General features: G+C 36.8%; 1 protein-coding gene and 1 pseudogene across 1 annotated transcript; one reads left to right on the plus strand and one right to left on the minus strand.

Annotated features, from left to right (window-relative positions):
- The first annotated feature begins 14,195 nt into the window (after positions 1-14,195).
- Positions 14,196-15,112, plus strand: LOC101831507 (putative gustatory receptor clone PTE03). Its single transcript, XM_013118542.2, is given in 2 exon segments — positions 14,196-14,718; positions 14,721-15,112. Coding segments are annotated over 2 exon segments (915 nt in total).
- A 29,834-nt stretch (positions 15,113-44,946) lies between these two features.
- LOC101831776 lies at positions 44,947-50,311 on the minus strand (annotated as a pseudogene).
- Between the last annotated feature and the right edge of the window lie 21,778 nt (positions 50,312-72,089).

Raw genomic sequence — 72,089 nt, forward strand, 5'->3', positions numbered from 1 at the left:
TATTTTTGTTTTATATGCATTGGTGTTTTGCCATAGGTATCTGGTTCCCTGGAATTGGAGCTACAGACAGTTGTGTGCTGTCATGTGTTTGTGCCAGGTCCTCAGGAAGAGTATCCAATGCTCATAACTGCTGAACCATATCTCTAGTCCCAATATCTACTATTTTTTATGACTCAAGAAGATATGCAGTGATTGGATGCTGGGAGTCTTGTTCCTAACAAGTCCAATGACCTGGAATGGATGTGTGAGGTTGGCACAATGAAGAAAACTCTGACCACCTGGTTCAAGCAAGCAGCCTCGGAAAGCCTAAATAATTTTATTTATGCAGTTTCAATAGTTTGCATGGATGGTTTTAGATCAAATTTGTTTCCTTAAGTATCTAATAATGGTTAAAATAAATGTCAGTTTGTTCCCTTACTACATTCTCCTTCCATACTCCAATTTCCCACTGGTAACCATTGCCTACTTGTTTCATAGCTCTAATATTAAAAGCACAAGCAGTATAGCAAGCAACAAAGGACGTTTTCTAACTTGGCACACCCAGACACAGAACAGTGTTCCCAATTGGCAACATTTGCAGTTACAGAGTTATGCAAAATGAAAGAGAATTTTAGCTCCAGTGGTTAATGTTAATTCCTAGTCAAACCTGAACTCTCATAGCCAACTCATCAGCCAAGGCCAAATCAGTACATTCTTCATTCTATAATATTTATCTCCTATAGAGATATACAGGTTTTTCCTATCATCTAGTAATTGAAAACATTACTCTTAATAGCTGCCAATGCTTATTTTCTGTTCTCATATCCTCTTCCTCTCACTTTCATACAATTTTGGCTCCTACAGTATTAACAGAGTTCTTGAAATGAAGGTCTTGTGGGTTTCTGTGATTCAGCTTCTTAGACTTTTTCAATTAACTCCTGCTATCATCTATTAATTTGCATTACACTTAGATACTTGTGATTAGAATCATTCGCTCCAGGACAACTATGCAAATTTGTAATATCTTGAACTACTATGATTCTTAAAGACCAGGTACAAAGTGCATTGTTATGGCAACATCCTGTTGTTAAGAATCCTGAATTTATGGTTACACTTGAAGCATTAAAGACTTTAGAAGCTGAATCAGATCCACTGTATATTTTTTTAAACAATATTCCCTCTGGCTTACCCAGAGAAGAGTCATCAGGCAAAAGTTTTCCTAATGCAATAGTCATTTCATCTATGTCCCTAAGAAAGTGAAACCAAAGGTAGTCAGCAATATGATTTGTGTAAGAAAAGCAAGGAGAGAAGGCAGCACATATGCTCCTGGGGTTATTCCTACAATTATACAGTAAACTAAACATTGGCCTTGCTAAAAATGCATTAAATTCTCCCAGGCCTTGCCAAAAGGAGAGCTTGCTAATGCTGTTCTCAGGCCTTGTTACCTGGAAATTGGATATATTATACCAAAGTGACTTTGGAGATTACAATGTAAACATGGCAATTACTGACATTAACCCAGTCATCATGTGTATCTTTGCCATGTCTCCAAACAAGGAATGTGTAAATGAAATATCTTGTTCACATAATTTAATTTAATTTCATTGTAACAAAAGATACATTAATTACTTTAATGTTTTAAAATTGTAAACCCAGCTTAAGAAGACTTCTGCTGAAACTGTACTATGGGATATGTCACAGTATGAGATCATGCAGGGGAGAACTAAAATAAAGAATAAAAAGAAATGGAAGAACATGAACACCCATGAAACCATGAAAGAAGTGGCTGAATATATATATATATATATATATATTCAGAGAACTCTACATCAGTACTCCATACCAGTGTGGTCTGTGACAGAATAGGATTCATGCTGCCGGTGTAGTCTTGGTGGCAGTTGTGGCCAAGCAATGAAACCAAGGACTGGCTCTCCATGGCACCAGAAGAAAGCACAGTAAAACTGTAGTGCCCATATTTGGCCCTGCATACTGTTCTGAACTCAAATGGAACCCAGAATGACTCAGAGATAAACTCACACTGCTATGGAAACATTTTTATAAAGGTGTCAAAACATATTGTGCTGACAAAACTTCGAATCCACAAATAGGAAAATGGTAATAAATTTATTTCTCTCTGCACAAAAATTGATACAAACAGCATTAAATACTTAATTTTAAACCTCAAAATCTGAAAAGACTAAAGGAATGCAGAATAGAAATACTATAGGGGATATACACATGTATACACACACACACACACACACACACAGAAATTTGGAGTATTATCTACATAACACAGGAAACATCCCAAAGAATATACATTTTGTGTTTCATGAAATTAAAAAGTTTCTTTACAGCAAAAGAACTTATTAACAGAATGAACACACAGTCTTCAGAATAGAAAAAATGATTCTGCCAGTCGTATTTAAGACAAAGGGGTTAACAAGTAAAACATAAGAGCTGCAGTTATGAAACTGTAAAACCATATAAAAGTGTTAATTAATAAAAAGTTCAATAAGATTAACAGAAAGTTCTCAAAATAAATAAAATTGGTAAACAGATTTTGAAAATATTTTAATTTCATGGAAATACAAACCATACTTTATTTGAAAGGCCTCAGAAGATAGTTCATTTGTCAAAAACTTTGACATTCAAACATGAATGACCTGAGTTTGAACCCCAAGGATTGATATAAAACTGAATACAGTGTTAGGGATATAAAATTTCTGTGCTTATAAGGAAATACTGGATGCAGACAGAGTAGAACCACCCAGTCAGAGAGCCGATGTAAAGACAAAAGACAGCCTGATTTTATTGCTGGCCCTTTGGGATGATCAGTTGATATGTTCGCCATTTGGAATGACCAGTTGATATGACTGCCATTTGGAATGATCAGTTGATATGTTCGTTCACTGGTAAGACCGTTCTCAGTGTTCCTTACTTGCTTATAGCTGACTATATATTTTTGGTTCAGGATTACTTAGACTGTGGCAAATTTTATAGTTTCATTAAATTTTAAGATCCTTTCATCTATTTTTATGAAAGTGAAACTGAGATTTTATTTAGAAATTCCCAATAAGGGGCCTTACCTTCCCTGAGACCTTGATGGGGGCTGGGATGGGGAGATGGTGGGGGCAACAGGAGGATGGGAGGGAGAGGGAACTAGGATTAGAATGTAAAATAAGATTGTTTTAATTTAAATAAAAATAATTTCTGAAAAATAAATCCATTGAATTTTATAAATTGGTTTTGGTATGGTTAGCATTTTCAAACATTAAGCTTGGAGAGTCATATGTAGTGTCTTTTTTAATTTCTGTCTTCTGTGATATATATATATGTATATATATATATATATACATTTTTATTAAGTTAGAAACAATCTTATTTTACTTATCAATCCCAGTTCCCTTCCCCTCCCATTCTCCCATGCCCCTCACTGATCCCCCATTTCACCTCCCATCTACTCTCCAGGGATGGTGAGACCTTCCATGGGGGATCATCAAAGTCTGACACATCATTTGTGGGGGGAGTCTAGGACCTCCCCTCTGTATCTAGGCTGAGAGTATCCCTCCATAGGGAATGAGCTCCCAAAGTCCGTTCCTATTCTAGGGATAAATACTGGTTCCATTGTCAGAGGCCCCATAGACTGCCCAGGCCTCCTAAGTGGCATCCACGTTCAGGGTGTCTGTTTCAGTCCTATGCTGGTTCCCCAACTGTCAGACTGGGGCTGTGAGCTCCCACTTGCTAGGTAAAATGTTTCCATGGGTTTCCCCAACATGATCTTGACCCTTTTGCTCATCAATCCTCCATGTCTACAACTGGATTCCAGGAGTTCAGCTCAGTGTTTAGCTGTGAGTGTCTGTTTCTGCTTCCATCAACTACTGGATGAAGGTTCTAGAATGGCATTTAAGGTAGTCATCATTCTCATTATAGGGGAAGAGCATTTAAGGTAGCCTTTCCATTATTGCTTAGATTCTTAGTTGGGGTCACACTTGTGGATCTCTGGACATTTCCTAGTGCCAGATTTCTCTTTAAATCTATAATGGCTGCCTCTATTAAGGCATGTGTTTTCTTGCTCTCCTTGAATGTGCCAGTTCCTGTCTTTTGTGTTTAAATCTTTCACTATAGAGGTTCTTTGCTTTCTTGGTGTGGTTATTTGCATGAGAATGGCTCCAATAGGCTCATATATTTAATAATTTGCCTAAAGTTAGTGCAACTATTTGGGAAGGATTAGGAATTATCACTTTGTTGGAGGAGGTGTGTAACTGGTGGGTGGGCTCTGAGTTTTCAAAAGATCATACCATACCCAGACATATCTCTCTCCCTCTCTGCCTCCCACTTTTGAATAAGAGGCAAGCTCTCATTCACTGCTCCAATGTTATGCATTCCAGCTTACTGCCATCTTTCTGCTTTGATAGTCATGGATTCTGATCACCCTCTGACATGGTAAGCAAGCCCCAATTAAATGCTTTATTTTATAACTTGTCTTGGTAATAGTGCATCCTTTCAGCAACAGAAAAGTAACTCTGATATTTGGTGAGGTTTATTTGAAGGTCTTAATTTTACTATTTTTGTGATTGTTTTCCTGATTTCATAGCCCATAATTTGTTGTTAGTATACAGGAAGCCGACTGGACTTTGATTGTTCATTTTATAGGCTGATATGTTTTGCAAAAGTATCTGTCAAGTATAATAATTTTCATGTAGTTTTTATACTTTCTAGTATACAGAATCAAGTCATCTACAAATAAGGATATTTTTACTTCTTCCTTTCCTTTTTTATTCCTTTTATTTTCTATTTTTGTCCCAATTCTCCAGTTAATATTCAAAGAATTATATTGTGTAAGAGAGGAGAAAGCATGCACTCTTTTTAAATTAATTTTCACTTAAATTAAAAACAGTATTATTTTACATATCAATCCCAGTTCCCTTTTCCTCCCATCCTCCCACTCTCCCCACCAACTCCCCATCCTACCCCATCCACTCCTTAGGGAATGTGAGACCCCCCATGGGGAATAACCAAAGTCTGTCACATCATTTTGGGCAGGACCTAGGCCATCCTCTTTGTATCTAGGGTGAGAGAGTATCCCTCCATAGGAAATGGGATCCTAAAGTCAATTTGTACACTATACCTATAGGCCTGATTATTGTTTGTTGTGTCCATCCTGTTCCTCACAAAAGGCTTTGTTCTCTATTTATTGAAGAAAAATAAAACAATGCAAGAAAAGAAATGAATTTTTTACAGAAATGATTAATACACTTTTAAAAGGAACAAAGTTACTTTTCTGGTCTCAGCTGATCCTAAATCATATGCTAAATTTCATATAAATGTTATCTGTTGCTTTCAATATTTGTGGGATATTTATATTGTTTAAGGTTTCATTCAATCTCTTGGTTGGTTTTAGCAAATGCCAGAATTCTCACACATATTATTCTAGGTCAGATGAAAGGAAGAGTATGTAATTTAAAAGAAACTATTTGCATTTAGCTTAAGTTGCAAAAGATGGATATCTTTTCTCTTTTGTTTGTCTTTTTTGTCTTTGTCTTTTTTATAGGTAGAACTAAGAATGTTTTTTAATTTAAAAAAAGTGCATGGAATATCATTTTTCATTAAAAATGAAATATTTCAAGAGGTTTGGAAGACAAAAAACTTCTTAACCAGTTTCATGGTACTCTAATGTGTTCTTCATAGTCTGAGAGCTTTGTGAAGCAAACTGAAGTCCACACTTGTCATCATATTTTCATAGTTCTTCCTATGTACTCATTGTCCCATGTTTTTTAGTATATTTTTCCATCCAAAGAAGTGTGTAGGCTAACAGCAAATCTTCACTTTCCCTCTGCTCCTCAAAATCCAATTCTCCAGTTTCATCCCTAGCTGTGAACCAGACTACCTACTGCTGTCTTCCATTGCTCCCTGCCCTCATCTCATTTCAGTTGCCCAGATCTTCTCTTCTGAACTTCTCTCAGCCTATTCGTTGATTTATTCCATCTCTTATTCCAGAAAGCATTCTCTGTAAATCCACATATCTCTCCATCCAGTCAAACAGGCAACATAACTATTTCTTCTCTCCTAAAAATCCCTCAATCTCATCACTAGCTCTTCAGTAAGGTCACTCTTCCATTTCTAACCCCATTTCCAGTGAATCACACCGACCTTCTCCTGCCACCCCTCTCTCCTCACTTGGCTGTGTCTCAGCCCACAACTCCAGCAGGAATTCTCTGGGAACCCACAGGCCACTCAGTCCAGTGGAAACAGTTTTTCATTACTCACTTCATTTTTCCAAGACTAATTCCCCAATCTCATTTCCACCTCTGTAGCAGACTACCTGCTGAGGTTTCTTCTCATGTTCTGTTCCAACTCCCAAGGTTCTAAGGAGATCCTGATGGAACACCATGCTTTCTTCCCTCCTGAGGATTACACAGCCAGCTACTTCCTAGTCCATGCTCACATTTAAGTATCAGGTTCTAATACTTGGAAACAGATATTGTCTATAAAACCCAGTGTCCATACCTAACAGGATCCCAGAATAGCTTCCTATTAGCAACACACAGCTACCCCATTTCCAATAACCAGACAGGGCAACAGAAACAAAGGAACAGGATATTCACTGAACAATTACAAGAAGTGACATCTGTACCTACAATTGCAATCTTCCCAAGCCCAAATGTCTAGGCACCAGGGTTAAAAACACAGTCAAAAGAGTCAGGAAAATAAGTCTTCACTACAGCCCAGCAACCTCATTCCAGCAAGTTCTGAGTGTTTTAACATGTGGAGAGCCCTAAATAAGGATTGCATAATAGAAGCCATGTTAATATTCCTACTGAGTCCTAAGAGACTAACACTTATTTAAGTTTCTGTTTCTCTGTGTCTGCTTATCTTCCTGTACAGCATATTTTCAAGGCCTGCAGTCCAGACTCCCTTGGCTGTAGACTTGTGTCCTTGGGATATATCTTGAGAATGAGATCTTCTGCTCCCCTGCTCTTCTGCTACCTGCCTTACTTAAGCCCTGTTGGTAATTTTAAAAAATGAGACTTGATAAGAATCCTGTCTTGTCTCCATCTCTCGTGTCTCTTGTCTCCCTATTCTCACTCCCTCCACCAGGGACCCTGCTGACTGAAATCTATGAAAGCATAGACAAACAGCGGAAGGGAATGAAGAAAAGAGTTCAAGCCTGAAAGTGGAAATAAAATTAACGAAGAAACCCCAAATTGAGGAAACTCTGGAAATAAGAAAGTTTAGGAACTCCAACTAAAACCTCAATGTTATGCATCACTAACAGAATACAAGAGATGCTCAATATCTTTAGCCATCAGGAAAATTATAAATCAAAACTACTTAGAGATTACATCTTAACCAGGCAGAATGGCTAAGTTCAATAACACAACTCACAGCTCATGCTAGAGACGATGTGGAGCAAGGGGAATACTCCTCCATTGCTAGTTGGAGTGCAAACTTTCACAGCCACTTTGTAAATCACTATGGTGTTTCCTCAGGATCCACCCGAAGATGCAGATGTACCGCTCTTGGGCATATATCCAAAGGATGATTCACCAAACCACAGAGACACTTACTCCACCATGTTCACTGCTGTTCTATTCATACTAGCTAGAAATTCAAAACAAGTTAGATGTTTCTCAGAAGAAGAATGTATAAAGAAAATGTACATATACAGAGGGAGTATTATTCAGCTGTTAAAACATAAAATCATGAAATTCATAGATAAATGGATAGAACTGGAAAAAAATCATGCTGAGAAAACTATCCCAGTCACTGAAAGAGAACTACACTATGTATTTGCTAATATCCAAATGTGGATATTAGCTGTAAAGTCAATGATGCATAAGCTGTGATTGGTAGAACCACAGAGTTTAGGTAAGAGTAAGAAATGCGGAGAGACATATTTCACTAGGAAAGGGACATGGGATACATAGTTATGAGGTTGGAACTGGAGGGTCAAAGGAAGAGTTAAAGTGAAGAGAATGAGGATGGGGAGGGAAATCTAAAACTACAGGTCATTTGAAGTATAGTTTAGAAACCTCACATGCCACATACTTTCTAAAATATATGCGTATACAAAAGGTGATTTAAATGAAATTGCCAAATAATTTGGAAGGCCAAGCACCAATTGGACATACCTTGCTTACGAATGTAGCTTCATGAACCAGGAATGGATTACATGTAATCAATTTGTTGGTCGAAAGGGTCCCATGAGAATTCCTAAACAATTTACACTCATGCCAAAACTGTAGATTACTCTTCACAAATTGACTGCAAATTTCCTTTACTGAAGAAAACATCAACACAACACACCGAATATGGAAAAGTTGAGCTGGAACCCACATAGAGGCTTCATTTATTCATCTCAGATACAGGATAGTACTCCCCATGCTACAAGAAAAATGTAAACATCAGCCCATTCACTAAGGTTTGGATCAACAGCTGCTTAACATAATCCGAACAAGGACAATTTTAGATAAATATAACCTTAAATTGCTGAGATCTTTTTCTTTCATTTAAAATTGATGTTATGAATTTAGCTTTATTTGTCTCAGTATTTCAAACACTGTCTTTGGCTTCCTTAGTCTATTAATTTTCAGAGTGAACATATGTAATAAAATTCATAAAATAAGTACAATTGGCATGGAATCATGACTCACTAAATAGTTACCCTTTCTTAAATCTGTCTGTCCATTTTAAAATATTGTGTCACTCAAGAATTTGCTTTCAATTTTACCTGGAAAATTACTTGTTATGTGGTATTTTTACACTGAATTTCTCTCTTTAACTATAATAAACTTTATATTATAAACAACCCATATCTGATAATTCTGATCAACTACTAGGAACTCAAATACAGAAGGCATCCTATCTAAATAAGGATGAATAAATAAACAAATTAATGTAAATATTTAGTAAGTTAAACAAAGTATGCATAAGGCAAGGATGCACATGAAAGGATATTTAGTTTCATTAGTTATTAGAGAAATACAAATTAAATTTGAATTATAAAGATACAAACCTTTAGAAAAGCAATGACTTATTAGAAGGGATGACAAATTTGAACAAAGAAAAATGAATATGAACACAGTACCTTATTTACATACACGGTATTATCTTAATACAACTTACAGTTTTGTTGCAAAATAGAAAAAACTAACTGTACCATGTACAACACAGATATTGAAAAATGAAAATTTTCATATAACTCTGGAAGATAACCTAATGGTACAATCATATTTAAAATATACTGATGAGTTTTGAATCAAATAGTCCTATACCTAGTTAATGATTCATATTTCTCTTTTTATTGTTTATTATATAGGAATAAAAGTATGTGTCCATGAATAAGTCCATATTTAAATATTAAAATTAGTTTTAATTGTAATAACTGATTGTTGAGGACAAGCCAATTCTCTCACAAGAGATAAATTGGTGAGCATGTCAGGGATTATTCAAGTAATTTATTGTCTTGAGCAACAAAATTAGGGAACTATTATAAAATTCTGCGAAGATTACAAAATATATATGATAAATGTATTAATAAAACATTTCTAAAGAGGATATAACTTAGAAAATAGTTTTGAAATCCATATACAAATCATGATATAGGTCCCAAAAGTACAGCACAGAATCACAGTGACAAAGATACCATGAAACTGGGAGAATACCATAAACCTAGTTTAGACCCTGTGAAATAAAGCCACATAGGTGCTCTCCTTTAATTTTTGATTAAGGTGTCAAAATTTTTCAACAATTGTTGCAGGGATACTATATTCCCATGTAGGGGATTAAATTAGACCTACATATCTTTGTCTGGAGGAAGCATATAATCAATCCAAGACTACAGTGTAAGACCCACAATACTGAAACTGTGAGAAGGAGTGCTTCCTAGTTCCAAGTCTTTGGACGTGAGTATACAACATGGAGTAACGATGGAAGCAAGGAAAGGTATTATCCAGAGTGGCTTTAAAGTGGAATAACAGGATACAGGTGGTATAATGTTAAAAATAGGGAGGGAGCTGTAATTGGAGAGGGAGAAAATGATTTCAAGACAAATGAAGAAGGAGGGAGGAGTCTAGATAACACTCTGCTTGTTTGATAGACCCTCTAGGAATCATATCATTTTATATTTACCTAAAATTATACATAATACATATGTATTATACGTATATAGTACGTATGATATACAAAGGAAATGAAATTAGGCCACTTGAGATAAAATGCTCCACACAAGCATCTTAGACCAACAAAATCCCCAGTATGAGAATGATACAATTCAAATTTGCATGGTTCATCAATGAAGTCCTAAATGTTTACCAAACAATATAGGCTATTGCTCTTGTCTTTTGATGCATTTCAAGATTGAAGGTAAGCCTCTATTGGTGAAGTTACTGCACACATAGGACAAGGAGTAGGGTTATTTGAGTTGGATCTAACCTGAGGACTATCTTTTTGTACAGCCTAACTTCCATAGGACCAGAGAGCAGTATGCTACTTCCCAATGGAAGAAAGCAATTAGTAGTCCTAGTTAGCTGTGACCCCTGTGAACCATAACAATGACCAGCATGGCAAGATATTCATAAAAGTGCAATCATTGTGGGCCTTAATAGGAGAGGATGTGTCTACTCTTACTGCTACATGATATACTATGACTGGTGAACATGCAGGGGAGCCCTGCCCTTTTTTGAAGAGAAAGTGGGAGGGTAGGGGATGAGAGAAGGCAGGATGGGGTGGGGGAGGAGAGAAGGTAGGTTGGAATACGAGAGAAGGTTGTAGGGGAGAAACTTGGAGGCAAGGAGGGTGGGGATGTTGTGATAAGGCTGGAAAAGCAAATGAATTAATTAATAAATAAAAATTAACAAATTAACAAAAGCAATCGTGGGACTTAGATGTTGGTGATAACTAATCAGGTTAAACGTTCTCTTAACTATGGAAAGAATCTACTACTGCTAGTTTACCGGTTTGCATAATTTCTTATCCTTATACTGAAAGATAAATGTAACTCTAGCTCCTCATCAAAGAAGATTCTCTTGCCATCTAGTGGCAACCATTACAGAAAACCACAACCACAGATTGTGGGTATGGCTACAATGAATATATCTTAATCATAGTGTCCCTATCTATAACATAGGGAATACTGTGAAGGAGTGACCAGATATATTTTAATAGTCATATTTCATGGAAATCTCTTGTGAGACTCTTATAGAAATGACTGCATAAAGAAGAGTTAAAAAATTACAAAGGTATACCAACACAGAAAGGGAAAATACCATGGGGTCCATGCCTGTGCAAAGAAGTATAGACAACTAATGACTGCTGAGAGAAAGAGAATTCACCTCAAAGAAAAAGAAGATACCAACTTGAGAGTGGGCTAATATTGGAGAGAATGGAGGGAGGAAAGAAGACAAGCAAATTAATTTTATTTTAATTAAAAGTGAAAAAATAAAAGATTTTCAGACATTCTCCTTACTTCCATCCCTATTTAACATTTACATGTTTCCAAGAGTAACTATATTTTCCACAGTTTTCATAATGTTATTAAAATAGGGCAATAAATCTAAAATCTGGTAACAAAGGAAAGATGTATGTTTCAAAATGTAACTGAATTTCATGTGATGAAAAGTGGGTATGAGGAAGAAGGTATTCACCTGGCTTGCTTGTTGGAAAGAATCCACCAAAGCAATTTTACTTTTATTCAGATTTGTTTCATAAATCACATGGGAATGAAAGTATCTGACTTAATGAGGAACTCTGGATATTAAACCCCAAGGGCCATGGAGACTACCTGTAGTCTGCTGTTGACCATCTGCTTACTAGCTTTATACAGGTAGTAGGTAGCTTTCCTGACCCTTCTCTTATTGACCACCATTTCTACACAGGGTCACAGTGCCTCTTTGTCTTTATTTGTTCCTCAGAACAAAGCTTCCATTTTTTCTCTGAGATATAGGGAAGAACTGAATGCCGGTCTTTAATCTTCAGGTAATCTGAAATCTCTCTTGTAATTTTCAGTACTATTGCCAGGCTATAGACCATAGATCAATTCAGGAATGTGTGGGATAAGGAAATGCCAGCTATCTGCATAATTTTCAGTCATCTCATGCTTACCTCTACGTATATGGCAACATTTGAACAGCATTCATTCTGCTAATTTCTTACATTAAATCTGAATCTCAATGCAAATATACTCTTCCTATATTCTGAAGGATCTCCCAGGTTTAACTGAATTTTAAATCATTTAACAATGGTCAAATTTACATAGTGAGTGATTTCTAAACTTTCATTTTTGATTTAGAAAGAAAAATTAATTAAATCTTGACTGACATTGTTCTTTCATGTTAGAAGTAAAAGCTGACTGCAAAAGGGTACATTAATATAATTTATTTTGGTATTTGTCAGATATTTATATTTTGAAAGTAAGAATAACTCTAAGTACAGACAAGAAAATCATATCAATATATGCCCATATTAAGCCAATTATGATACTTTTGCCACCAGATCTGCTTTTTATATAAAAAATCAAATATAATTATTTAACATATCCTTTACATTCCACTTCATTTTATCCTTCAAAGAAAAAATACATCATATAAATTAGTTATTCTTAATATATTATTCTAAATAATCCTACATGTTTTATATTTATTCAAGCATATACATATTAATACCAAATATAAATGTGCTTCTATTGGAAAAAAGATACGTGAATTATTATGCACACAAATAACTGGGATAAATCTAAAGATGTAGAGCAAAAACATAACATTAAAATCAATGAGAAAAGTATAAATAGGAGATACAACTAAATTAAAAAAGACATTATTCACAGACTTCAAAAGTTAAGTGCACTAAAAAATTTTAAGATAGTGAATACTAACTTCTGCCTAATTCATACATGAAATAGAAAAATAAATATGTGTCATTTCAGTTTTAATAACACTTAGCAGTAATAGTCAACATACTTTAACGTAATAGTTGATGATATTTTTATTGATTTCAGTATTCTGTGTGTAGTTAAATATTTTATAAGATATTATAATTATATTATTTAAAGTATTTAAAAAGTTTATTATGTTATTGCTTACTGTTAGAAAAATATGTATATTTTAGCACAATTATTTATGTTGATATGGCGACTATAATTCTATAACTAGGCATAATTATATTTACATGACAAATTATTAGCATCAATGTTCAATATTTTTCTTGCTTCTTTGTATGCATTATTCTCAATGGCAGTTTTAATACATGCTTCTTCCCTGATGTTATATATTATTTTGAAGATTATCTATTTTAATTTTTAAAAAATTTTTTACTTTTGAGATTACAATGTAATTTAAACATGTACCTCTTCTGCTTTTTCCTTCCAAATCCTCCAGTATGCTCTCCTCATTCTTCTTCAAATTTATGGCCTCTTTTTCATTAAGTGTGATTGCATAAATATATGTACATGTTTATGCATATATTCCCAAATACAGCATGTTCAGTCTCTATAATGCTACTTTTATTTTTTTGGTGAAGACACTTTCACAATTTATAACCAATTGGTGTGCTCCTCTAGGTAGAAGACCACCTCTCTCAAAGTATTATGTGTCAATAATACTTTGTATATGATGTCTTTTATATTGTCTTGACAAATCCATCACATCCCTTATATACTGTATTGTGAAAGGTGGTCTGATCACGCTTATGGCTTAGATAAATTACAGTAGACATGTTAAATGACTATTTCATGCCAAATGCTTCTATTAAACATTTTTATTTTGTTTTCTTTTCCATGTCCTTTTAATACTGAATTAAGATTTTATAATAGTTTTCTTTAATATGAGAGAAATAATGGAAACATCTGACACAAGTAAAATTATTTTTATGTATACAAACTTGATACTGATGCCAGGCTTAGATATATTTTATGTAAGATACCAATTAATTGTATATTTTTACTTAGCTTTTGTATGATTTTTATATTCCTGAGGCCTTGGAGAATTTTTAGTTTAACAACTATGTATAATTTTATTTTATTCATAATTAGTTCTAAAAGGTAAGGTGTTCACTAAATTAAATGAGTAGTAAATACAGTAGTAAAGAGAAGGATACAAAGAAAAGAAGTAGAAGGCAAAATGTGGGGAGAAAGAATGAGAGTAAATGTCAGAATGTGCTTGTACATTTGCTTGCTTGACCAAGCACCTGTATTTTACCCCTTCAGACTCTAACACATTATGGATCTAGAAAACCAGACAGGTGTGATAGAATTTTTTCTCTTGGGACTCTCAGAAGATCCAGAACTTCAGCCGATTCTCTTTGGACTGTTCCTGCTTATGTACCTAGTGACAGTCTTTGGGAACATGCTCATCATCCTGGCCATTGTGTCTGACTCCCACCTCCACAATCCAATGTACTTCTTCCTCTCTAACCTGTCCTTCACTGACATCTGCTTTAGCACCACCACTGTTCCTAAGATGCTGACAAACCTTCAGAGACAGAGCAAAGCCATCAGTTACACAGGCTGCATTACACAGCTCAGCTTTGTCTTACTTTTTGCTGGGATGGAAAACTTTCTCCTTGCAGCAATGGCTTTTGATCGGTATGTGGCTATCTGCACTCCACTTCACTACACAGCCATCATGAAATTCCACCTGTGTTTCCTGATGATTTTATTGTCTTTGTGTATTAGCATTGTGGATGCCCTTCTGCATGGTTTAATGATTTTGAGGCTATCTTTCTGTACATATCTTGAAATTCCCCACTTTTTTGTGAGCTTGATCAGGTCATCAAGCTTGCATGTTCTGACACTCTCATCAATAATATTCTTGTATATGCAGTGACTAGTCCATTAGGTGGTGTCCCCCTACTGGGAATTATTTTTTCTTACTTTAAAATTATCTCTTCCATACTGAGAATGAAATCACCAGGAGGTAGGTCTAAAGCTTTCTCAACATGTGGGTCTCATCTGTCCATTGTGTCTTTGTTCTATGGGACAGCTTTTGGGGTATATATCAGTTCTGCATTTACAGATTCATACAGGAAAACTTCTGTGGCATCACTAATGTATACTGTGCTCCCTCCAATGTTGAACCCATTTATCTACAGTCTGAGAAACAGAGATATCAAGAAAGCTTTGAGGAAAATCATCTGAATAACTATTTTCTTAATAGGGCATTGTAGCTTTGAATGTGACTTTCTGAACTGACAGGGATAACTAAATGGCAACCCCTCAACCATTTGTTTGAGTTAGAATAGTGAGTAGTTGGGTAAGGATGTTGAGCACTTTCTTCATGGAGGGCCTCACCCTCCCTGGGGAAATGAGGGGATATTGGAGGGGTTGGTGGGAGGGCATGGGAAGAGGGGAGGGAAAAGGAGAGGGACCTGGAATTGACATGTGAAGCAACCTTGTTTCTAATTTAAATTTAAAATAAAAATTAAAAAAGAATAGTGACTAGATACCAATATCTAAGGGTTGTTATTCTTGTATATGAAAGGTTATATTGTCTTCTCTGGTTCATGGAAATTTTGAAGGCCTATGTGGAAATTTTGAGATTAAGTTCTTGAACAGTATCGACAAAAGCAAACTCTGAACAAATAATTCTAGATATAATTATCTAGGACGGGTAATTCATTATATTCTTTACAGTATTATATTAAAAAAAATACATCAGGTGAATATTTTATTAAACCAAGTCTACTACATATGCGTGGATATTGCCATATTGTCTGACTTCCTTAATCTAGTCTAATAAGTTTTTAACGCCTACATTGATCTGAAGTTTTCACCAGAGCTACAATGCTGTATTGTCTGTGGAAACAACTGTTGAACTGAAAAAAAGAATGGAAGAACTGTGTGGTATTGTGAATCAATGCTGAAAGCTGAGGGTTCTTTTGTGACTGTTATATCTATTACAGCAATTCTCCCTGTACTTGCATTCACTATCCATGAAACCAATATATATTATGAATTTCATTTATTGATATGGTTATAAACTTTTGAGTTTCTCTTGCAAAGATAGCAGCAATTTACAGGTTATATGATGCCAGAAATAGAACAAATGGAGAGAAGGGATACTTATCTGAGAACCCTACAGGAGAACCTCCTATTACACCTTCCCTAACCCAGTATAATTTCTAAGCACATTCTAAATATTTATACTTATACCTACATATAAGTATAACTCTCACCTCTTATCCAAGAAACTTCTTTTTTCAGCAGATTAAGATCATTAGAGAAAGATACATCTAGTCAAAATGGAAAGAACAACTGCATGGGTGATACCAAAACTCAATACATAAAAAGTAGAACCCCTACTTGAAGGCTCAGGAAACATCACAGAGAGGATATGAATTTACAAATGGCAGATAATCTGGGCATCTGCTGCAAGACAGTGTCTCCTTATATGACAGGGAAGCTGCTCCCATGAAATATCAATAACGTTTTTATGTCAAGAAGACGTGAAAAATGATAATACTGTTAACATGTCAATATTGATGAGAGACATCTCATAAAATACAATTCTTAGATGAGGAGATAAGCTGTAGGAAGATTAGCCCTCTTTATAGGTGATCTGATGTCAAAGAGTCAGCCCCAAATGTATATACATATGAATGCCGTTAAATGAACATAGCAGATTTCATATATGTGTATATATATATATATCTGTGTGTGTACATATACATATATATAACATATAAATGATAATTAAAAATAAAATGCCATGATTTGAAAAGAAACAGAGGAGACGGAGAGACAGAAGAGTAGTGTCAAGAAGAAGATGAGATTTGTGTATCTATAATAACCATTTATAATATCTTCGAGAAATATATTAGAATGTTGTTACTGGATTAAGATAACCATCTAGAGTAAATTAGACTTCAGAAAGGCACATCCAGATATGTTCTACTCATGTTCATTCATGTTTGGTTATATCCTTTCTAAGACTGCTTTACCCTAATGATTCCTTGCCTGTTGCTGGTACAACAGATGTTATCAAAATCCTTTATTAAGAGAAATGATGTTCTCTAAAGATCACCGCAAATTATCCTTTCATATATCATCTTCCAGAACCTGGTATGTACTCATTTGTAAACAAATTTCTGGTTAGTTAGATGAGCTTAACATGAGTCATTTTTAGACATCATCCATATGGTTCATGACCATTACTTGGTCAAGGAATTTCCCATAGTTTTGTAGAAGCATTTGTTTGTGGAATCCACAAAGGTTGTTAGTGTTTTACAATCATACGATTGTTATATATTTCTAATAAGGTCATAGGTGATGTCAGCATAAATACTCTGGTGATTATTTTTGGGGTATCAAATCTGTTTTAGTATTTGATTACTGTTGCACTTAATTGTATTGTTGGAAACACAGCACAATTCTTTCTTGCAATAAATAATAAAACTAAATTTCATCAGATTTCATGCTTATCCTGCTTTTTTGACCATGAATTACTTTTGTGTCAGATACTTATTACATGTTTGCTTTACAAGTTTACTGTATTGATTATAGTTTTAATACATTCTATTATTCTGAGCAGACCTACTGACAAATATCATTGACACTAGAGTTTTGGCTAATGGTGATGCTTTCTGATTTATTACTCATGATAAATGTCTAGTTTTACTTCCTTCTTCAATCATTATATCTGGATTAATCATTCTAAAAATAAGGATTCCAGAAAATGAAAGGTTTTTAAAATAAAAATAACAAATACCTCTATATAATTATAGAGAGTTTTGCGTGAATGCATTAAAGTGCATGACAATTTGTTTTTTTTAAAGGAAATGTGCAAATGGAAGCTGAATTTAAAGTTGGAACTCTCAAAAATGACAAGACTCTCAGAAAGGTGTCTGTATCAATTAGTTACTAGAATAATTTTTCAGATATTTCCCAAACTAGCACACAGAGTCTTTTGTAGACAAACTCATATTCTACTAGTTTCTGTAGACCACCATCTAGAATCTAATTGTTCCCATTCCATTACTGTGTAACTGTTACATTACTGTGGTATTAGACAAGAGGAAAGAAGGTAGGGTAACATGTAGGAAATGAGATAGGGATGATATGTAATGTATGCATGTATGGAAATATTATAAAGAATGGAGTTAGCTTTGCAATTACAGATATTAATAATGTATAAATGCAATTTTAACAATAAAGGCATATTTATAATCAACTAATATTCATGAAAATATGACATCATTTACCAGACAAAGGATTTTGACTGGGGTTAGGTGAAGATACATTTCCAAGAAAATTAGGGCATACTAGTCTAATAGTACATACAAGCCTATTTATTTTAAATCCAATTTATATTTCTAATATAAATTTGGCAATGTTATTTTTTCCATGATAACAAATTATTTGACTTTAATTGAAATACAAAAGTTTTTAAATAAATTCGTACTAAAGGTGTCCTTATTTTGGTCCATAAATTGATGTGGGTAATTACAGATGTTATTGGTTCATCAAGAGATTTTCTTTAAAAACTGTAATGTTTTATAAATGCATTGTTTTATGGAACAAATCTTGCAAGGCATCAGGTCCCAGAGGACAAAGGTAGTAGAAGAGACATATGGTAATGATAAGGACCCAGATATATCTGGATTAATTTATTCATTATCTTTTATATCAGTGCTTGAATACCTTGATTACTCCAACTTAACAATTTCCATATACCAAAGCAGTTATTGTGTTCTCTGCAATTCAAGTAATCAAATTTTTCATTTGTTTAGTTTTGGTTTGGTGAAAATCCTAGAGAATTTCAAACATAGGAAGACAGATTAAAATTTCACAAGCTTTTCTGTACACTATGAACTCTCCAGAGTAGCAGGATAATACCAACATACAAAATAGCTATCAGATGTCCTTGCTCCACCTGCCAGCACTGCAGTCCAGGCATGCTTCCCTTAGGCCCTAATACTGTCTCTTCTCCTGGCAGGGTTATCTTATCAATGATTATATCTCAGTAAAGAAACTATGTGTATTGCTTTGTTCAATATGGGGTATTTAAAATTTTTTAACCTTAAATTTTTATAATTACATTATTTCTCCCTTCCATTTGCTCCCTACAAATCCTCCCAGTTAAATCTTCTTTCTTTCTATCAAATTCCTTGAGTCAAGTGGCAATGGAATATTCGGACAATACCTATTGCAGGCCAAAAGACTAGAACATTTCTGTGCCTCCTGGCCAAGGTTAAAAATAGAAATTGACATTACTTAAGACTCTACTGAGTAGTCAAACTGTTTAAGCTTGAAGAGAAAAATGTAAAGACAATATTGATTTGAATTTCCCAAGTTATGAGAATGCTTACCAAAATCTTAAATTATGTATCTTTTCATGACCATGACCCAGAATATTGCATATATATTATTTCCTGAAAGCAGCGAATACACAACTTGAAAACAATTCTTTCCTCATATGATGCTTATATTGAGTAAATCCCTGCGTTAGTAACACATAATACTCACACAGAGACATGACAGACACCACTAACCTATGAAGAAGAAGACAGAAACACATAGTGACAAGACACACAGTAACATAGGGACAGATATAATAATAAGACTAACTTCAAGGCACAGATTCAAATTCACAAAACAATTATGTTGAGGAATGAAGACACATGGAGCATAAAGTAGAGAATTCAAATGTGAACTCAATCTTTGTTAAACTAATCTAGGCAAAAAGCTTTTCTTTCATTCCTTAATGAAATGCTTATGCATTATTGGTAATTTAGAGTTAATCACTAATGCATTATAATCCACCCAGAATCTCTTTCCATTAATTTGTATTATATGCTAATATACATACACACAAATATTCTGAAACACATAAATTAAGTACACACTGCTCAATCTGTGTAATATAAATTGTGTGCAAATGTTTCAGAGCTTACCCCTAGGTCCTCCAACTGTCAGGTTCCACCTGGAGAATGTTCTAACTGCTGAACCCTGTGTACTAACTTCTGGACTCTCTCCCTACCCTGCAGAGTACATGCCCATTCTCTGCATTTGAAATTATACCAATATCTACCCTAAAATGCTTTACTCTAAAAAGTCCCACAGCCCTCCCCAAGAAACTATATATAAGCCCTGTCTTCTGTTGAGTTCTCTGCTGCTTCTTAACAGGGTAGAGACAGCCACCCTCCTCATGTTTTCCCTACTAATAAATCTCTTGTGTGAATTTTGTTGTGCAGTGGGTCTTTGTGGTATTGGTTGGCTCCTGACTTCCAGGATACCTTTCTGTACAAGCTGCGATGCTTACACTCAATATTGTAGATTGCAAATCTTTGGACTTGCTCCCACCCATTTTAACATGTATATTATCATTTTCCTTCTTCTGGTCATATTTAAGTTGGCATTTTAATGAGAATTTTATGGCTGATTCTCTGAATTTACTAAGATAAACAATCTTACAGCAATCCCCTAGATTCTTTGACTCTTATATGCAGTGCCCTGCCACAAGCAACTCCGAGGTATCAGGAAAAGAAAGACCAGATGACCAGCTGTTTGTACTAAGAAGTGTCTTTATTTTGCAAGTGCTAAGAGGTATATTTCTTGTAGAAGGGAACAGTCTTATATATAGTCTTACAACACAGTAGAAAAACCCCAGGTTGAAGACAGCATATGTTCCTCCTGCTAGATCTTGATGTCAGTGGGGCAATGCAGGGGCAGTAAGCCAGGACTAGAAAACAGGATGCACCTTTGGCTATCAGCTGACAAACAACTCAGACATCCTGTGGGGACTAGGCCACAACACTCATGAGCTTTCTATTCTCCATTTTTTGCAATGATCTCTGATTATAGGGTGCAGAAGATGTTTGGTAGATGTATCCATTGAAGTAGGGATTCACAACTCAGAATTTTTATTTGTTGTGGTTCTTTGTAAAGGTATTCATATGTTGCAAAGGGAAATTTCTTTAATTATGAGTGAGGACTACAGTTATTTGTATGAACAAATATTTAGAATGTAGCTAGGTAGTGGTGTTTTTTTATTCTCCTACAAGATCCATAAGTTCACTTGAGTAGTGAAGGATAATTGCCTAGGTTTACAGTACCAGACATGGTTCCCTATTGTTTAGTGGATTTTAAAGGACAATCAGAGAAGTATTGGTTACTAACAAGCTATGTGTGATACTACCCTATCCTTAGGGTTACCATGCCTTCCTAGTTGTTGTAGTTAATTTGTCCCTTAACTGGGTATATATTTTGTTTTTTCCCTTTCTTCAGAAGCTTGCATTGTGCTTCTTGTTACATGGATGCTAGTTCTCATGGAGAAGGCATTCAGGTAAGTTACAGCTAAGCATTCTCTGGGTTCTGTATCTCAATGGCATGGTGCCTTCCACCACAGGGATTTACCTTCAATTTCAGGAGGCAATCATAGGCAATAGAAATAGGTTGTCTGTTTTGGACATACCCAGTCAGCAATTCAAAAGGAGACATTTAATGACCAGTCTTGGGTTTATGTTAGATTGTCTTTGATTCCTGGGTATTGTCAGCTACGCTAAGAAAATTTCAGTTACAGAATTATGTGTTATAGGATTTTAAAATGCAGATTGTCAAGACTATGATTCCTCATGACTTTCATATATCTTTAAAATTATTTTACATTCCTTCCTTCTATATTTATTGACCTTTCCCCTTGTTAATTAGAGCTTTTTTTTCTATTTCTCTGACCAGATCATTTATGCCTTGATATTTTCCTTTCTACTTCTCTCACACCCTTTTCCTTGAAAATGTCTTATTTTCCTGGTTTCTGTAGTTACTCAGTGTATGTACTCACATCTAAAAATTTAGAGTTAGAAGCCAACAATAGGTGAGAAAATACATTTTTATTTTCTGGGTCTGTGTTATATCACCCAATGTGGTATTTTCTGGTTTCATCAATGAACCTGTAAAATTCATGATTTCATTTTTTAATATAGTTGAATAGTGTTATATAGTATATTTATACCACACTTCTGTCATTCATTCACCAAAGCAAAGTAATTCAGGTTGTTTGTACTTCTTTGCTATTTTTAATAGAACAAAAATGAATATGACTGAAGGTATTTGTAGTAGGATGTCAAGTCCATTTGGTGTGTGCCAACTAGTGGAATAGCTAGTTCATATGGTAGATTTGGTTGTAGCTTTCCTGAGATTTTTCCACATTGGTTTCAATAGCGACAATCTGCAATACCACCATAGTTAATGAGAGTTACCATTCCCCTGTCATCCCCTCTGGAACTTGCTGTTGGTTGTTTTATAGCTCTTTGCAATTCCAACTGATGTATGTCTAAATTTGAAAGTTATTTTCATTTTCATTTATATGATTGCTATAGGTATTATTATATAGTGAGTATTAATATATGTTAACTATGTATTATATATTAGGTATTAGACATATATTTTTTCTCTATTTTTATTTAAATTATAAACAAGCTTGTTTTGCATGTCAATCCCACTTCTCTTTCCCTCTCCTACTCCTCTGCCCACCATTAAATTAATAGCCAATCTCCTTTCTGCTCCCCATGGAGGGTGAGGCATTCCATGGGGGATTTTCAAATTCTGTCATATCCTTTGGTACAGGGCCTACACACTCCCCCATGTGTCTAGGCTGAGAGAGTATACATCTATGTGGAATGGATTCCTAAAGTCCATTCATATGCTAGGAATGAATACTGATCAATTACCAGAGGTCCCATAGATTTCAGAGGCCTCCTCACTGACACCCACTTTCAGGGGGTCTGAAGCAGTCCAATGCTGGTTTCCCAGATATCAGTCTGGTGTCCATGAGCTCCCTCTTGGCAAGTCAAATGTTTCTGTGGGCTTCACCAGCTTAGTCTTGATCCCTTTGCTCATCACTCCTAATACTCTGCAACTGGATTTAGTGTTTAGCTGTGCATGTGTGCTTCTACTTCCATCAGCTGCTGGATGAAGAAGGCTCTAGGGTGTCATATAAGGTAGTCATCAATCTCATTATTGTGAATGGCATTTAAGGTAGCCTCACCAGTAATGCTTAGATGGTTAGTTGGTGTCATCCTTGTAGATCTCTAGATGTTTCCCTAGTGACAGATTTCTCTTTAAGCCTATAATGGTTCCCTCTGTTATAGAATATCTTATCTTGTTCTCTTGTCTTCTTCCCCCGACTCAGCCTTCCAGCTTCCTCATATTCTCCTCTCCCTACTCCTCTCATTCTCTTTTCCTAGCTACCTCTCCCTTCCTACCATGCTCCCAATTTGCCCAGGAGATCTTGTCCCATTCCCCTTCTCTGGGGAACCATGTATGTCTCTCTTAGGGTCTACTTGTTTGCTAGCTTCTCTGGTGGTATGGATTGTAGGCTGGTGATCCTTTGCTCTATGTCTAAAATCCATATATGAGTGAGTACATAACATGTTTGTATTTTTGTGACTGGGTTACCTCACTCAGGATGGTTTCTTCTAGTTGCATCCATTTGCTTATACATTTCAAGATTCCATTATTATTTTTCTGTTGAGTAGTACTCCATTGTGTAAATGTATCACATTTTCTCCATCCATTCTTCAGTTGAGGGGCATCTAGGTTGCTTCCAGATTCTGGCTATTACAAATAATGCTGCTATGAACATAGTTATACAGATGTCTTTGCTGTATGAATGTATATCTTTTGGGTATATGACTAAGAGTAGAATTGCTGGATGTTTTGGAAGACTGAGTCCAATTTTCCTAAGGAATCTCTGTTCTGATTTCCAAAGTGGTTGCACAAGTTGGCACTCTGACCAGCAGTGGAAGAGTATTCCTGTTTCTCCACATCCTCTCCATCAGAAACTGTCATTGGTGTTTTTGATTTTAGCCAATCTGACAGGAATAAGATGGTATCTCAGAGGTGTTTTGATTTGCATTTCCCTGATGACTAAGGATAGTGCAAGGGTTGAAAGCTGAAACAGAAACAATAAAAAGAAAACACAGTCTAAAGGAATGCTGGAAATAGAAAATCTGAGCAAAAGGTCCGGTATTACAGACGTAAGCCTAGCCAATAGAAAACAAGAGACGGAAGAGAGACTCTCAAGTATTGAAGATACAGTAGCAGAAGTAGACTCATCGACCAAAGAATATCTTAAGTCCAACAAATTCCTAACACAAAATATCCAGGAAATATGGGACACCATGTAAAGACCAAACCTAAGAATAATAGGTATAGAAGAAGGTGAAGAAAACCATTTCAAAGGGACAGAAAACATATTCATCAAAATCATAGGAGAAAACTTTCCCAACCTAAAGAAAGACATGCCAATGAAAGTACAAGAAGCCTATAGAACACCAAATAAATTGGACCAAAAAAGGAAATCCCCTTGCCATACAATAGTAAAAACCCAGAACATACAGAATAAGGAAAGAATTTTAAGAGCAGCAAAGGAAAAAGGCCAAGTGACATACAAAGGCAAACCTATCAGAATCACACCTGATTTCTTCATGGAAACTCTGAAAGGCAGAACGCCCTGGATAGATATTCTACCAACACTAAGAGGCCACGGATGCCAGCCTAAACTGCTGTACCCAGCAAAGCTCTCAATCGCTATAGAAGGTTAAAACAAGATATTCCATGACAAAACTAGATTTAAACAATATGTATCCACTAACGCAGCCCTATAGAAAATTCTGGAAGGAAAACCCCAAAGCAAGGATGTTAACTACAACCAAAAAATATAGGCAATAGATAATCCCACCTTACCAACAGCCTAAAAAAGAGGTGGAAATCTACATATAATTCCACCACCATCAAAAATTCCAAAACAAACAAGAATGAGCAATCAATGATCAGTAATATCACTCAATATTAATGGTATTAATTTGCCCATAAAAAGACACACGCTAACAGAATGGATTTGCAGACAGAAACCATGCTTCTGCTGCATACAAGAAACACACCTCAGCCTCAAAGACAGACATTGCCTCAGACTAAAGGGATGGGAAAAGATTTTGCAATCAAATGGACCCAAGAAACAAACAGGGGTAACAATCCTAATATCTAATAAACTAGATTTTAAAACAAACTCATTTAAAAGAGATGATGGAGGTTATTTCATACTCATCACAGGAGAAATCCACCAAGATGAAGTTTCAATTCTGAACATCTATGCCCCAAATACAAAGGCACCCACGTTCATAAAAGAAAGAGTACTAAAACTCAAATCATATATAAAACCCCACACACTTATAGCAGGAGACTTCAACACCACACTGTCACCACTATATAGGACTACCAAACAGAAACTTAAAGAAGCAAAGGAACTAATTGAAGTTATGACACAATTGGGATTAACAGACATTTATAGAACATTCCATTCAAATAAAAAAGAATATACTTTCTTCTTAGAACCACACAGAACCTTCTCAAAAATTGACCACATACTTGGCAACATATTAAACCTCAACAGGTACAGAAAACTTAAAATAACTCCATGCACCTTATCAGACCACCATGCATTAAAATTATAATTCAATAACAACACAAATTTCACAAATCCTACAAACTTATAGAAATTGAATAATACACAATTACACCATTCCTGGGTCAAAGAAGAAATAAAAAATTAAAGACTTCCTAGAATTCAAAGAGAATGAAGACACAACATACCCAAAACTTATGGAACACTTTGAAAGCAGTGCTATGAGTGATGTTCATAGCACTAAGGCACCCATATGAAGAAACTGGGGAATGGTTACATGAGAGAATTAACAGTGCAACTGAAAGCTCTAGAAAACAAAGAAGCAAACTAATCTAGGAGAAGTAGACATCAAGAAATAATCAACTTAAGGGCTTAAATCAGTAAAGTAGAAACTACGAAAACAATACAAAGAATAAATATAATGAAGAATTGGTTATTTGAGAAAATCAGCAAGATAGACAAACCTTTAGCCAAACTTACAAAATGGCAGAGTGTGAACATGCAAATCAACAAAATCAGAAATGAAAAGGGGGACATAACAACAGGTACTGAGAATCATCAGGTCATACTTTAAAAACATGTACCATACAAAATTTGAAAAGCTAAAGGAGATGGAAAATTTTATGGATGCATATAACTTGTCAAAATTAAATGAAGATATGAGATAAGCAATTTAAATAGACCTATAACCCCTAAGGAAATAGAAGCAGTCATCAAAAGTCTCCCAACCAAAAAAAAAAGCCCAGGTCTAGATGACCTCAGTGCATAATTCTACCAGATATTCAAAGAATAGCTTATACCAATTCTTCTCAAGGTATTTCATGTAATAGAAGCAGAAGGGTCTTTGCCAAACTGTTTCCATGAGGCTTCAATAACCTTGATCCCCAAGCCACACAAAGACACAACTAAGAAAGGGAACTTCAGGCCAATATCCCTCATGAACATTGATGCAAAAATACTCAATAAAATACTGGCAAATAGAATTCAAGAACTCATCAGAAAACTCATCAAACATAATCAGTAAGTTTTATCCCAGGGATGCTGGGATGGATCAGCATACAAAAATCCATCAATGTAATCCATCATATAAACAAGCTGAGAAACAAAAATCACATGATCATCTCACTAGATGCTGAAAAAGCCTTTGACAAAATCCAACACCCCTTCATGATAAACGTCTTGGAGAGATCTGGGATAACAGGAACAATCCTAAAAATAACAAAATCTATATTCAGCAAACCAACAGCCAACATCAAACTAAATGGACAGAAACTCAATGTGATTGCTCTAAAATCAGGAAGAATACAAGGCTGTCTTCTCTTTCCATACCTCTTCAATATTGTACTTGAAGTTCTAGCTAGAGCAATAACACAACAAAAGTAGATCAAGGGGATACAAATTGGAATGGAAGAAGTCAAACTTTCACTATTTGCAGATGATAAGATAGTTTATACAAGTGACCCAAAAAACTCTATCAGGAAACACAGCTGATAAATACCTTCATCAATGTAGCAGAATACAATATTAACTCAAGAAAATCAGTAGCCCTAATATACAGTTGATAAAAGTTCTGAGAAAGAAATCAGAGAAACATCACCTTTACAATTGCCACAAACAACATAAAATACCTTGGGGTAATGCTAACCAAACAAGTGAAAACCTGTATCACAAGAACTTTGAATCTTTAAAGAAAGAAATTAAAGAAGCCCTCAGAAAATGGAAAGATCTCCCATGCTCTTGTATAGATAGGATCAATGGAAGAAGAGGCAGTCTCCCATGGCTAAGCACTGAGCTGAACTCAAGAAAGCCAGGGAATCCAGCATGGGACTGATCAAGACCCCCTGAATGTTGGTGTCAGTGAGGAGGCCTAGGTAATCTATTGAGCCTTGGGCAGTAGATCAGGATTTATCCCGAATATACACATGGACTTTGGACTCCCATCCAACAATGTGAGATGCACTCTCACCCTAAACTCTTGGGGGAGGATCTAGGCCCTGCCCTGGATGAAATGACAGACTATGGACATCCCCATGGAGGGCTTCACCCTCCCTGGATACATGAGGGGATATTGGGGGGGTTGGGGGGAGAGCACGGGAGTATGGGAGGGAAATGGAGAGGGACCTGGAACTGACTTGTGAAGCAACCTTGTTTCTAATCTAAATGGAGACTTAAAAATAAATAATAATAAAAAATAAAAAAGAAATCTAAAAACATATTATAGAGATATTCAAACACATTCTCAGAAATTAAATGGGGAAACAAATTCAGCATTGAATTTTAAAGCCCAAAAGAAACACTCTGAGGTTTTAGGAGAACCATGTTTAGTATATCCAGTAACCTTACATTAGTAACAAATGAAAGAGATTGTATAAGAGATACTTGCAAGACTGTAACATTATTAGATTTATGGAATTTTTGTTAGTTACACGGGTATATTCCAGACAATGTTGTGTCCTTTATTATCAAGTTTACGCACATATTTTCAAACACATTGTTGTATCGTTATTTTTCAATAAGATACATGTGTCGATACTCAGAAAGTGTTGCATCGTTAGTTTTTTATCATTTTTTATTTTAATTTAAAATAGCTTGTTTTACATGTCAATCCCAGTTCCCTCTCCCGCCCCTCCTCCCGCACTCCCCTTCCTCCCCTCCCTCCCACGCTATTGCCAAATCCTTCCACATAGGGGATATCTAGAGTCTGTCATTTTAATGTTGGTAGGGTCCAGGCACTCCCCTAAGAGTCCAGGCTGAGAGAGCATCTCTCTTTGTGCTATAGGCACACGAAGACAGTTTGTATACCAGGGATAGACACTGATCTACAGCTCAGGGCCCCATAGGTTGCCCAGGCCTTCTCACTGACACTCATATTTGGGGGGTGCAGATCAGTCCCATGCTGGCCTCCCCACTGGCGGTCTGGGGTCCAAGAGCTCTCCCCTGTTCGAATCAGCTGTCTCTGCTGGTTTTGCCAGCCCATTCTTTGCCAATTTGCTCATCACTCCTCTCTCTCTGTCACTGGGTTCCTTGGGTTCAGTTCAGTGATTAATTGTGTGTTTGCCTCTGCTTCCATCAGTCACAAGATGAAGGCTCCTGGATGGTTATAGACATCAAGTTCATTATCAGGAATGGGCATTCGAGGTGGTCCCTCCACTATTGCTTAGCTTGCCAATTGGTGTTATCCCTTTAGATCACTCGAGGTCACTCTGGTGCCTGATCTGTCTTCGATCCTATGATTACCTCTTCCCCCTATTCTACCCCCACCCCCTCAACTTCCTGTTCCCCCATGACCAACTCTCTTCCTCTTCACCCCCTCTCTTCTTCCCAGGTCCCACTCCCCCCCACCCCTCGCCGTGTTCCCCATCCATTCAGATGATCTTGTCTCCATCCTCTTCTCTTGGGTACTATGCATATATGCATATCTTTTAGGTTCTTTCCTGTTTCCCAGTCTCTCTATCTGTGGAAGTGCAGACTGGCACTATCCTGATCCATGTCTAAAATCCATATATGAGTGAGTACATACCATGTTTGTCTTTTTGCGACTGGGTTACCTCACTCAGGATGGTTTCTTCCAGTGCTATCCATTTACCTCACATTCCCAATCCCCTCAAGAAATCCCATCCCATTATCCTTCTTTGGTGTACCATGGATATCACTCTTAGGGTCCTCATGTTTCTCAGACACTCTGGTGGTGAGACTGTAGGCTGGTAATCCATGCTTCATGTTTAAAATCCATATATGAGTGAGTACACACCATGTTTGTCTTTTTGTGCCTGGGTTAGCTCACTCAGGATGTTTTCTTCTAGTGCCATCCATTTGCCTGTGAATTTCAAGATTCTGTTGTTTTTTCTGCTGAGTAGTACTCCATTGTGTAAATGTACCACATTTTCTCCATCCAATTTTCAGCTGATGTGCATGTAGGTTCCTTCCAGGTTCTGGTTATTACAAATAATGCTGCTATGAACATAGTTCAACAGATGTCCTTATGGTATGAATGTGCATCTTTTGGGTATATGCCTAAGAGTAGAATTGCTGGATCTTGTGGTAGACTGATTTCCATTTTCCTGAGGAATATCCATACTAATCTCCAAAGTGACTGCAGAAGTTGGCACTCCCACAAACAGTGGAATAGTATTCCCCTTTCTCTACATCCTCTCCAGCATAAACTCTCATTGGTGTTTTTTATTTTAGCCATGCTGACAGGAGTGAGATTTGCATTTCACTGATGGCTAATGATGTTAAGCACTTTCTTAAGTGTCTCTTGGCCATTTTAGGCTCCTCTATAGAGAATTCCCTATTTAGTTCTCTACCCCACTTTTTTAATTGGATTATTTCATGTTTTGCAAATTAGATTCTTGAGTTCTTTGAAATTTTGGAGATCAGCCCTCTTTCAGATACGGTGTTAGTGAATATCTTTTCCCATTCTGTGGGCTGCTGTTTTGTCTTGTTGACTGTGTTCTTTGTCTTAAAGAAGCTTCTCAGTTTTAGAAGGTCCCATTTATTAATTGTTGATCTCAGTGTCTGTGCTACTGGTGTTATGTTCAGCAAACAGTTTCTTATACCAATTCATTCAAGGATACTTCCCACTTTCTCTTCTAAGAGGTTTAGTATGGGCTGGATTTATGTTGAGGTCTTTGATACATTTTGACTTAACTTTTGTTCATGGTGATATATCTGGATCTATCTTCAGTCTTCTACATGGGAGCACCCATTTAAGCCAGCATCATTTTTTGAAGAAGCTTTCTTTTTTCCATTGTATAGTTTTAGATATTTTGTCAAAAATCAGGTGTTCATAGGTGTGTGGTTTAATATCAGGGTCTTCAATTCAGTTTCATAGTTCTACCCTTGTGTTTTGGTACCAACATGAGGCTGTTTTCTTTCCTATAGGTCTGTAGTAGAGCATGAAGTCAGAGATGGTGGTGCCTCTTGAATTTCCTTTATTGTGCAGGGTTACTTTGGCTATACTGGGTTTTTCCTTTTCTATATAAAGTTAACAATTCTCCTTTCAAGGTCTGTGAAGAATTGTTCTGGAATTTTGATAGGGATTGCACTGAATCTGTAGATTGCTTATTGTAAAATTGATACTTTTTCTATGTTGATCCTGCCTATGCAATAGCATGGGTGATCTTTCCATTTTTGTCGCGACCACCCTTGACCAGCAAGAAAGACACGGGGCAATGAGGAATCTTCTCACAGTTTATTCAGGAAACTTGCTTGCAGGAAGTGGCGCCGACCCCAGGAAGTCAGGGCTTAATATACTCAGCCATAGCAAATCAACTAAACCCAAGTGGGTGGCATGCTAGGATAGGTTTTCACCAAGCAGATCTAGAAGGGTATGTGGCCTTATTCCTAATAAGGAGTTGTTTACTTACTGAGAGCACTTGCTGTTGGGCTGGCAGAATGTGGAAACTGGCGCCATCGATAGGTGCGGTACTCTGCAGCTCCCAACAGTTCCCCCTTTTTTGTTTTTATATAAGAGGAGTAGCCATATCTATCTGTTATTAGATTTCAGTCATCTCTGTCTTATGTTCAACTTCAGTGTCCCTATCTTACCTGTCATAGAGTCTCTGTGTCGTCCTCACAGGCTCTTAGGTTGAAGGGAACACTTTCGTTTTGCAAGAAGGGTAGGTGCCCTTCATTGAGCATGACTGAGTTGGATACATATCATTCACTCAGCAAAGGCGAGACAGACTCCTATTTGTCTGTTAGCATGGATGACCATGCTTGAAGGGATTGTCCTGCTTCCACCGCAGCAAAGGCCTGTACCAACATGGCAGCTTGGGATTTTTGCGACTTCCTAATCCTGCATAGACACTACAGGCAGACAAAAATGGCTAACAACATCATGGAAAGCATAACACCCATGCCAGCCCATTCCTTAATATAACTAAAAGCTTGTTTAAGTGTATTTAAAACAGCAGTGACAGTGGGCATCTCCAGGCGTGTAGCATTCAGGGAAATGATTTGACTAGTCAGGGTATCTGTCAGGTTCTTGAACTCCTTACTCCAATTCCCCGGATGTATTCACTCAATTGCCAGCTCAGGTTACTATTTTTTGTGAAGTTCTCAGCCACCCTGGAGGTAATACACAAAGAAGAGAGGGAATGAATACATCCTAAGTTGGTCAATATTACCAAGGCATCCACCTGTTCTTGTAGAAGATCTACTCTTTGATTTACTGCCAAGATGCCAGCTTTCACATGACCATCAATAGATTTCAAAGTGGCCAATGTGGAGGCCGACTTCTCCACAATTACATTAACTGGCTCAGCAGTCTGAATTGTCGCAACCATGGCAACCGTAGCTGTCATTGCCGTTGCAGCGGACACAGCTATTGCCATGACTAGGGCCACCGCTATCCCAAAATCTCTTTTTGTTCTGAGCAGGTGAGAGATTGGGAAAGTCCCAGTATCTACTTTTACTGGGATAGCAACTTATGTGGGAAGTCTCATTACCACAGTTGTATTATAAGTATCATTCCAGCACTGACTTGCGATGTAGGGCCTCAGATGTATTACAAGAGACCGCGTCTCCTGTGGCATTGGTGACATTAGCCAGCAAAAAAAGAAATGGTGCTTCTAAGCACACTGGACTGGCAGGATCAGTAAAATTGTTCATGATTTTATTTATAGTAACATTCTTAAGAACACCCTTGAGTCTCTAGTAGCAGAGATGTTAAGGAGCTGAACAGACAAATTTTGAAGAACAGCAAAGAGTTCTAGGGATGTGAAGGCTCCCATTCATTAGATAGTATGCATTGAAACCAGGGCCAAGTATTTTTCTTACTTGTCTTTTGATTAGTCTGATTGGCAAGTTTGAAATAATATTTGCCCAAAGGAGGGGAAAACTCAAACCCTGGCGCGATCTGCCTAGCCTTATGGTCTGGGTTTTGGCAGGGCGTCCATTGAGGAGGGTACCCTAGATTGGGGGCAAAATAGGGTAATACTTGACGGGCAGTGGAATTCCCTAGTCCAAAGCGTGAGTTCGAGGGTCAGAGCCCCTCCATCAGCATTAGTAGGGTAGTAATGTTTGTAGCATTACTACCTCCACTGCCATCGCCCGAGCCCAAGGAATCACCGGCACTTACTTGACTTAACGCTTCATTGAGCATTGCAACAGGAATATGATTCTGACTCAGGGGATCAAGCCAATTACCAACCGAGCCATTTTTCAACCATATGCATTGATTAGAATTATTTATGAGGGAAAAGCATAAGGCTCCTTGAAGAAAAACATTGGTTTCATTATATATAGCCTTGCTGGGATCTAAATTCACGCAAGGCAAACCTAATTCACAACTAGTGGAAAAGAAGACAGGCAAAACCTTAGACATAGAATGAACAGGTAAGGGAATTGGCCATGCTTTTACTATGTATACAAAATTTGTTCATTGGCCTGAATCAGCAGCAGGGACATCAGGGTCATCATCATCAACAGGAACATGATCAGAGGCTTCAACTTGCTTGTTGCACCGCCTTGTCAGTCTCTCTGGGATCCACACTGGATCTTATCGATCCTGGGGAAAAACACAAACAGAACCTCTCGCCCATGCTAACACTGGGTATGGTCCATGCCATAGTCCTGTGATGACATCTTTCCATTTGACATACCCCTTCTCTGCAGGGATCTGATTCTGATGCCTATCTGCAGCAGACAGACCTTGAGCATCCAAATTTTAAAAATTTAAGGTAAAGAGAGCTAAGGATAGTTGTTCCTTTGGTGTTCTACCATGGCCTATTCCCCTTTTTTGTTTTAATAAACATTCTTTCAATGTGCGATGAGCTCTTTCAACTATTCCTTGTCCTTGGGCGTTATAGGGTAGGCCGTGGTGTAATTGAACCTCCATCTGTTTAAAAAATGATTGGAAAGCCAGTCCATTATGTGTTTTCAATTGGTGAGGTTTACCTAAGGCAGCCCACGCCTCTAGGCAATGCCCAATGACATTGCGAGCCTTTTCTCCATTCATAGACGTAGCGTGAATAATGCCTGAACATGTGTCCACAGACACGTGAATGTATTTAATATTCACAAACCCAGAAAAATGAGAGACATCCATCTGCCAAATCTTCAAGGGTAGTAACCCTCTGGGGTTAACTCCCACACCAGGTGGGTGCAAGAAACTTACACACTGTTGACAATTCAATACTATCTGTCTAGCTTCTGCTCAGGATAGCTGAAATCTTTGCTGTAAAGTTTTTGCAGATACATGAATTTGTTTATGAAATTGCTGTGCTTGCTCTGCAGGGGGAAGTGGAAAAGGCATATTCTCTTCTAGTACACAAATCTACAGCTTCATTGCCTTTTGATAAAGGTCCTGGCAAGTTAGTATGAGCCCTAATATGCTGTATAAAAAATTTCTGATCGCGATACCAAATCAACCTCTGCAACTACTGTAGGAGCTTGCAAACTGTACTGTTTGGTTTAATAGGTCCTACAACCTTCAGGGCTCTAACAGAATTCACAACATATGCCGAATCAGAAATCAGATTAAAGGAAAATGGGAAATTTCTAAATATTTCAAGAACAATTTTACACTCAATAATCTTGGGGGAACCAGGTGGATACTGAAATTGTGTTGGATCATGATGTTCTATCATATAAGCCCCGCAGCCTGTCTTTGACCCATCAGTGAAAATGTTTACAGCTCCAGGAATAGGAGCAGTCGCAGTCATCTTAGGAAAAATGACCTGGTGTTCCTTAAAAAATTACATTAAAGGGTGCTTTGGATAATGATTATCTATTTCTCCTGAATATCCACAGTGTATAATGGCCCATTCATCTACTGTCCCACAAAGGACCCTAACTTGGTGAGCTGTATATTGGATTATGATCTTACTCGGTATCCTCCCAAAGTATTGGAGACATTGTTGTATTCCCTTTTGTGCTAATTCTGCAATCACTGTTGGAAAATGCTCAACAGTTTTTCCTGGGGAGGACCGGGAATGAATGCATAGCAATGGGCCATCTTGCCATAGCAAGATAGTAGGCTGAGAAAATGTTGGAAGCACACACAAAAGAATATCCATGTTTTCTCACTGGCGTTTAAGGCTGGCATTTTTAAATTCTGTCTCTACTTTCTTTAGTGCTTCTCAGGCTTCAGTGGTTAACTGCCTAGGTGAATCTAAAGCTGAGTCCCCATTGTGGATGTTATACAATGGTTTTAACACAAAATTAGATAATTTCAAATAACACCTGATGCAAGTTATATCTCCTAGCAATTTTTGAAAATCATTAAGGGTTCTCAAATTATCTTTTCTAAACTCTATCTTCTGTGGGATAATTGTATGAGGGAAAATCTTAGCCCCTAGTTAATTAATAACAGTGTTTCTTTGTACCTTTTCTGAAGCTATGACTAAGTTACATATCTCAAGTAATTTCACCAATTCTAAGTATGCCTTGTTGAGCATTTCTTCATCCTTAGCAGCCAATAGAATGTCATCCATATAATGGATACACCTAATCTTTGCAAACTCCTCCCTTAAAGGGGAGATAGCATCTGCAACAAACAATTGACACTGTCCGTGTTTTGGACAAGCTCCTCCATATCTCTGAGCAAAAGGTTGTCCATTAATGTCTTTCACTGATCTACAGGCATTAGCCCAATTATTTTCTTTCTTGCACTTAGGGTACAACCCCGGCTTAGGCCTCTGGGTGGAGCCACTGCCTCTGTTACTACTTCCTCTTTCAGGGCATTGTCTTTTAAGGTGTCCTTGTTTGCCACAGTTGAAACAGATCCCTGCATTTCCTCCTTTCTTAGTTAATTGAATCACCACAGCTGCTAGGCCTGCATTGGGCAGTGGACCTCCTAACTCTCTACAGAGCTTCATCCAGACTTCAAGGCCTTTACCTTTATATGGGGTTATAGCAGCCTTACACTCCTTTGTGCACTGTTCATAAACCAAATGCTTAATCAATGGCATAGCAATATCTGGATCCCCAAACACTATTCCTGCAGCTTCTACCATTCTAGCCACAAAACCTGAGAAGTGTTCCATAGGGCCTTGTAATATCTTTGTAACGTTTCCACTGACTTCAACTCTATTGGGTAGAGACCTCCAACCCCTAATGGCTATTTCGTTAACCTGATCATACACTTGAGGGGAATAACCTGTTTGTTGTTGCGCAAAACGTCCCTGAACAAGTAACATGTCTCCATCCCAGGCAGGGTTACCAGCCGCGCGGTTAGCCGCACCGTGATCATTGGCAAGTTCAATTTGGAAAGCTCTCCAATCTAAATATTGTCCTGGTGTTAGACAAGTTCTTACCAAATTCATCCAATCACCAGTTGTCATGCAGAAGCGATTAAGTGCTTCCACCTGGGCAATTGTAAAAGCCACGGTCACCCCATAGGTGCGTACTGACTCTGCCAGGGTTCTGACTATTTTAAAGTCAAGCAGCTCATGATATCTATGTTGGTAACCATCCTGGAAAACTGGATAACCCAGTGGCTGGGTGATCCAAAACTCGGCATGAACAGTGCGCCACACTTCCGGGCAGAAAGTATTGCCACCAGGAACTTGTAGTTCCTCTGGTGAACAGTAGGGTGGAGGAGCAGTAGGGTGGTGCCCTTGCTTTGCAGTCACCATTTTAGGGTGCTGTGTCTCCAGCGTTCTTAAAGAATGTTTTCCCATTAGCTCGACAATTTCTTCCTTCTCATCCTCCGTGAGGTCCTCCTCTGTTTCTGAATCTTCCCCCGATTCTTCTAATTCTTTCCTCAGCTCCCTTAAGGAGGGATAGATTTGTTTCTTTTTCTCTTTCTGTTTCTTCTTCCTAACCTCCCCTTCTGATTTTTCTGATCTTTCTTCCTGGAGCATCTCGAGGGCAACCTGTCCTTTCTCTATAGCCTTTTTGTTCCCCTCTTGAACCTCCAGACAAGAGCGTATCAGCCGCCATACTGGCTGAATGCATGGTTTCAGCGTTCCTTCTTTCCAAGCAAATTCCATGTCTTTCCCCAGCTTATCCCAGCTAGCCACAGAGAGGTTCCCAGAAACTGAGAACCAGGGTGCAATGGCATCACATTCATTCAACAACCTCTTCAACGTGGCTTTGCTTAAGCTTAAGTTTAAGTTTTTAGAAAGAAGCAGCTCTTGAAGAGCCAGAAAAATTGGGTGTGATTGTGATGACCCCATTATGCATTTTTAAAGTCTACTCTTTTAGTTGGTGTGCTCCAAAGGTGTGCAAGTTGCATAGCAGCAACAAAAGACAAGAGCCTACACTATAATATTAAACATTATCCAAATTATCACCACAGAAGCTGGGTCCATTTACTTTACTTACTCTCACTCTGCAAGCTAAAGCAGACACGAGGTCTTTTACTTTCAGTTCACCTTAGCTGTGAACTGTCTTGCTCCTAACCAGAGACCTTATTGCTCCTAACTGGAGACCTTATCGCCCCTAACCGGAGATCTTATTGATCCTAACCAGAGACCTTATTGCCTCTTTACCGAGGTCCTTATTGCCTCTTTACCAAGGTCCTTATTGTCCCGCTTACCTCGGGAACTTACCGGTATCCGCCCCAACTGTGAGAAGTTCTGACATCCCCGTACGGGCCACCACTTTGTCGCGACCACCCTCGACCAGCAAGAATGATGCAGCAATGAGGAATCTTCTTCTCACAGTATATTTGGGAAACTTGTTTGCAGAGAGTGGCCCCGACCCCAGCTAGTCAGGGCTCAATATACTCATCGATAGCCAATCAACTACACCCAGGTGGCACGGTAGGATAGGTTGTCACCAAGCAGATCTAGAAGGGTACGTGGCCTTACTCCTAATAAGGAGTTGTTTACTTACTGAGAGCACTTGCTGTCAGGCTGGCAGAATGTGGAAACCGACGCCACCTATAGGCGCAGTACTCTGTAGCTTCCAACACAATATAATGGAACAGATATCCTCATTGTATGGATGTTGATGCAACTTGCCTCTGTATTTTCTGTTTTAATTATCAAAGTTTAATTTTATCCATGTGGACTTGAATTTTGTGCAGTGTGATCTATATGGATCTATTTGCATTCTTCTAATGTCAGACATCCAGCTGCACTATCATAATTTTTTGAAGATGTTTTCTTTTTTCCCATTGTATATTTCTGGCTTGTCTATAAAATATCAGGGTGTGTGGATTTATGTTAGGGTATGGATTTCATTGTATTGATGAACTTGTAGGCTTGTGGCAAATACCATGAAGTTTTTATTACTATATCATAGTAGTACAGCTTGAAATCATGGATGGTGATATTTCCAATAATTTTAGTTTCCAGAATCATTTTAGCTATCCTAGTTTTTTTGTTTGTTTGTTTTTCCACATGAAGTTGCCTATTGTTCTTTCAAGATCTGTAAAATATTGTGTTGACATTTTGATGTGGATTACATTGAATTTCTATATTGCTTTTGGTAAGATTTTGGCCACTTTTACTACTGATGAGTGTGCATTGAAGAGCTTCCAATCTTCTTTTTTCAAACACTTGAAATTATATCATACAGTTCTTTTACTTGCTTGAGTTACCCCAAGTTATTTTGTGTTATTTGTGATTATTTTGAATATTATTAAGGGTATTTTTGCCCTTAATTCTTTCTCTGCCTGTTTTTCATTGTATACAGGCATGTTACTTATTGTTTTTGAGGTAATTTATATGCAGCATCTAGCCTGAATGTGTTTATCAACTGTAGGTGGTCCCAGGTAGAATTTTTTTGTGATTACAAGTGTAAACTATTTAATCATCTGCAAATAAAGATACATTGGCTTCTTTCTTTCCTATTTATATCCCTTTGATCTCCTTTATTTATCTTATCATTCTAATTAGAACATCAAATACTATATTGAACAGATATGGAATGAGTGTTCAATACCATCATTCATGTTCCCGATTTTAATGGAATTGCTTTTACTTTCTTTTCATTATTTTGATATTGGCCCTTGAGTTGCTGTAAATTACCTTTATTATGTTTAGGTATAGACGTCATATCCCCACTCTTCTAATCCTTTTATTATTAAAGGCTAAGTTTTAACAAAGGGTCTTTTTAGAATCTAATGAAATAATCTTTTGTTTTGTTTGCTTGTTTTGGTTTTGCTTTAGGCTATTTATGTTGTCAATTACATTGCCAGATTTTTTATTTAGAAATGTATTTTTTTATTTTACATACCAACCCCAGTTCTCCCTTCCTCCCGTTCTCCCACCTGATACCTCCAACCCTTTTCACACCCATATGCAATCCTTAGAGGGGATAAGCATTCCTTGGGGAATCAACAAATTCTGGCACACCAAGGTGATGTAGGACCAAGCCCTTGACCCTGTATATCAAGGCTGAGCAAGGTATCCCAACACAGGTATTGGGCTTCAAAAAGTTAATTCATGCCCCTGAAATAGATCCTGGAGCCATTGCTCTCCCCCACCAGCAGGTCAAGTCATATGCCTGACATTGACAGATTTTTATATGTTGAAACATCTCTGCATTTCCGAGATGAAGCCCACCTCATTGTGATGAATGACTTTTTGATGTTTTTTGTGATTATTTTATTGAGTATTCTTGGGGCAATGTTCATGAAGTAAATTGGCACCTCCTTTCAAACTTCTTAAAGCAATTTTTGTGTACATTTTGTTAAAATATTTAGTTTTAAATTTTAGTGCATTGGGTAGTGATGAGCCAAGGTAATTAATGTAACATTTCCTTAAGTATTTATTAAATTTTATGATGAGAAATATGGGACATTTCTCTTTTGCTCATTTTTCAATACAGCCCATTTCTGTCCATTACACATACATTGGTGTAGTTTCAAGCATCTTCACTAATGATTGATCTCAAAAATGATACTGTAACCTTATTCTGACTATTCCCTTTTCTTCTATTGTGTTTCCTCAGGTCTCTAGTAATTCTAATCTTTTCCTTATTTCTGTCTGGTCAGTTTTGTCAGATTCTCCAAACACACAGACCATTATATCATTGGCATTCTATTTTTTATGTAGCCACTTAATGAGTAATGTTTTCAAGGTTTACTCATATCTCCAATGGATCACATCAATGACAAGACCACATGGATTTCTCTTTTTGTATTTTTATTCAATTTAGAAACAATCTATTTTACTTTTCAATCACAGTTCCCTCTCCCTCTCATTATCTCATCCTCCCCATTGACCCCCTCAACCTATCTCCCATCTACTCCCCAGGGAGGGTGGTTCATTCCATTGGGGATTATCAAAGACTGAAACATCATTTGTGCAACTAGGCTGAGAGAGTAGCTCTCCACAGGGAATGGGCTACTAAAATCCATTTATGATTTCAAGGCAAAGTAATGTAATGAGTCTTTCTTTGTTCTGCCAGTAAGCTGCCAAATAAGGACATGGGGACTTGTTATTAATTGTGAAAGATTGACCTTTAGATTAGACTCATTTGTAACTAGTTGTTATAACTTAAATTTACCCATATTTTTATTAATCTACATTATACCTGTGGCTTTTACCTCTATCCTATTCTGTGTGTCCAACTCATTCTGCACTTGGCTTGATTATCTTCAGAATCTAGATTCATCTTAAGTGTTTTCTCTTTTCCCAGAAGTCCTGCCTATCTCTTCTGCTTTGTTTTTAGCTCTCTGTTAAACTAATCAAAAGGTACCTGAGGCAGAGTCACATTTTTACAGTGTAAACAATTATTCTTCAACAGAGTAATATAGATTCTCTATGACTGTATAACTTTTCCTTTCTTGTGTTCATGGACATTTTGGTTTACTCATTAGATTGGTTGTGTACTGTGTTTCCTACTGTGGTAAACAGTGACTCACTTGCTTTTCCACTTTTTTTCTTGATATGTAAGTAATATTGAGATTGATATGTTTTATGGTGGTTTTATTTTTTTGATGAAAAAACTACATTCTTGTAAACACAGAAACACTATACATCTCTGTCTGAAGCAACACATGCCTTTTTTCTTTGTTACCATTTGCAAGTAATTGTATTGGGGCAATTTTATTTCATCATGTGCTTTGCTTAGTAAGTGGTAATGGTTTCACACCAGTGTCCACGAGCTTTTGTAGCTTTAGTTTTCAAGTGATAAACTTACCTAGTTTTCTGGGTATCTTGGACTATAGAAATGTTCATCCTCTTCACTGTGATGCAGAATTCCATAGTTAGTTATTGAGCTTTTTTTTCACATTTTCTGGAATTCCTTATTTTTTTCTGGGTTGTGTTCCTTGGAGAAATTTTCATAGTAAAGCTTAGACAATTTTTCTCTTTGTATACATATGTACACATAGTAGTTCATATGCCTGCAATTATCTCTGTATCGGTATGTAGAACACGGAAATTGACATTGTTTTATTTTCTTTTTTAAATTTATTTTATATAAAACTACATATCTGTCCCCCCATTCCCTCCCCCTCCCATCCTACCATGCCCTCCACCAACCCCCAACCCACCCACCTCCCATTCCCCAAGGTCAGCAAGACACTTCATGGGAGACCATCAAAGTCCATCACATCATTTGAGGGAGGGCCCAGACCCCTCTCTCTGCATCTGAGCTGCAACAGCATCCCTCTATTGGGAATGGCTCCCTAAGTTCATCTGTGGCCCAGGAAAAACCTTGGCACCACTGCTAGAGGCTGCATAGACTGTCCTGGCCACCTAGCTGGCAATGTTTTTTCCTCAATCATTATTCACATTGATTTTGAGACATTGTTTCTCACTGAATCTAGTTAATGTAACTAAACTGTCTGGCAGTGGGCCCTAAGGATTCTCTTTCCTCTGTTTCCCCATAAGCTGCACTGTGTGAACACATAATGCTTGTCTGACTTTGAACAGGGTGCCAGAGATCAAGCTCTGGTCCTTATGCATCTACCACAAATTCTTCACATACGCTGATATTCACTCAGATATTTAGCATCTTTTAAATATATTATTTCAGATTTTAATATTCAGTTGTTTGCCTTATTTATGTATTATAAATAAAACATATGGTTATGTGTGTACTTTACAAGTTGATTTATACATTCACTATTTGTTTATTGGTTTGCCAGACAATTCCATTGTTGTGTATAAGCATTTAACTTCATGTGGTCTACATGATCAATTTTGTGTTTTTGCATGTCCAAATGTCATTGGGCAGAACCATGTTCTGAAGCATTTCTCACCTCTTTATTTTGTAAATTTTGTAACTTGTTTCTTATATGCAAATCACCAGTCAAACAAATAATTATAATTGAAGATGTATCTTTTTTCTTATGCAAGATACTTTATTTGACAATTTTCTGTCACAAATTAAATCAATAAATTTGTGCCTAGATCACGGAGAAGTACCAGAAAAGCTTTCAAGGAAGAACATAGAGAAGACAACTGTTAGCATGTGGATAGATTATTATAAGTAATTGGTGATGGGTGAATCCCACAACAAAGCTGCAAAAAAACTACTCAGGTTATACTCTTGCTTGATAATCACAAAATTACAGAGTGAAGGCTTGTCTGGAGATAACATGGAAATAGTTATGGGACATTACTCTTGAGATGATGTGATCTAATATCTAATTACTGCAGACAGTGAATAGGTCATAGACACAAGTAGCTATATTATTGATGTGCAACCTAGAAAACCTATAGATTTACTCAAATTAGTTACAGGATTTTGGGCAAGGGGTTATATACAGGAACAAGATTGTCTCAGATATAGAAGCATCATGAAAAGGCCATACCAGCAGGGATGATGGCTCATAAAATCTGGAACCCTCAGACTTACTGAACAACTTGTAGGGAGCTCCATGGGCAGCTTGAATTGTCTGAATCTCTTCCAGGAAGCTAGTCTTCTCAGGAGTCTTCAGTGTTAACATATTCTTGAGAAAGGAGGGGCCTGCACATCTGATCAGTTGTGAGGTCTTCTGGACAGTTCTGGGGCATTTATCTTTTGAGTATTAAAGAATGCTGCTTTAGAATTTCTAAATCTTTGCATGATGGAATGTTCCACTTCCCTTTGGAACCTCCAAAGTCATAATGAGTGTCCCTCCAAGATGGACTGTTTTAACCCTGAGAAAATTGTTGCACAGTAGAGATGCCTAACAGAAAATTTGGCATGAATGGGGATGGGATGAGCATGCACGTATAGTAATTAAGAAATACATTTAATTTTTTAATCAGAGAAAAATATGTCCAAATGACTTCGGAGTAGAATTAAATCATACTAACAACTGTATTAATCTATGATCAGCATTAGATTAAATGTACTGAACTTTCAGCATGATGTCAATAAATATATTAAAAAATTTCATCTGAACAAAGTTGCATTGCCATTTTTGACTATTAAATGCTTTAGAACCTTTTTACAGTGGGAGAAAGTAGCAGGAGGTACCATCTCAATATCACTCAGAGAAATGTTATTTTTAAGATTCTTATTTAATAGCTATTATTTTTATAATCAATTTAAAAAATTAAAGGTTATATATATTTACTATTACATTATTTTCAAAATATACGGAAGGTAAATTAAATGAGAAAAAGTTTTAGGGAAACTGAAGAAAAGATCAAGGAGTTCACATTATTTTTTGAAAAAAATTCAGAAATACACTACATGCCAATTCTAGGGCCCAGGTTTCTGTACATGTATGAGTAGGACCACAAAAAAGAACTCATAAAATAAATTGAGGAAAAGCATGCCTGAACATTTTATAAATGTCAGAAATATTAGTAAATGTTAATATCTTAGAAGAAAGTGTAATTTCTAAGAGAAAAATCCTTGTATTGTGAAATAATTAGGATATGCTTGTAGATAGGGAACTGAAATACCAATTGAGAACAATTGAGCTCTAGTTAACAGTAATTTTATGCCAAATATGCAACTACCTATTACCTAAAATGTGAAAAGACTTCCTCCAAAATTTTATTTGCAATGGGACAAAATTATTACCTACATTTCAAATATGAGGTCTTTTTGGTTTACTCTAACATCAGTATATCAAAAATGAAAAAATAAATGATTAGTTGCTAACCTACAAAGAAGGTGATTTTGTGTAATATTAGAAGTATATCAAATAACCTAATTTGAGATTTTTTCACTATGTGTTGTCTGAGTTAAAAGAATAAAGCATTAGAAAGAACTGTACATGCATATAAGATGGCTCTGTATTAATTATAGAAATGTTTCGAATATTACTCCTAAAGAGACATGGACAAAATGAAGAAAAAAACTGATCACAGATATTTTATGTGTGTGTCTGTTATCACAGAAAGTTTTACTATAATGGGATCAGGGAAAATGTTGTATGGCTTTACTGGAAAAAAACAGTGAAAAAACCTTTCCGTTATTCAAATAAGTTAATAATGAAATACATAAAAAATAACTTCACATAAGTGTAGATCACTGAACCAATAAATTAATTTATAAGAACATGAATAAATTAAATATAGCTTAAAAACCACACAGCCTACCACAGTGTAGATCATGGCTCACAAATTCTCATCTTAGCGTCTCTCTGCTCAACTTCTCTACAATTCAATAAACAGTAGCCTCCTCAGATACTATGATGCAACTATAACAGTTGGGACATGGCTTTAGAATGTTGTCACTTTCAGAGATATCTCAGACTTTTAAGTGTTGTTTACTTCAGTTTTAGGGATTCTATATTTCCTATGTAATAGTTACATAACGGGAGGGTGCTGCTTCTGCCAGTCTGTAAATATGGAATATCTTCAACTTCTAAAACCAGCTAGAGACTGAAACATAGTGTGATTGTCTTTCTTGTAAATGAATTGATGATTATTTATATCTGAGTTTATAAACTCACAATTTCAGAAGTATTTGTGTTAGATATTTTTCTCATTATATTAGAATGAGGACTTTTTCTTGTTTGAGAATCAATAGTATCCTTATAACAGAATGCCAGGATTTCATAATATTTTAAGATACTAATATAATGTAACTTGAGGAAGTTAATTTTTTAATTTAAATTAGAAACAAGTTTGCTTCACATGTCATTCCCAGGTCCCTCTCTCTTCCTCCCTTACTCTGCCTACCCCCTTCAAACTTCCCCCAACCTATCTCCCAGTCCCCACTCCAAGGAGGGTAAGACACTTCATGGGGGATCTCAAAAGTTCTTCATATGATCCATATGATCGGGGGCAGGGCCTAGGCCCGCCCCCATGTGTCCAGGTGGAGACAGCTTCTCTCCATGTGCCCCTTCATTCAGATGGACCTTGCAAGGATGTTAGGCATGGGAGGAGGGGAGGAAAAGGGAGAGGGACCTGGAATTGACATGTGAAACAACCTTGTTTCTAATTTAAATTTAAATTTAATAATAAAAATAAAAAGTAATGAAACTAAGTAGGGAGGAAGCTATCACAGCTCACAAAGACATACATGGTAAGGACTTGGTGATTACTTAATGGATTATAACAATCAGTTAATCTGAACAAAAGTGGGTTTACTTGTGAGTGACAATTCATCTACTCTAAACCATGAAATCTGACTGACTCTAGATTTTATATCTGCCAATATACATGCTTAACCTTTACTTTCACATCCATATGCTACACATTTTCCATTTTAGACATGTTTATAAATTCTTGTTGAATTGGGACCACTATAATACATTTTCCTCTGAGAAATATCACACAAAATTACAGAAACAAATGATCCTAATGATGAACTGCCTCAAAGCTCCCTTGGTTTCTTTGCTCCCCAAACTGTAGATGAATGAATTCAATATTTGAGGAACCACACTGTACATCACAGATGCTGTTACATTGCTACTGGAAGAGTTAGACAGTGAAGAGCTCATGTACACACCTAAGGCAGTCCCATAGAATAAAGATACCACAGAAAGATGAGATCCACAGGTGGAAAAAGATTTATGCCTTTCACCAACTGATGGGATCTTTAAAACAGAGGACAGAATTTGAATGTAAGAGAAAATAATCCCAGTGAGAGGAATAATTGAAAATATAATGGTTGCAGTATAAATAAAGATAATATTGATAAATGTATCAGAGCAGGCAAGCTTGGTGACCAGACCAAGTTCACAGAAGAAGTTTGAGACATCCTGTTCTGTGCAAAAGGACAGTGGTAACAACAGAAGAGTGTGGAGTAGTGCATTTATAATGCTGATGAGCATGGAAAGCAATACTAGCAAGATGCATAGGAAAGGGTTCATAATGATTGTGTATCTTAGAGGTTGACAAATGGCCACATAGCGATCATAAGCCATGACAGTGAGGAGACAACTGTCTAAAACACAAAAATGTCAGGATAAAACAAACCTGGGAAAGGAAGCCTATGTAAGAGATGCTCTTGTCATGTGCTTGGATGTTCAATAGCAACTTTGGGACTGTCATTGTGCTTGTACAGATATCAGTGAAAGATAGATTGCACAGGAAGATGTACATGGGAGTGTGGAGGTGGGAGTCTATGCTTACAGCCAAGATAATTAGTAGGTTTCCCATAATAGTGATGAGGTACAGGAACAGGAACAATTTGAGGATGAGGGAATGTAGATCAGGGACATATTCTAGTCCCATGAAGAAGAATTCTGAAGTATATGTTTGGTTTGAAAGTTCCAGGTATATGCTGAATATTGACAAAAATGGGCAATGAAAATTTGGTATCAATTTTATGTAGCAAATATCAACACAACATTAGTATGGGACAGATATAAACATAATTTTACGAATTTCATGTATTTTCTTGATAGAGATCTACAGATAAAAGAGACTTAGATAATTAGATATATGAAGAGGAGATTTCATGAAAGGAAATGTTTTCATTCTCACAATGAATAGGGAAGTAGCAATGGTAGCAATTATCATGTGGTATAATAATTATATCACAATTCTGAATTAATAACACATGAATGATACATATCATGCTAATAAGACACATAATATATTTATTTCAGGTTCTTATATTAGTGTTTTAAATCTTCATAAACTACAACTGAATGAGAAATGTGTGTATTCCTCTTGAGGTAATACTCAGTTCATAACTACATCTTCTTCAGCCATCATACTGAATGTCTTAAATTTGGGGTACTTTTACTTTTACATTTATACAGGAATTTTGCAAATGATTTTATGGAAAATCTTCAATGATGAAAAGCAAAATGAACAAAAGCTGCAGACATAATGCTGGGTATGTAAGATCATTGTTTTGATATTGCCTATCGTGTGTGTTTGTGTGTGTGTGTGTGTGTGTGTGTATTTTTGTATCTACATTGAGCAAGAGTATATGGCAGGTTTCTTTATCTGCAAAGTAATGATACATTGAGGCAGGTAAGACTATAAGAAAAAGAACATTTTTTTACCTGAAGAATGTCAATCTTATGTAAGAGTTTACATCATTACACCACCACTAATCTTGGTCATGTAGCAAAGGAATGCAAGAAGCATGAACAATAGATACAATATTCACTTATCCTAGACAAATGATATATTATACAGTGATAATCTGATTAAATAACACTTAATTAGTTAATACTATAAATATATTTTGTTTGTAAACCTAACAAGCATATCATTTGAGGAAGTGTACATCACAGCAAAATTTTAGTTATTTTTGAATCTGCAAACATTGGAGTATTTTACTGTGGATTATGCTATATAATAAACAGCAAATAAATAATGCAAGGTTGGTAAAATGAAAATAAATAATAAAATACACACCTTTCCCACTTATTGCTTTTCCTATATAACAAATAATAATTGGAGCTCAATCCCTCACATAACATTCAAATTCCTCCTTTTCTAGGGAAAATAACCACACTTTCATAATGTATACCTTCCAATCACAATATTCTATTTATGATCATTGTTCTAAGTAATGTATCTGTATTGTCTTGAAGTTAAAACATATATTCTTATAAAAGCAGAGAATATATTTTTAAACTGGTGTGCTTAATTGATATTTTTCAAATTAATGCTAACATTATTAATTACTCATCATTCATTAAATTTAATTAATACTATATTCCAACATTTGGCCATAAAACACAGATTGCCTCCTTTCTTTTATTCACAAATGCATATTTAATACAGATAAATGTAGAAAAGATCTGAATGAATTCACAATAAAATGCTTTTGCAATAAGGGAATGAAGGGAAATAGTCAAGGAGTAAATTTTATATGTGTATTATTTATTTTAGTAAAATCTGAAATGCAACACAATTTTAGCACTGGTTAATTTGTGTGAAGAAGCAAGGTTTTATCATGTTTATCTGGTACCATGTTTAATCACTCCCCTCATTTTGTCCCCCCTTGTCCTTCTGGTCTCCTTCTAACTAATTTTAGTGAGACACACAGAACATAGTGCAGAACGCAGGCAGCCTATTGGGGAACAAAATGTAGCCTTCTCAACGGGATTGTGGAAAATGCCTCTGGAAGTCATGTCAACTTAAGTTTTAGGTAGTCCTTATACTATTTCTTAGTGTTTTTAAACAGATTTATGAATGGTATTGCTATATATAGAAGACTAAGAGACCCTTTTGGATTAATTCTCAAAGGAGGTAGCAATGCTTATATTTGTTAATGAACAGAAAGTCTCCTCATAGATAGAAACATCATGTTATTTCTATTTGAAATATTGTGTCTCTCCCCAGGGTGATAAGTTTGGCACAGACCCCATTTTTTAAATCAGTAATCAAAATGCATTTTTCAGTGTTTGAATGTTCTCAATAAAATGTGACAGTTCAGTTTTCATGACTTCCAGCCTGTTATGATCAGAATATGTAACTAACATGGTGCTGGTAATCACACTCTTTAGTATGTTTCTGCTTATAGTATTTCATATTGACTAGGAAGATTCAAGATGCTGCTTTGTATAGTCTGCCTTTCTCCCTACATCTCAAAGCCTGTTAATTGGCCATACAATGTCTTATGATTCATGTAAGAATAAGTAAAGAAAATTAAAGACAGACTGTCTATCAAGGGTTGAACATACCCCAAATTCATATTTATGCATAATACCAAATATGTTTGATATTGGATATGATTTATTGAAAAAATAAATTAAGTCAGAATGTGACAAATTATGGTATCCTGGTTCAATATGACTTCTGTCCCTGTTAAAAGACTGGGAATATACATAAACAAATTTTTGCACACACACACACAGACACACACACACAGAGGGAGAGAGAGAGAGAGAGAGAGAGAGAGAGAGAGAGAGAGAGAGAGAGAGAGAGAGAGAGAGAGAGCGAGAGAGAGAGAGAGAGAATAACAAATTAAAGCAAAGGGAAATGTAAGGTTCTCCAAACTTCCAAAAAGTAATCTGAAGATATTTGAAATTTTGGGTTATATAAGCAGAATGAGAGATGAGAGAAGTGTCAATGTTGCTATAAACAAATATGATAATGTTAGAGTACCAACAAGTGACACATGAAGTAAAAACTTGTTTCTCACATTTTTTCATGCTTCATATTTTCTTAGGATAGAAATGCAAACACTTGCCCTCATTTTCAAAATACTTAGTATGGTATCACAAAGTACCTGCTCTCTTACAGGCAATGGTACTCAGAATCTTATCTGGCTGTTGCACAAAATGAGTGTCTCAGTACTTAATTGGTTCCTAGAAGTTTGGGTGAAAGATCTGATATTTCATCTGATCATACAAAGAACACAAAGAATTGGTCACAGGCTATATCTGACGGTGTAGTGTAGGTTTTTCATGTACTCAATATCCAAAGCTCTCCATTAAGACATCTATTGTACTATAATTCTAATCCCAGTAGAGCCGGCCTTAATGACTGAGTGTATAGAAATGCTGAATTCAACATGCATGATTTGCTGACCCCTGGGGGTAAGAATACTGTACCCAGCCTTTTGTATTGTTTCTGCTTATTTTGTTATTAATATTTTTAATGTTTTTACCATTAGTGTTGCAAAAACTATACTTTTTGTTTTGTAAATATTATGTAGAAAGTTCCAATCTATGTTTTGATTTATAGTGTCCTTTGTTTACTAAGTTAAATATTTGATACTTTTATACATACATAAAATGCATTTTGGCTGGGCAGTAGTGGCACATGCCTTTAATTCCAGCACTCAGGAGGCAGAGGCAGCCAGATAGATGTGAGTTTGAGACCAGCCTGTTCTACAAAAGCTATTTCCAGGACAGCCTCCAAAGTGACAGAGAAACCCTGTCTGGAAAAACAAAAAAAAGCAGTTTGTCTACTGTCCTCCTATTATTTCTCTTTCTTATATTGCTAACAACTCTCTGCCCGACCCCCTTGTTTATTTGCTAGACTCAAGATTTTTGGTTTTTAATTGACACATTTAATTCAATCACAGGCATCTGAGTGATAATCAGATGGGATTTACTTGCTAAAGACTACTGAGGCAAGAAGTGGGCATACAACTCCAGACATTAATTCCATTTTCCTTAAATCTACCCATAGGAAAAAGTCCAGCAGTCATGAGTGAGTCTTCCCAAGTCACTCCTCCATTTACCCCTTGCTGTCAACGGGTCCATTCTTCTTCAGAACCACTGGAATCAACAACTGTAGCTAGTTAGAACTCATGACTACAGTGGAATTATGGTCCATAAGATGATATTTTGCATTCCTTGTGTTCCCTATCTTCTGATTCCTACAGATATTTTCCTCATCTTTCTCAGTGTTCCTTGAGCCTTAGAGAGTAAAGTATTAATATCTTATATAGGACAGAAAACTTAGCTATAACTTATTTTTTGTTGCATCAAAAGTCTCTGAATTCATTGAAGCATACTGGCAATAAAACCTTTCCTAATTATGGCTGAAAGTGATGTCTATGGTAGACATACACACATATACACACATACCCACACATATGAAGACAGTTTTGCAACTTCAATTCCATAGTAGGATTAATTCCTCAAAGGGACCATGACCTCACATACATTGGGCTTCTGAACAGGCATACAGTAACTGGTATGCATCAATTCCCATGGAGTTTCCCCTTAAATTCAATCATGAAGCAATTACTTACCATTTTAACATTTGTGCCATTATCACATGAGTGAATGTATATTGCCTGGCATGTCAATAATGCTGGTGGCAATGCTAGAGGAGTAGCAGTTAGCAATTGAATTTCAGGAAGCAGTCCACCAGGAGGTAACTCCTTGATGGATGAATCTCTGGTAGGCAATACCCCAAGACTACATATCTCAGAATGTCTTTTACTTCAATATGCCTTTATGTGTTTGCTGTTGCCATCTTTCTCTGGTATTTAGTTTGGTGTGAATGGGTTTATGGAGATCACCACTGCTTGTAACACAGTGTGTTTATTTCATGGAAACGTTCAATTATAATGAACATTATACCTGTGGATAATTATGAAGGTCATATAAACAAAGAAATGTCACACAGCTAGAATAAATGAGCTTCTATTGAGGACCCAGATAGACTGTGTCTTAGGTTAATGGAAGTAACCAAACACTTTTTTATTGAAACTAATGCTCATTCCATGACACTGCTAAAGTGTCCAAGAACCTGAGTGCAGACAGGTCTTTGTCTAGGGGAAAATATGATATTATTATTATTATTATTATTATTATGCTAAAGGCACAGAGCAATAAAATGACTCCTATTTACACATTTCTGTACCCATTGATCTGTACTTCATCAACCCTTATCAAATAAGCTTCTTTCAGTAGATTAGCACAGGAACCCACAACTGGACTGGGAGAATTTTGAGTAATAACTACTAACTGGGATGCCTTTATCAAATTATTTTTTCTCTCAAGGCCCAATATCTGTATGGATGAAGAAACTGACAGAATGTGTCAGAAATATTTTATATACACAACAAATTTCACAGGTTCAATATGTTCACAGTACAATATGTTCACAGGTTTAAATCTGATATCTTCCAAACTCTGAGAGGGAGAAGTGGACAGGTGATTCCATTCCTAACCAAGAAGCTATTTGGAATTGATAATGGATGACAAAGGGAAGATCAATTTTTCTCTCATTGTGTGTCATGCTCTCGCATGGAAAATGTATAGGAGAAGGCTAACAAAAATGAACTCCAGGTTCTTTTGAATATGTATATGCACATGGAGCTTTTTCCATTATTTTTTGACATTTACTCATGTTGGCTTCTATCTGTTTTTATTTTTGTTTTTGTTTTCCTTTTTGTTTTGTGAGACAGGGCTTTTCTGTGTAACAACCTTGGTTTTCCTGCAAGTAGCTTTTTAGGGCAGGCTGGCCTTGGACTCACAGAGATCTGCCTGTTTCTGCCTCCCTAGGGCTGGGATTACAGTCATGAGTCACTACCTTCAAGCATATTGGAGATCTTAAATTACCGTTTAAATGAAGAAACTCCCCCCAGTATTAAAGTGGTAGTTAAAATCCAATAAAGTTATCTGTGAATACCACATCTACTTCTGTGGTATCTCCTTGTTTCTGTGATAAAATAAACTGAAAATAAAACAATTTTAGGAAGAAAGAATTCAATTGGCTTACAATCCATGTTATAGTCTGTCGTGACATGGAAGTTGAGGTAGAAACATAAAGCAATTAGGCACATCTACAGTAGAGAACAGAGAGATAATTAATGCATTCTTGTTTACTATTTAGTCTGTTTTAACTATGCATATACAATTCAATATGCCAATTTAGGGAAACATTTCATCTCACTTTTGAGTCAGTCTTCACACATCAATTAATATAATCAAGGACTATCTGCCATAAACATGTTTACATGTAAATCTTATCTAGGCAATCGTTATTTTTAGACTCTTATGTGCTTATATGTTGTGTCAAGTTTCCAATTAAATTAAGCAAACAAACTTATCAATGGCACAATTTGGTTACTCTGTAATTGGGTTAACACCTCAATTGAAAAATGAATACTTAATGGAAGTTTCTTTATAGGCTGCATGCTTTCTCTATCCACCACTAGTTGACTAGGTTTATGGCACCATGAAATTCCTACCTACAAAGCAGGAATAATTGGTGCACTTCATAGATTCTACAGCTGCATGAGACGGCTGAGGGTTTGTCTACCTTTGCAGCTTGCATAACATCTTTGTATATTATGAGATCTAGCTCTCAAGAAGGAGGCAGTCATGTCAATTGCAGTTTCATTGCTACTTGCCCTATGTGCAGAATCTTACCTTGAAGATCTGGAACCAAACCAATGGCAATGAATACAGAACATATTGTTTGGGTAGTTTCTTTGATTCCACTGAACAGCAATTTGGAGGGAGTTTCCATTCCTGGCACTAGGGCTTTTCTTTGATTGCCTATGGCTCTTGTGTGGAGCATTACTACACCATATGTATGGCATAGCTCCACTAAAACAAAAACACTCATGCACATACAAATGCATACACAGAGATGTGTGGAATTTTTTGTGATTTTTCAGGACAGTGTTTCTTTTTGTAACAGTCCTGACTGTCCTAGCATCTGCTTTGCAGAAAAGGCTGTTCTCAGACTCACAGAGATCTGCTTGCCTCTGCCTCCCAAATGCTTTGATTAAAGCCAGGCTCCTTCACTGCCCAGCATGTGTGTATCTTTAATTGTATGTATAACACACTTGTTTCTCTTTGATTTTTCAAACATTTTTTGTGCTAGCTATTTCTCTCAAATATTTCCTTTGTATTACCCTTCTCTTACATCCTACTCTGTTAACATGCCTCATTTTCTACATGTTCCCCTTTATAGTATCTATGTCCTGTTATGTGCCTTTCTAGAGCTGCTTCTCTCACTAACTGAAGGATCCCCTTTTCTACTTTTCAGGCTTTGTATTTACCACAGGATTTATAATGAAATATTAATATTCATTATAAGGTTCACAAATAAGATATTCTATATGGCATTTATTTTCATAGTTTTGGGCTGGCTCTCTTGATATGTTTTCTAGTTTCATTCATTTTCTTGAAAATATATTTATTTAGTTTTGTTACAGCTGAACAGAAATTCATTGTTGATATGTAACATATTTTATTTATATACTTACTACTTAAGGAACGTTCAGGCTATTTTCATTTACTATCTGTTATAAATATTGCATCAGTAAGCATAGTTGAGCAAGTATCTGTGTGTTAGAACACAAAGGCCTTTAATAATATGTCAAAGTGGGTTATAGTTTTTGAGTAGTTACCATATTGCTTTAAATAATAGCTGTACCAGTTTGCTTTCCTAACACTAAATTAGCATTCCCTTTTCCTTTTCCAGATTTACTATAATTTTTTCTTGATGAAATTTTTATATTATTTTATTTTACATTTCCTTAATTGCTAAGGATATTGAATACTTTCCATGAAATTTATCTTTATATTTAGAGATAAGTATAATTCTCACTAATTTATCAATGAAGCATTTATTTTCAAAAGGTGGAGACAATTAAAGAAAACCACAGCCATATAAAATGAAGAGATGGATTTCTTCTCCTTCTTCTATACCTATTATTCTTAGGTTTGGTCTTTTCATGGTGTCCCATAATTCCTGGATGTTTTGTGTTAAGGATTTGTTGGATTTAAGGTTTTCTTTGGTTGATAAATCCATTTCTCCTAGTGTATCTTCAACACTTGAGATTCTTTCAAGGGTGGTACCTTGAAAGAATTGGTACAGGAGACAGCTTCCTGAACATAACACCAGTAGCACAGACAGTGAGATCAACAATTAATAAATGGGACCTACTGAAACTGAGAAGCTTCTGTAAGGCAAAGGACACAGTCAGCAAGACAAAAAGGCAGCCCACAGAATGGGAAAAAATATTCACTAATCCCACATCTGACAGAGGGTTGATCTCCAAAATTTACAAAGAACTCAAGAAGCAAGTCTCCAAAACAGCAAAGGACCCAATTAAGAAGTGGGCTGCAGAACTAAATAGAGAGTTTTCAATAGAGGAGTCTAAAATGGCTGAGAGGCACTTGAGAAAGTGCTCAACATCCTTAGCCATCAGGGAAATGCAAATCAAAGCAACTCTGAGATACCATCTCACTCCTGTCAGAATGGCTAAAATCAAAAACACCAATGACAATTTATGCTGGAGAGGATGTGGTGAAAGGGGGACACTCCTCCATTGCTGGTGGGAGTGCCAACTGGTTCAGCCACTTTGGAAAGCAGTATGGAGATTCCTCAGAAAAATGGGAATAAACCTACCACAAGACCCAGCAACTGCACTCTTAGGCATATATCCAAAAGATGCCCATTCATATAACAAAGATGTCTGTTCCACTATGTTCATAGCAGCCTTATTTGTAATAGCCAGAACTTGGAAGCAACCTAGATGTCCCTCACCCGAAGAATGGATAGAGAAAATGTGGTACACCTACACAATGGAGTACTATTCAGCAGAAAAAAATAATGGAATCATGAGATCGCAGGCAAATGGATGACACTAGAAGAAACCATCCTGAGTGAGGTAACCCAGTCACAAAAAGAGAAACATGGCATGTACTCTCTCATATATGGATTTTAGACATAGATCTGGGGAGTGCCAGCCTACAATCCTATTGCCAGAGAGTCTGGGAAACAGAAACTTCATTTACTGGCTGGTTAAGTACTGAGCTGAACTCAAGAAAGCCAGTATCAGAGAGGGAGGACTGATGATCAAAGGGATTAAGACTGGGCTGGTTGAACCCCCAGAAACAGCTGACCAGACAAAGGTTAACTCTTGAATCCCAGGCATCAGCCTGGGAATCCAGCATGGGACTCATCAAGACCCCCTGAATCTGGGTGTCAGTGAGGAGGCCTAGGTAATCTATTGAGCCTTGGACAGCAGATCAGTACCCATCCCAAGTATACACACGGTCTCTGGACTCCCATAGAACAATGTGAGGTGCACTCTCACCCTGAACTCTTGGGGAAGGGTCTAGGCCCTGCCCTATATGAAATGACAGACTATGGACACCCCCATGGAGGGCCTCACCCTCCCTGGGGGAAAGAGGGGATAACGGGGGGGGATGGGGGGAGGGCACGGGAGGAGGGGAGGGAAAGGGAGAGGGACCTGGAACTGACTTGTGAAGCAACCTTGTTTCTTATCTAAATTTAAAATGGAAAATAAAAAAAATATTAATAAAAAAAGACACAGAAAAAAATAAATAAAATGAAGAGATATGATCTCAGTCTCAATGAATACATCTGCAAAGTAACTCCCAGCACCTAAAGCTCAGCAGATATTTCAGAAGAGGGCACAGAAGACTATAGAATACAGAGGAACAGGGAGTTTGTTCTGAGGCTATTGTCTCTCAGGAAGGTCAGAACTTCACCTATAAATTCTTACCAATATTACTGCCAAAAATGAGGTGAACAAGAATAGCAGTAATAGATATGCATGAGTGGATGGGGACAACCCCAAAAGCCTCAACCCTACACGAAGAACAACAGACAACTAAGGACTATTGAGAGTGCAAGAAATCGTCTTCCCCATAGTTGAGCACAATTGATTATCCAATGCCATGTATCCCTGCAAACTTATATAGAATTTGTATACAGATTGGGCAAGTTATATTTAGAAGTATATGCATACATACATAAACATATTTTCATGTCTCAACAATTAGTGAAAAAAGAGGCCATGAATTTAAAAGAGAGTTTAAAAGAGAGCAATTATGTATAAGGGAGTGTTTGAAGCAAGGAAATGAAATGGATAAATGATAATATTAAAATCTCAAAAAGAAAAGCCAAATAAAAATTTTTTATTCATTTAGTTTTTTTCTTCTGAGACATCTCTAATCAAATTCAAGTTTCCACTCCTGTTGTTAGTTTTCCTGATTTCAATGTCTGTGTGCTTGACTTTTTATGTAATATTGATATTGATTATTTATCAGATGTATAGATGGCAATGATTTATTCCTACTTGGTATATTTCTTCTTCCCTCCATTGATTTACTCTTTGCTGTAAAGAATATTTTATTTTTCTGAGATTCTATTTGTCAATTGTCTGTAGTTCCTGAGTGAATGATACTAAGCCCATGCAATCTCTAACTCATAATTATTAATTTTATACATATATAAAAGTGCAGTTTTTGTCACCCATTAAGCAAGCTTATTTTACAATTTACAGAGATTGCTATAGAGATATAAAATAATAATAAAATAAGATAATAAAATAAGAAAAATAACAAATAAGTTATGGTGGTGGGCTGCGTTTCAGATGACACATATATGATGCAGCTCCTAATTCTCGGTTTGTAAAAATTTGCAAAAGAGGACCACAAGCTTTGAAAGTACCAGAGAACCAGAATGGCTGCTGCTAAGACAGCATTTTCTAGACATGGCAGGGAAGCTGCTTTTTTTTGTTTTGTTTTATGAGACACGGTTTCTCTGCATTGTTTTGGAGGCTGTCGGTCCAGCCCGGCCTCAAACTCACAGAGATCCACCTGCCTCCAGAGGCAGACCTCCAGAGTGCTGGGATTAAAGGCGTGTGCCACCACTGCCCAGTGGAAGTTGCGTTAATGAAACCCTGGCTTTATAGTTGCTTAAAGAATACAACATAGTGACACCAGTCAACACTGATGGATTGTACCTCTGAATCTGTAAGCAAGCCACCCAATTAAATTCTTTGTTTATAAGTTTCGGTGATCATGGTGTCTTTTCACCACACTTAAAACCCTAAGTAAGACAATCCACTTCTGTATAGCTTCTTGAACTCTGAGGGGATGGGTTTGATGAAGACATAGTATTTAAGGACAAGCCATTTTAAAATTTCTCACTGTGTACCCTATCCAGTTCTGAGTCTCTGTAAAAATTCTCATATACTGGAAGAGGAAGCTTCTCTGACGATGGTTGGTCTGGACACTGACTTAAAGATATAGCATAATGCCATTAGACGTTATCTAATTTCTGTGTTCCTTTAGTAGATCAATAATATTTTATTTTCCCTAGCCACATAGCTTATCTAGCCTCAGGTTTTTGACTATCTAGTAAGCATAAGAATACTAACTGATGAAGTGTGTCTTAAGCCAAGCAAAGTGGTTGACTACACTCACATAACTTGTGCCACCATTACATCAATGTAACCTGCTAGTATCTCACTAAAATATATAGCAGGATTTGAAGATGGGTCCTTGGTTATCTTACTCTTCTTGCAGTATTCAGATTCCTTTTAGAACCATCATCATGAGTTAGTGGTGAAGGTTTGCATCTGATAACCAGAAAATGGAAAATTACATTTTTTCCTACAAAATATATTTAAAAGATAGTATTTAGCAATACACAGTGACATTTTAGGCAAAAATATTTGTAATTTCACAATACAAAACTTCAGTTTTATAATTATATTATCTACAGTTTCCTATGTAAGACATATACTCAAAGCTATAATAAAAACAGCCTTCCTGGGGTCATTATTTAGAAGGTGAAACATTTTATTTCTGAATATAAAGTATCACTTTTATTTAGTGTAGATGTGTAGACTAGTACATACTGGGCATGCAAGGTACAAGGAATGAATAAGAATAAGCTAAGTAGACAGATTTTATGATGCAACCTGGTTCAGAGTTGAAAAACTGATTTGTATTGTACTCAATTCTTTACATTTGGTCTTTAAATAATGCACTTCCAATATATAATGATAACATAGCCAATATAAATGGACAACTGAATATTGTTTCTCCAGGGATACAGATGTTCTAGGAGACAATTTGTCCTTATGAACACACTCTTAGTCAGCATAGAACATCAGTGTCTTCATCTAGAGATGTTTTTCCTGTCAAGGAATCAGGCAGTCACTTATTTACTTGTCAAGAACACATCTTTCTTCTTCAATAAATAGCCTGGTCAGTCGTAAAATAAATGCCTCTTGCCTTGAAATGTATTGGACAATTTGAAGTTCTTGTTTTGAAAGTCCTATTAGGCATGCATGTCTCTCTCTTTCTCTTTCTCTCTCTCTCTATCCCTTTCTCTCTCTCTCTCTCTATATATATATATATGTCATATATACTTATATACATACATACAAAATAAATATTTGACAGTTTGCTTCATGTTAATTTCTATTATTATTATTTAAGAATGGTTAAAGGAAATATGGCAGATTTCCACAATGGAGTACTACTCAGTGGCAAAAACAATGAAATCTTGAAACTTGAAAGCTGATGGATGGAAGAATCCAACCTGAGTGAGGCAACCCAGACACAGAAATAAAAACATGTTATGTACTCAGGCATAAGTGGATATTAGACATAGAGAAAAGGATAACCAGCCTACAGTCCATAACCCCAGATAATCTAGGAAACAAGGAGGACCATAAGAGAGACATATATGGACCTCCAAGAAGAGGAAAGGGAAAGATCTCCTGAGTAGACTGGGAGCACAAAGGGAAGAGGAGAGAGGTAGGAGAAAGAGGAGGGGGCAATAAAAACTCTATCATTTTGGAAACTAATATTGGCTTCAGTGGTGCCTCCTTTCGTATATTCCAACTGACTGTAATTCCCAAAGCATTTCTTGACCCTTGAATGTTTTCCTGATATTTGCATTCATTAGGAAAAAGATGTTCTTTTCCTCCCTTCTTTTTCCAGCATATTGTTGCTTCTTTCTTAGCAATGGATAATAATACATGTGAATGTCAAGTGTGGGGAGCTGCCCCCACATTCTCCGTTACAAGATGGCGCCGACATCCATTGTCGGTTGGAGTAAACAACCTTGGTGCCCACGTGCCTGGTACTTTTCCATCCCTTACTCTCTGCCTCTCCCATGGTGTCATGTGGGCTGTCGAGCAGAAGCCAGTCAGGAGATGACACGTCTGAGGCGGGGACTGCTGAGCTATATAAGGGTTGGGCTTTTGGCTCCCCAGGGTCTCCGCTCTGTAAGCTTATGCTTTCCCTCTCAAGATGCATTAAAGCTGCTCTGCAGAAGGATCCTAAGTGTGTAGCGTCGTTCTTGCTGGCGAGATGGTAGCGCGGGACAGTCAAGCAAATAGAAAATGACAATATCATCAAGGTATTATGGTCAATCCCTGTTTAGGATACTTTTATTTTAATAAGTTTTACTATAATATAAGAAAGTTTTTAATTATAGTTTTCTAGTAAAACTTGTGAAAGCTTTGACTTGTATGTTATTGTAGTTGAGTATCTATGTATTTAAAATAATTGCACAAATTGATTAGAACAATGCATTCACCACATTTCTTATTCAATAAATTAGGGATACACATTTCTGATAATTTTATGAATTTCACCCTTCAAAAGACATGAGCTGAAGTCTATATCACAATCATTGCAGGAGTCTGATATTCCAAAATGCTAAAATTTTATTTCATGTAACTTTACCATTTGGGGAGTACTGGGAATGCATGCCACAATGCTTCCAAGGAAGCCTGATGACTTCCTTCAGGGTTATTTCTTTCTTTTCATCTCAGGTTCTGTCAATTAAACTTAAGCTTTCTATAAGTGAGTCAAGCTTACATGACAAGTAGTTTTTCTGGCTGAAACAAAACTCTGACCCAGCAAATTTTCTATTTCATCCACTTCCATCTCTTGCTAAAGGTAAATATTACTGTTCTTCATGGACACTTGTAATAGAGAACTGCCTCTAGATAATACATCATAATGTAATTTGAAAATTTTAGGTTTTCCAAATAACAATATGGTTTTATTTTTATCTGTTTTTCAAAGCCTATAAATTTAATTATTTTTCCCATTCAATTTGTTTTCAATAAAAATAATAGGCTCCATCTAGCTTTATTATATTAACATTCCTAAGTAGAAAGAGAACATGCCCCCTCCTAACCTGGAAGAAGATGTGGGTGACCTCCTGACTGGACAGCCCTGATCTCTACGCCCTAGCTGGTAGAGGCATATCATGTGCCTGAACACATCAACCCAAGCTCCAAGAACAGGAAGCAGCATCTTCCCCATGCAACACCCAACCATCTCCACTTCCAATGCATCATCCGTTATCAAAGGAGCCACATGCCCCACCTACAACTGGTGAATTTCTGACCTCCTTGCTGGATAGTCGTGCCCCAACAACATCTATGTCAGCTACAGTGACCAGGCAGAAATATTCTCCCCATTCCCAGCTAACCCCCATCACATCAATAACCACCAGAGTCAAAGGCCCCACCTGCACCTGCACCAGAACCACAGAACCTACCTATACTCATTAGATGAAGAGAGATCCATGGGCCCACAGGCCTCATCTGCACCAATTAGAGGAAGAGACACCAACAAAGGCACAGGCTCCACATGCACTGAATCAGAGAATGAGACTGGTAGATGGCAGTGTAGAGATACATTGAACAACCTATAGAACAATATAGTACTAGCAGAAACTAGTTGTTCTATATTAGCAAGACCAGAACATCCCAATGTAGATGAAATAGAAGTAAACAACCTTAAAATAACTTTATGAAGATTATACAGGCCTTTAAAGAGGAAATGAATAGTTCCCTTAAAGAAATCAAGGAAAAGACAAACAAAAAATTGGAAGAAATCAATCAATCCCTTAAAGAAAGCCAAGTAAACCAAGAGAAAAAAACAAGTGAAAGAAACAGTCTAAGAATTGAAAACTGAAATAAAATCAACAAAGAAAACACAAGGCAAAGGGATTCAGAAATGGAAATCTGGGTGAATGGACAGTAACTACAGATGCAAGCACAACAAATAGAATGCAAGACATGGAAGAGTGAATCTCAGGCACTGAAGATACAGTAGAAGAAATAGATTCATTGGTCAAAGAAAATGTTAAATACAACAAATTTTTAACACAAAAAATTCAGGAAAGCTGGCACATTATGAAAAGACAAAACCTAAGAATGATAGGGATAGAAGGAGAAAAATTCTAGCTCAAAGAAACAGAAAATATATTCAACAATACCATAGAAGAGAGCTTTCCCAAACTAATGAAGGGTACTCATGTAAAGGCACAAGAAGCTTTTAGAACACCAAATAGATTGGACCAAAAAAGTTCTTTCACCATAAAGTAATCAAAACACTAAACATACAGAATACACTAGAATACTAAGAGCTGCAAAGGAAAAGGCCAAGTAACATAGTAAGACATACCTATAATAATTACACCAGACATCTCAAATGAAACTCTGAAAGCCAGAAGGTACTGGATAGACGTTTGCAAACACAAAGGGACCACAGATGCCAGCCGAGAGTAGTATGTCCAGCAAATCCTTCAATCCCAATAAACTGAGAAAACATTATGCTCCATCTCTTTGACAGCCTATTGCTGGCTTTCCAGACACAAATTTGTGTTGTTTCCTGAGCCTTATAAGAGATGCTATCCTATAATCATCAGCAGCAAAGGGCTGAACATTGAACCATTATTACAGAGCAAGAGTGCAGGTCATGGGAAGACAAGCTTATAATTAGAGCAGCACAAACACTCATCAACAGTACTGACCCTTATTACCAAGTGGAGTGTCCATCCCATGAGCAAATAATCATACAAATCTAAATAATCTCTCTTATGAATGCTCATTTGATTCATAAAAAGTATCAGTATTGTTTATCATGTTATGTGGAGGGTAGAATCATAGTTCTTTGGCTCAAGTAAGGGCTTTGATGTACCTATGGGAAATAGTAAGTACTTATTTCTTTTAGAATTTAGATTTCATTCATCATGTGTCATGATATCACAAGATAGTGTATGCATATATACAATCTACTGAATTTTCTGTAAATCAGGTCAAAAATTTGAGTCTAATGAAAGCATGTATCACACTTGTCTGGAACACCAGCAAAGACAGGAGCTACACATGAACATGCAGATTTCCTGGGGAAGGGAGGTGTTTAGTATTGGCAGGTCTTCAGACTGGATTTCATAGATAAGGTCAAGTCGTGAAATTAACCTACTATGAAGGCATGCATTGGTTCATATGTATGTATATATATATATATATATATATGTGTGTGTATGTATGAATATGAGTATACATATGTAAACCATGTATATGTATGTAGGTGACATATATATGAATATTATGTGTGTGTGTGTGAACCTCACACATACATGAAATTCAGATATTCAGACTTACTTGAAAAAGATGTGAAACATTTGTTTTGTCATGGTAAATGCCTCAACTCCTTATCCTTTACCTTCAGAATGTACTTTTGACTGATGACAGGTAACTCTTGTAAGTTTTTAATTGTTTCAAGCCTCCTGTAAGAAGAAAGTTTTTGGGATAGAATAAATGAAGTTAAAAGAGATTACAATGAAAATCAAAGAATAAAGAGACTTATTTGGAACAGCATAGTATGAGAGAGTCTATTCACCCTCAGATATCCTAATTTCCTTTTACTTCTTGTAGTGTCTAACCTAAACTATGAAAAGGACATTGAGGCTGGACCCCAAAGGCTGTCAATATTTTGGTGCCTGAACAGGGTCTTGAAATTCATTCTCTTGGTCAAAAGTTTAGCATATTTTGTGCCTCTTACTTGTTTTTCTTTATGTATTATGTTGAGAGGAATGTGTCAACTTTTGTTTTGCAGGGTAGATGGTGAAACAAGATGCTGACTTTTGGTTGCTTTGATCCTGGGAGACTCACCTTCTTTTTTAAATGACTTTCTGACAAAATCTTTGCAAACATCATCTTCTTTGTAAAGATTAAAATGTTTTCAATGTCTGCTAGCTCTTTTGGACATAGTATCTAAGGGACAGTATTATCTTTTTAAAAAAGTTTTCCAATTTAAATAGATCATTTTTCTAGCATTCAGGGTTATATAGTTCTTCTAAATTGGAAAACATAATGATAATAACAACAATAATAAACTTAAACCCTTTTCAGATTTTCTGTTCTACCTTACCTGTTCTCCATTTATAGTAAAACTCTTTACAGAAGCCATCTCTGCTTTCCTTCCATAATCATTTTCCTCCCATATTTTTCTTCCATTAACCAAATTGACCATTAGGCTGGCATCTCACCTTGGAGGTTCATGGGTGCTTAACAATTACAGTATTATTTCTAATCTGGAATTATTGTTTCAGACTTCAGAGTATCAATGATATGATATAAATACACTGATCATATTATCAGAAGCTGAACAAGTTCTTCCTCAAGGGATTTTCTGAAACTCAGATTATGTAAATACAGACCAAACTTACCAATGTTTCTCCAGTAAAAGTATTTTACACTTACCATTGCTAATTAACATTTATGGTATTAATATAATGCTATATAGACAGTGAAGATATTTTCCTGTCCTTGCAAATATTATTGTAAATTTTGTTCTTTTTTTCAGTTATATTTTAATAATTTAGAGATATTGTTTCCTGGAAATATTTTATATTCTTTTAGTTCTTTTCATTATTCTTGAATATTTTTATATTATTTAAATGATATATTTGATGTTTTGAATGCTTTACTATTGTTTTATTTTTAATTTTAGTATTAATATTCTGTGACAATCATTATCTATCTATAGAAAATGTTTATACTGAAGACTTAGTATTTACTATGGAAGAGGAAATAAAAGGATTGCAAAGGCCCAAGGAACAGAAAGTTGTCTATGAGGTTGTATCTCTTACAAATGCTAGAAATACTACACCCATGACCATAGACAAAGAACTCCAGGAACCTGGGGAATGCTGAGAACAGGAGAATCATCTTAATCCCAGAAGGACATGCCAGTTGGTTACTCAATATAAAATGAACAGGGCTAGTATCTTGTACATTCAGATAATATTATGTAAACTTAGCATATTGTCTTTATATATTTAGGAATATCTGCCCATACAGATGCACATAAATATGTGTGTGTGTGTGTGTGTGTGTGTGTCTTCTTGTATGTAACAATAATTAAAGCAAAAGGAGGTCAAGGGGCCAACAATTTGGAAGAAGGCAAGGGGGTGCATTGGCTATTTGGAGTAAGAAAAATTAAGGGGATAAATGATAAAATTATATTATAATCTCAAAAACTAAAAAGTATTACGAATTAAAAACAAACTTTATGTAGAGCTATTCATACATATATGGAGTGAACAGATATAAATTAAATCTGAAACATGAAAATTTAAGAATCTTTATATATAAAAGATGTTTCCTCTTTTTGACCTCTTGTGCCTTTTATGAAAACATGTTTTTCCATACATAACATATCCTGATTATGACCTCTTCTGCATTACTTCTCCCAGTGCCTGTATACTTCATTCAGATCCATTCATTTTCTGTTTCCCATTGTAAAACAAACAGGTTTTTAAAGAATAGTGATATGATATAACATAATGGATATTATATGATATAATTAAAATAAAACTTTAAAATTAGACAAAGCAAACAGAGGAAAAACAGCATAAGGCACAAGGAATAGAGTCTCACTTGGTTGCACACTCAGAAATACTGTAAATACTGAGAGAGAGAGGGGGGGGGGAAGCCCACAGATCCTGTGCATGCAGCCTCAGTCTCTTTTAGTTCATATGTACTTTGACCATGTTGACTTTAAGGTCTTCATCCTTAGGCATCCCCGAAATTGAGGGGAGGGATTTGAGGGAGACATCTTGTTTTGGGCTTTGTGTTTCAAGGTCTCCTATTTTCTGCACAATGCCTACCTATTGTCCTCAGTATTTGTTCCCAGGTACTGAAGCAGGAAATTTGTCTGACGTTGGCATTTCAAGGTACTGATCTATGAGCATGACAGCCATGAAGAGTCATTTCTTTCTCTAATCCAGCACTTTATTAATGAGTAGATCAGTCAGGGCTCAACTAAGAAAAGGGAAAAAACTTTGAGGATTAAACAAAAAGGAAAGTAATTACAGGGAGTTGATCATAAAGACTTTTTAAAAATTATTTTGTGTTTTACACTTTTTATTACATATTTAAATTAGAAACAAGCTTAATTCCCATGTCAGTCCCAGATCCCTCTCCTTCCCCTCAAAGCCCACTCGCTCCCCTGCCCTCTCTAGCCCCCACAATCCACACTCTATTCCCTAGGGAGGATAAGGCCCTCCATGGGGGATCACTAGATTGTGTCATTTCATTCTGTGGAGGGCCCAGGCCCTCCCCAAAGTGTCCAAAATGAGAACACATCCCTCATTGTGGGATGGGTCCCCAAAGTCCATTTGTGTGCCAGGGATAAATATTGGTATACTACCCAAAAATCCCATTAATTTCCTGAGTCTCCTCACATTCAGGGGGTCTGGATCAGTCCCATGCTGGCCTCTCAGCCATCAGGCTGGGGTGCAAGATCTCCCCCTTGTTCAGGTCAGCTGTTTCTCTGGGTTTCACCAGTCCAGTCTTGACCCCTTTGCTCATCACTCTTCCCACTCTGCCACTGGGTTCAAGGAGTTCAGTTCAGTGTTTAGCTGTGGGTGTCTGCCTCTGCTTCCATCTGTCACTGGATGGAGGTTCTAGGATGGCATGTAAGATAGTCATCAAAATCATTATTAGGGAGGGGCATTTAAAGTAGTCTCTCCAAGACTGCTTAGTTTGCCAAACTCACCCAGGAGGAGTAGACACCTAGAAATAATCAAATTAAAGGCTGAAATCGATCAAGTAGAAACAAGGAAAACAATACAAAGAATCAATGAAAAAAAGAGTTGGTTCTTTGAGAAAATCAACATGATCGACAAACCTTTGTCTAAACTAACCAAAAGGCAGAGAGAGAGAGAGCATACTACTTGACAAAATCAGAAATGAATAGGGGGACATAGCAATGGACATGGAGAAAATCCAGAGAATCATCAGGCATTCCACAAAATTTGAAAATTTAAAGGAAATGGACAATTTCCTGGACAGATATCATTGCCAAAACCAAATTAAGAACAGATACACAATCTAAACAGACCTGTAACACTTAATGAAATAGGAGCAGTCATCAAAATCACCCCAACCAAAGACAACCGAGGCCCAGATAGCTTTAATGCATAATATTACCAGAAATTCAAAGAAGAGCTGATTCCAATACTCCTCAAAGTGTTCCACACAATAGAATTGGGAGGCTCATGGACAAATTCTTTTTATGAGGCTTCAATTACCTTGGTACCCAAGCCACACAAAGAAACAACCAAGAAAGAGAACTATAGACCAATTTCCCTCATGAACATTGATGCAAAAATACTCAATAAAATTCTATCAAATCGGGTCCAAGAACACATCTGAAAAATCATCCACCATGATCAAGAAGGAATCATACCAGGAACACAGGGATGATTCAATATTAGAAAATCTATCAATGTAATCTACCATATAAACTAACTGCAAAGGAAAAAAACTCATGATCATCTAACTAGATGCTGTAAAAGCCTTTGACAAAATCGAAAACTGCTTCATGATAAATGTCCTAGAGAGATCAGGGATACCTAAACATAATAAAAGCAATATGCAGCAAACCAACAGCTAATATCAAACTAAATGGAGAGAAACTCTACACAATTTTTAAATCAGGAACAAGGCAAGGCTGTCCAATATCTCCATATCTCTTCAATATTGTACTTGGAAGTCTAGCTAGAGCAATAAGACAACAAAATATATCAAGGGAATACAAATACAAAAAGAAGAAGTCATGCTTTCACTATTTGCAGATGATATGATAGTTTACATAAGTGCCCCAAAAAACTCTGCCAGGGAAATCCTAGAGCTGATAAACCCCTTCATTGAAATGTCAGGATACAGGGTTAAATAAAAAACATCAGTAGCACTATTATATACTGATGATAAAGTGGCTGATAAAGAGATCAGAGAAACAGCACCCTTTACAATAGCGATAAACAGCATCAAATATCTGGGGATAATGTTAACTAAGGAAGTGAAACACCTGTGTATCAAGAACTTTGAGTCTTTAAAGAAAGAAATCAAAGAGGATAGCAGAAAATGGAAAAATCTCCCATACTCTTGGATTGGTAGGATAAAAATGACACTCTTGCCAAAAGCAATCTACACATTCAATGCGATCCCTATTAAAATTTTGGCATAATTCTTCACAGACCTTGAAAGGAAAATTTTCAACTTTATACGGAAAAACAAAAGATCCAGGATAGCCAAAACAACCCTATACAATACAGTAACTTCAGTAGGCATCACCATCCTTGACTTCAAGCTCTATTACAGAGCTATAGTCCTGAAAACAGCTTGTTATTGGCACAAAAATAGACAGGTAGTCCAATGGAGTTGAATTGAAAATCCTGATTTTAACTCACACACCTATGAACAATTGATTTTTTTGACAAAGAAGCTAAAATTATACAATGGAAAAAAGAAAGCATCTTCAACAAATTGTGCTGATATAACTGGATATTGGCATGCAGAAAACTGCAGATGGATCTATGTCTATCACCTTGCATAAAACTTAAGAACAAATGGATCAAAGAACTCAAGATAAATCCATCTACACTGAAACACTTAGAATAAAAAGTGGGAGATACTCTTCAACGAATTGGTATAGGAGACTGCTTCCTGAATATATACCAGTAGCACAGACCCTGAGATTGACAATTAATAAATTGGACCTCCTGAATCTTAGAAGCTTCTGTAAGGCAAAAACACACTCAACAAGACAAAAAGGCAGTACATAGAATGGGAAAAGATATTCACTAACCCCATATCTGACAGAGGGCTGATCTCCAAAATTTACAAAGAACGCATGAAGCAAGTCTCCAAAATATCAAAGGATGCAATTAAAAAGTGGGGTACAGAAATAGAGAATTCTCAATAGTGAAGTCTAAAGTGGCTGAGAAACACTTGAGAAAGTGCTTAACATCCTTAGCCATCAGGGAAATGCAAATCAAAACAACTCTGAGTATCACCTTACTCCTGTCAGAATGGCTAACATCAAAAAGACCAAATACAATTTATCCTGGAAAGGATACGGAGAGAGGGGAACACTCCTCCACTGCTGGTGGGAGTGTCAACTCATTCACCGACTTTGGAAATCAGTATATAGCTTCCTCAGGAAAATAGGAATCAATTTACCACAAACCCCAACAATTCCACTCTTAGGCACATATCCAAAAGTTGCAAATTCATGCAACAAGGTCATCTGTTCCACAATGTTCATAGCAGCATTATTTTTAGTAGCCAGAATCTGTAAGCAACCTAGATGCCCCTTAACTGAAGAGTGGTAGAGAAAATATGGTATATTTATACAATGGTGTACTACTCAGTGGGAAAAAACAATGGAATCTTGAAATTCACAGGCAAATGGATGGCACTAGAATAAATCATCTTGAGTGTGGCAACCCAGTCACAAAAAGACAAACATGGTATGTACTCACTCATATATGGACTTTACACATGGATCAGGAGAATGCTTGTCTATACTTTCACTGAACTAGAGTCTGCGAAATAGGAAAGGACCTAAGAGAGATAAGCATTGTACCCCAGAGATGAGGAATGAGGCAAGATCTCCTGAAAAGATTGTGAACACTGCGGTGTATGGAGGGGAGTGGGAGCTGGATAGAAGAAGGGGGGAGAAGAGGAGGAGAGAGTAGGGCATCCCGGAACAGGAAGGTTAAGTAGTGGGTAGAAGAGGGGAAGAAATACCATAAAAGAGGGAGTCACAGGTTTGCAGAGAGATCTGGCACCAGTGAGACCTCTAGTGATTTAAAAGGATGACACCAACTGGCAAGATAAGCAATAGTGGAGAGTCCACCTTAAATGCCCATTCCAGATAATGAACTCTCTGTCTACCTTATATGCCATCCTAGAACCTTTATCCAATGACTGATGGAAGCTGGGGCAAACACCCACACCTAAACATTGAACAGAACTCATGGAACCCAGTGACAGTAAGAGAGGAGCGATGAGCAAATGGGCAAAGAATGGGCTGGCAAAACCAGCAGACATAGCTGACCTGAACAAGGGCAAGCTTTTGAACCCCAGACTGACAACTAGGAGGCCATTATGGTTCTGATCCAAATCCAGGTCTCCTGAATGTGAGAGTCAGTGAGGAGCCCTGGGCAATCAATGGGGTCCTGGGCAGTAAATCAATATTTATCTCTGGCATACAAGTGGACTTTGTGTGTCCATAACACAAAGAGGGATGACCTCTCAGCCTGGACTCTTAGGGGAGTGCCTAGACCCTGCACTGAGCAAAATGACAGACTGTGTATATCTCCTCTGTGGAAAGAAGTGGGGATAGGGTGGGAGGCTGAGAGGGATGTTGGGGGTTTGTGGGATGATGGGAGGGAGAGGGAACTGGGATTTACATATGAAGCAAGCTATTTAAAATTAAAGTAAAAAATAATATATACAAGACAGAGTACGACCAACAGGGGAAACAGAAGGATTAGGAAAGAAAATTGTACTAGCACTGAGAGAAACAGAGACAAATGGTCAACCAGCAGGTAATAAAAGAAGTGTCTAGAGGTTACCAGAGGACATATCAAGGTTATTCAGACTTCCTCTAGACCTAAGTCAAAATTCATATTATTTTAGAAAAGGTGTATATTGGTAAAAAGAATTCCTGAACTGCAATATTGAAATGTCCAAGACAAAAGGGCTCCCATTAGAAAGTGAAACCTCCTGAGAGTGGCCAGGCCCAGATTTCATTAAATCTATAAACCTTAAAAGTGGGGGCAATGTCAGTCAGCTTCCTGATGGACACCATGGAAATATTTTCAGTTCTAAACAATCCAGACATACACCTGTCCAAAAAAAGATCAAAGTGCAAGATGCAACAAGGAAATGTGGTACCTACTTCGGAATAAATGATTCTTATTATAGGCCTCTATCACCTTTAAGGAATACAAGACAGAATTAGACTAAAGTCTCTATGTGGTTACATATTATTTATAATTCATTTAAGCTTGCCTGGGGGTTCATAATGCAAAGATAGCCAAAATCCACAGAGGTCAGGCAAATCGAATATTAGGGAATAGGATATGGGGTTGAATAAACTCAAAATTGTTTAAGATCTTGAAATACAAAGTACATATAGTGCTTCCGGAAGCAATACATTGTAGGGGATGGAAGGAAAGAATGCATTTCAATTCTTGCTGAAGGAGGCAAAGAACTATGTGAATATGAAAATTCCCTTCCCTAATATGCTGGATAGAAGTCCTATTTTATTAAATGTGGAGGAAAAGGCAGCAAGGAAAATTAAGATACTTAAGGCACAGCTTTATTTGAGGATATTTATGCACCTCCCACGCCATAAGCAAGTCTAAGGTTTCAGGAAAAGAAATACAAGATGTCCAGCTGCTTGTACTAAGAGAATTCATGTGCTGCCTTTATTGCCAGGAGAATGTGCTTGTGTGTGTGCATATGTGTGTGTGTGTGTGTGTGTGTGTGTGTGAATGTGTGTGTGTCTTAATTGCAAGTGCTGAGACATCTCTCTCTTGTAGGAGGGAATAGTCTTTTATAGGCTTACAGCACAGTGGGAAAACCCCAGGTGGAAGAGAGGTGTTTTCTTCCTGTTACATGGTGATGTCAGAGGGGCAATGCGGGGGCAGTAAGCCAGGACTAGAAAACAGGATGCACCTATGGCTATCAGCGGACAAAAAACTCAGAGACCTTGTGGGGCTAGCCCCCAACATCTCTCCCCTTTTTTATATATAAATTAGTACCTATCTCAGGTGACTTGGACGTTAATTACAACCGTACCCTTCAATGGAGAAATCACCCAGACTGCATGACTCTCCTATCTTAAGTTGGCTGGAATTCCCTTTGTCTCACCTGTCATTGACTGCCTAATATTTTTGTAGGTTCAACCATACTTGAGCTGAGGAATTCTCTGTGGTCCTCCAGTGACAACTCGAGCCTGGGCTTGTCTAGCGCCAAGGCACCTTAGCCAAATAAAGCATATGATAAGTCCTTTGGCTATGTGACCTAGAGATGGGAATCCAGATTATTTGATTAAAAGGCTTGCCATCCTGGATTCCCTAAGGATGATCTCTCCAGAGGATGGAGGAACCCGGGTCTTGTTCATCCTAATAACTTGATTGGCAGGGGTAACACAAATGTGGGCCAGGGTAAGCAAACAGGTTTAAGGATGTCAAATTCCTACCTGGACTGTTATTTAAGAAGCTCTGAGTGTTGAGAGCCTCTGTTAATTCCCCTGTCAGCTCATCCATTGTGCTGATTGTAGTTACAAACTGTAAAATGGCAGTCCCAGATACAATAGCTGCTGTAGCAGCAACAGCAATAGCTACAATCACCGCAGCAGTGATGCCAAAGTCTCATTTTAGCTTCATCAGGGCAAGCTGCATTTCTCCAGAAAAATACACTGGCAGAACTGGGTATTCTCCACTGTCTAGTGCATGGATGTCTCCATTTGACCTGAGCAAAAATCACTCAAGTTCCATTATGCCAGAATCTGTCTGCAGCAGATTGCTTACTGGCATCCACGTTTAAAAATTTAAAATGAGGAGTACATGATTTAATGAATCATGTGGGGACTGGGGACATTACTCCCCATTTTTAATTTTTCAAATTTTGTTTGACCTGTTTCCTACTCTATAGAATCTTCCATACAGATTTCTTTGGCTCTCAGGCCATGTTGTAGGCATTTGTTACTTTTCCACTGATTGGCTCTGAGGACTCAAATCATCAACCTTTCATGCTAAGACACTCTTTTTGGCTACATCCAAAGCAAATTAAATATCCTTTTAATCATATCTAAGGCAATTTAAGCAGTTTACACTCATGCATTCCAATCACATTTCATACATACCAGTGTGGACACACCATACATTCCAAACATATATTCATCTTTTAGTCATCCTTTTCCCCTAGGTCATGATTAGTTTGCTGAAATGAAACTTCCTTAATTGAAATCTCCATGACAGGACAATTCCATCCAATCCTTGAATTAAAACAAAAGGTTGAAAAAGTTCTGTATGTCCCTCATCATCCCTCCATTTGAGAAGTTCTGAGCTATATTCAGGGGCTACAGCCATACCCAACCCTTGTAATTCTGTAGATTCATGGTGGAGAGGCCAGGCTTTT

Source organism: Mesocricetus auratus, unplaced genomic scaffold (genome assembly GCF_017639785.1).
Source record: "Mesocricetus auratus isolate SY011 unplaced genomic scaffold, BCM_Maur_2.0 Super-Scaffold_100040, whole genome shotgun sequence".
Lineage (NCBI taxonomy): Eukaryota > Metazoa > Chordata > Mammalia > Rodentia > Cricetidae > Mesocricetus > Mesocricetus auratus.